Raw genomic sequence first — 69606 nt, 5'->3', positions numbered from 1 at the left:
AGTGGCTTCTGAAATAACAACGTTTCTGCTCCGAGACCAGGGCTGTGCCTGTTTTTTGCCCCAAACGCCACATTTCTCAGCAGAATTATATCATCCTGTGCAATTGTCGCCGTCGGCCCACAGCAAACAGAGCACCCAGAAAGGACCCGCTCTCACAAAGTTGAGGGAATTATTTTCACCCACAAGTCTGGCGTTTTGCAGCTGATTTTACACCTCTAAGCGACGCTACGCTCCACCGAGGTAGCGATCCTGTCCTGCTCGAGAGCAGCAGCTGGAAAGCTCATGCTGCTGCTCCATTTAAAACGCTGCACTGAATTCATTAGGAAAACAAACAGAAATCAATGTTTAAATCCAAAAAAACGTCCTGTTAAATCGGCCTAACGCCGAGTTTCCTATCGCAAGCAAATATTTAGACAGTTCCAGCTGAAGCTCGAGAACGATCCAGGTAGCCAGGAAATGACAAACGTGAAGGATGGTTCGGGATGAATACGTTAGCAGGGTATTTCTGCTAAAGCCGGCGGCAGCGTGCCGGTGTTTAAATCACATTAAGATTTCAAAAGCACCAGTCCATCACCCAGCTCGTGTCACCCAACCTCTCGCAACCCTAAGGACTGCAAACCTTAAAACAAAACCCCGAGACCCCGGAGCACGGTCCTGCGACCGCAGCACCACAGATCACACAGAGCCTGCCAGTCTGGAGCGAGCGCTTTCTAATTGTGGCAAACTGATGGACAGATCAATTAACCAGGCGGGCGAGAGCCCAGCAAAGCCTTTTTCGCTTTGAGGTTCGCCTGCTCCTGACAACGATGACTTCAGGCGGAGAGCGCGCGCGAGGGGCAGCTGTATTCTTTAAAACAAAACAAAACCAGAACCTCTTTCAGATAAGCACTGGTGGAAAGCGAGCGGGGAGGGGAGGGCGAGAAGGCGAACGGAAGACATCCCGACCGCCCGTATTCTTCCAGTTTTGGCTGCTGCTCTTTCCAAAGAGAGGGGGGACCCCGCGACTCCGGGGCCACGGGCATCCCCGGGCCAGCGGCTGTCTGTCGAGCAGTTGCCCGGAGAGCACTCGCGAGTCTGCTGAGATCTGCCCAGTCACATGTGCTGGCTCCTGCGCCTCGTAGAAGCAGCTGGAAAAGAGGGAGCCAGCCGAGCTGCCTCCATTAGGAGCTACCGCCACACAAAAGGAGAAGAGGAAACAAGCGCTCCGCCACCGGGGCTACTGGACGGGGAAAGAGAGGTGGCCAGGGCCACGGGAAGCGCATGGCAAGTGCAGCCCAGAGGAGGCCCGAGTGAAAACGAGATAAAAATTAAAACTGCTCCGCTGTCGCCCGGGGAGGCTCGATGCCACCTGCGCCGACGCGCCGCTGCCAACCCGCGAGGCATCGCCGGGACTCACCGCAAACGAGGAGAAAGTGGTGGAACTCAGCCCGGGGGGAGGTTGATTTCCACGTTCAGGTGCGGGGACCCCCTCACCCCTGTTCCTCCGCCAAAACCCCGGCCCGCCGCCACGGCCGCCCGGCGCAAACTTCTCCGCGGGCAGAGCCGGTTCCGCTGGCGGCGGCCGCCCCGAAGCCCGTTCCGCTGCCCCGGGAGGGGCCGGGGCGGAGGGAGCCCGACGGGCAGCTCCGCCAGCCCACGCTGCCGCCGGTTCTCCCCGGGAACGCCTCGAACCCGGCGGTGCGGGGCGCACCCCTCGCCCTCCCGCTGCACCCACACCCCCGCGGCGTTAAGCCCGCACCGGTTCCGGCCCCCGCCGCTGCCCCGGCCCGCAGCCCGGGCCCCCCCGGCCCCGCGCCGCCTGTCAGCCGGCCGCCGGCCCCGCCGCCTTTGTCCTGCCGAGCCGCCGGGGCCGGACGGGCTCGCCCCGAGGGAGGACCCGCCGGGCCGGGGGGGGACGCGGCGAGGGGCGGTGCGGGAAGATTGGGGGGGGGGGGGGGGGGGGGGGGGGGTTAGGCCCGGCCTCGTGCTGCCGGGACTTCGCAAGTTAACGGCCGCCGCGCACGCCCAACCGCCGCCCGCACCTGAGGGCGGCCCGGCCCGGCCCACCTGCCGCCGAGGCCGCTTCCCCGCGGGGCGCCGAGCCTCGGCCGCCCGCGATGCCCTCGCCGGGCTCCCGTCGCCGGTGTCGGAGCCGCCCGCCGCCGTCGGCGACGAAAGTTCCCGGTGGCCCCGCGCCCCCCTGCCCCGCGGCGGCGGCAGCGGCACCTGCTCCCGGCCCGCCGGAGTTACCGGGGGTGGAGGGGACGAGGCGGCGCCGCGGGCTCGGTCGACACGGCCGCGTGGGGACTCACCGGGGCGCGCTCCCGCGCCGCGGGGCAGCCGCAGGCCCCGGCCGGGGCGAGATCCAACGACGGGAACCCTCCCGGAGCGCCCGAGTCCCGGGCTCCACGCTGCTGCGTCAGCGCCGCCTCCTCCGCCGCCTCTTCGGCAGCCGCCCGGCTGCGGGATGGGGATGAGGCGCCTCCGCTGCCGCCGCCGCCCGCCCTCGCCGCAGGGCGTCGCGATCCGGCGCGGCCCGGGCGGGCGGCGCGCAGAGGCCGGGAGCGGACGGGGGCGGGTGCCGGGGCCGCGGGAGGGGGCGGGGGGGGAAAGGGGGGGGGGGGGCGGAGGAGGAGGCGCCGCCACCGCCGCTCGCCGCCGCCGCGAACTCCCCGCAAGCCGCGAGCCCCTCCGTCCTTCCTGCTTCCTCGTCCGCAGCCAATCGCCGCCCGCCGCTCCGCCGCTCGCTCCGCCGCGACGGCCAATCGCGGGCGCTCCTGCCCGCCGCCACCGGCCAATCGCCGCGCACGCCCCCGCCCCTCGCCCCCGCCCCTCGCCCCCCCGCCCCGCTCCCGGCCCCCCCCCCCCCCCCCCCCCGGCGCCCCTCCCGCCGCTGTGCCCCCGCCGCGGCGGGTGGCACCCCCCTCCCCGGGGGGCACGGCCGAGCCGGGGCCGCCCGCGAAGCCCCCGGCCCCGGCGGTTTCCCCGCAGGACGGGGAGCGTGAGGCGCGCCCGCCTGTCAGCGCCGCGCCGGCTGCGGGGAGCGGCGGCCACCGGCGGGGTCCCGAGCGGAGCCTGCCCCCCCCGCGACGCCTTCGCACCCCGCAGCCGTTAGCGGAGCCTCCCGGCCCGGCCACCGGCGGCCTGCGCGGCCCGGTCCCCGTCCCGCCGGGCTCAGCGCTGCCGTGTACCCAAACCGGGTCTTTGCATCCAAACTGGGAATAAAGTTTGAAGTCCCGGTGGGGGGGTTTGGGCAGCCGCAGGGGAGGGACGGCGGCGGCAGCCCCGCTGGAAGCGGCCGGACGGAGGGGAGCGAGGCGGGGGGACAGCCGGGGGGTCGCGGTGCCCGGGGAGTCGCGGTGCCCGGAGCGCCGCGTCGCGGGAGAGCCGGGGACGAGCACCGGCGTGTGCGAAAGGTCAGGGACCCTCCGTGGCGGGTTGCTTTCACCCCCCGAGCAGCCCGATAACCCGGCACCGGTGAATGCCCCACTCCTCTGAGGATGGAAAAGGCCAACAGGGAATTATCGGGTGCCCCAGAGGTGCCCCACGGTCCCCACCGGGACACATGTCCTCACCAGGGCACGATCTACACGGGCTCCGCCAACGGGCCCGAGTCACGGCAGCGATTTCTGCTTCTTCCCAACCAGGAGAGCGGCTGTAACTCCCCATATTCTCCTTAAAAAATTGTTAAAAATCCTAAAGGAGATGCGACGAGCCTTGGCAGGTGTTCAATCAGTGATGTATCTTTGGCAGGACCACACTCCCCTACCACTGAAGTTTCCCCATCCATTACAGAATGGGGTTTTTGGTTTGTCCTATTTCTTCTAAACCTAGGAAAATTCTGGGAAACAAGCAACTAGCACATGGGACAAGCAACCCGGAGTGCACCAGGAGAGAAAAATACGCGCACGATGAGTTAAACCCCACTGAGCCCTGAGGCAGACCTCGTTCCTGTGGTCCTTAGTCCACGAGGACCTCGCAAGCAAGGGCAAAGTCAGCCTCTGGTGTGATCTTTGCAGGACTCAGGTGAGAAGGCAGGCGAAGATGGAGGGAAAACTCAGCTCTTTGGGGACACTGACTCCAAAAATGCATGGTTTCCTGTAGAGCTGAAGTTTGAAGCTGAAGTTTCTCTTCCTTCCTCCGCTTAGAAGATGAGCAGTAAATCCAACCGTTCCCCACAATCCGAATTTGAGAGCTCTGAGCAGCAGCGGCTCCCACATGGTGCTCAGGTAATGCTGTGGATGTTGGCAGCACCCACTTCAAGTGGGGTGGCACACATAGGAAAAGGGATCGGCGCTTTTTTCTCCCACTGAGCCATGCTTGATGGTACATCAGTGAACGTGAGGATAAATCGTGCTCAGCGTGGTGTTTCTGGAGTGCTCTAGGTGAAGAGGAGGATCGGATCTCGGCCGGGGACACCCCAGCAGCAAGCGCTGCATCGGGGCGCGAGACACAAATAAACCAGACGCCTGCATGAAACAAATACCCATCCTTGGTGATGCAGCAGAAAAGAACTGAGCTGAAATGTCCTTAGCAGCTCCAACCCTGGCAGCCCGCAAGGGCAACGTGCAGTAGCATCTGCACCTTCTCAGCACAGCAGATCCCCTCTTTTAGCGTACTGGGAGCATCATCCTGTGCGCTTGTGTGGGACAGAACAGCCGGATTTCCCAGCTGTTTGGTCAGCATTCAAATGGGAAAGCACTCAGATAAGGAAGTGTTTATGAGACCACCACCAGAATATTGTCAAATGAGAAGTTAGCAAACAGGTTACGTACCCAGCAGAACATAAGAGGTGGAAAAACAGCCTCTGCTGCGAGCCCCAGCCAGCAGGAGGGCAACTGAGGCAGTGCTGAGCACCAGGGCGAGATAAATTTTGGCGTAACATGGAGCGCGCTCGTGCCAGTCGTTAGATCCGTGTTCGAGCACTTCGGAAACGCGCCACCTCGGGCTCACTCCGCCCAACAGGACCGATATCGGCAGCAGGAAAATGGAGAGACTGGAAGTTATAAAGTTTCAGGAACTGTACGTTGCTGCTGTGATGTTCATTCACTGTGTAGATACAGGAATTTAGCAGGGATGCTCCGGGCTGGTTTTGGTTTTCCTACCACCATGCCTGGTCCATGCAGACTGAGCTGATGCCGTACTGCAACTCCAGCAAACCGGCAACAAACGACAGCTTCACGGCACGCAGGAGGCAAATTCTTGGGCAAAATTAATGCTGAAGTTTAACAGTAAATATAAGACATTTAACTTTTTGGTGAAGGTGGAGGTGAGGCCACCTCCCCTCTTCCAGGTGTTCGGAATAGGGGAACATCTGGAGCACGGACGGGTTGAGGATGGAGGACTGTGTGCTCTAGAGCTGTACAAGAGTGGAGAGCACGACAAAGCCATCTGCAGAGCTGCCTCCCTTTTGAGAAACTAATTTATTCTGAAGTGGGGCCTTTCCTTGTCCCTTTCTCAAAGGGACGAGGGGAAAAAAATCTAAAGCTAATTGCTGATTACGGAACAATGTGCCTGTGTCTGCTGCTCTTCAACCTGTCAGCATAGAGGCACCGATGAGACATGGGGTTTGGTTTTTTCCTTCCCTCATTAACTAGGAAGAAAAAACCACCAAAACCCCAACACGAGGTCTTCCTGCCCCGACTTCTGGCCTGTTTTTTGGGAAAGGGACAACATCCAGGGCTGTTCTGCTGCCTACTGCCTGAATAGCAGCAGAACGGGGATCTGCTGTCGCCGCACTCCCCAGCTCGTTATTTGGGCTACGGCAGCGACTTGCTGAGGTTATCCCGGTTGGCAAAAGAGGATGTAAAGCCCCACAGCTGTCGGGGAAGCAGCTCCAGCATCGACCAGGTAGTAGCAGAGATTAAGGGTCCGATTTTCTCTCATTGCACCCCTCATCTCAACAGGTACTGGGGTGGGAGAGACACGCACAGCTCAGCCAGCGCTAAAAGGTGAAGGAATGGGAAAGAGGATTTCACCGCTAAACGCAGGGGTACTGGGGGAAAAGCATCTTTGCATTTCTTGATTCTTAGTTTCAGGAGTAAAAGCTTGGTTTGTCCCGCAGGAGCGTAACAGCGGAGAGACTGGGGTAGAGCCGCAGCATCACCCCGCTCACTGCCATCAGCAGCCCAGGCTGGGAGCAGGGGTGTTTGCACCGTGCACCCCCAGAGCACCGCTCAGAGCCCTTTCGACCTTCAGGAACAACTGTGGCAAGTTTTAAAAAGTCACAGAAATATCTAAGAAGAGGGGGAAAAAGAAAAAAGACAGCAATGCTGGAAGGCTACAGAAAGGAAGCCTCAAGCTCCGGTGTCCGTGCTCGCAGCAGGCTGTTGGCACCCCTTTTTAGCACGAGCAGGGAGGCAGGACACCCCTGGAAAAGCAGCACCGAGAGCTTCATGCACATTCCCAACAGCACCTGCAAACTGCCCCGCTGCTGGTGGGAAGCTCCCATTCCACAGGCAGCTTGCACGCAGGCATGGAAGCTTAAGCAACAGGCTTAAACCCAGTAAGCTCACACGCTAAAAGCAACGACTTGCAACAGTCTGGAGGATCCTGCACCGACTGGTTCCTCGGTCAGGCCTCGGGGAAGGACTTGGCTGCAGGAGGGGGAGGATCGCCAGCTCCTGCCTTCCCAAACAGCCTCCGTGCCTGCAGACGGGGCTGAAATCCATCCTGTCTGCTCAGGATCCCCGCGGTCGTGTCTGTCCGTGGCTCCTACCTGACTGCAGTGACAGGGCTGGGTTAAAAACTTCTGTACTTCTGCACGTGTCCCCTGCGTCCCCTGCGACTCCCACCTTTTCCGGGCATCTCGTCAAACGGGCTGGCAGCAAGAAATCATCCCCAAATCCGAGTCAGCAGAGTTATCCCATCCCGCCCGATGCCTCAGCCTGAAAAGTGCTTGTGCTGCGCTGGCTCTGGTGGCAAAAGGGATGGGTTTTAATGGTCCTCTCCTTTGCCTCCCCGCTCCGGGGCTAACCCAGCAAATACAAAAGGCCAAAGGAATCCCTGATGGAGCTCTATTGACTGACTTGGAATTATATTCCACCAAAAGCAAATTGGCTGTCAGTATTTAGGTACGCAGCATACCAGCTGTGGTTACAGAGGCAGCTTCCTTTGAGATTTCTGTTTAAACACCAGCTTTTGCTCGTTTGTAATTGGGTGAACTATTGCCCTTTTCCATCGAAAGAAGTCGGGAGGGATTTGGGGTAGATGAGAGGGGTCTGCCAGCACAGGGATATCATATATGATCTTGTTACCCACCTGTAAAAATGGCAAAGAAAAAGTATTGTATTTGGGTCTCGGGGAATCATCTGCAGGTTTGTGGCTTTGTTACAGCTATGTGGGTTTAATTTTTATTTTATTTTTCAAAAAGTTGATGCTGCTTGGATCAGATGCTGTTGTCTACCAAGCAACAGTGCCAGGGAAGTTCAGCCCACGTGCACTGCAAAAGAAAGAGGATTGTTGTGCTGTGTTTCCTACTTCGCCTCTCATCTTCATGCTTCAAAGTGCTTCAGTGAGGAATACGTAAGCACCACTAGCCAAATTTATTGATGGAGAGAAAAAACGGAGGGACTAGGAATTTTGCTTAGGATGAGCTCGGTGGGGACCAGCACAGCCAGGAAATGAGACCTGGATTAAATTAAAGCCGAAAATCACAGGAGTAAGAGTTAAATACATGCCTAAGTGTTATTGTGGACGGAGGTGAATGTAGGTGTGCGCTTAAATATATTGCAAAATGAGGATTAAAACCGAGAACTCTGCTTTGGGAGCTGGATCATGGCGGTGCTAGTGAAAAATTCATATGCATGGGAAGAATAAAATGTTATGTCTTACGTTCCCTAGGTAGCCATTATTTTATGAAGTGTGATTCACAAAAACAGGGAGGCTGGAGAAACCCGAACGCAAAACACATGTCCCGAAAAGACATGATGGGAAAGCAAACAGTAATTATGTGACCATCTGCGAGCGGCGACGCTGAGGATGGGGTTTAGTGGGCTGCGAGTGCCGGTGCAGCTGGGCACACTGGCTGTGCTGGGCAGGGCCGTGGCAGCCGGAGCCGCTCCGTCGCCCCGCGGCTGGCTGCTGGGCAGCACGTTGGCTCCGGTGAGCTCGGGCAAGTCCGCGGGAACAAACCCCTCGCTATGTTTACAGCTCAAACCACTGACTTTTTTTCCTTGCACAGAACTAATACAGGAAACCTCATAAGAAATCCCAAAGGCACCAGCTCGGCCGATGTGTATTTCCATAGGAAACAGCTGCATCACCATCACTCCAGCCCCTTCTCCTTGTGTCCCTCAGGTGGACAGGAGCTCATGCCAGCACACGGACCTGACGGTGACGTTCCTCGGCATCGCCGCTCGCGGCGGAGGGGACGTTTCTGCTCCGCCACGCTCCCGAGCGGTTGCGTTAAGCCAACCTGTTTTGCTGGCTGGGTCGCTGGGGAGGTGATGTCTTGGGGGGAAAAAAGGGGAGGATAAGGGGTGGCAGCTTTTTAGCTCACTGCAACTGGCTCCTCTGTGCCCTGGCTGCCACGGCGCCGGCTCCCCAAGTTTCAGAGAAGATCCTATTGTTCTGCTCGCTCGAGGTGTTGCACAAGCGGCTAAATACCCACGCGCTTGGCCAGGCACGACCTTAGAGCAGGTGAGTTTGCCTTGGGGCAAACAAAGAGCTGGAAGAGGGGCTGAACAGGGAATGAAACCCCCTGAGGCACCTCGTACCAGCCCCAGCATCCACATCCCCAGTGCCTGGGATCTCAGGCAAAGGCGAAATTGTGGGTTCAGGAGGCGAAGGCAAACGGCGTGGTCGCGTGGCGGGTAGGAGCATCCCTGCTGTCCCCACGGATGCTGCTGCACAAGCACCGGGGCACCGAGGAGCACTTGGCCTTCATCCCTTGGCCAGGATACTTAATTTAATAAACGAGTGGTTTGAGCTGCTGAGGCAAATCATCCCTCCTTGGTCCTTCTGCTCTGATTTGCACCAGTATCCATCTGGGCTACGTCCTCTGACGTGACGCGAGTGTCATCACCAGCAGGACTCATACCCACAAAAGCCATCTCAAATATCATGAACTGGCTGGGAATTTTGTGACCTCTGCAGAAGAAGCTCATCTGCTCTCCTAATGTTCAGGTTCATTGAAAGATGCTGTTGTGCAGAACCTCGTTAGTTTGTGGTGAATCCAGCTGCAAACGGCTGGAGTTGTGAGTTAGCACCTAAGCAAAGAAAAAGCAGGCAAAAAGGAAGATAACGTTTCTCAAAATGGACTTTGCTCATTTATTTTATCATCTGTAGCTTCATTTGAATTATTTATGATAATACTTGGCAGTGGTGTCTGCAGCACATGTTGTGAAAATAATGAAATCCAACTCACGTGAGACTTCACTCTGTTAAATCTCCGCAGAAAGGAGAGCGGAGCCCGCCGGGCTTTGCACGCTTCACGTGTAGTAGGGACGGGGGGGTGGAGGTTTCCTGGTAGCAAGAAGCAGTTTGTAGTTTTCAGTCCACTCCGTGTCCGTTTGCATCCGTTGCTCGATGGCCACCTGAAACAGAAACTCTCTGGAATGGGATATTCCACGGCTGTTGTCTGCACAGAAGCTGGTGTTGCCCCGAAGCCCACGCTGATGCGGCACGGCTCCTTTAGAGCACCCTCACATAACAAAAAAAAAGCAGCTACATTAAAAACCTGAAACTGGGGGTGTTTATTCGAGCTCAAAAAAAAACCCATTCAGGGGTTTTGTACGTTGTGACCTTAGAAATACTGGTGCGTGGATTGAAACTGGGGACCGTATTTTCCCCGCTGCCTTATACTGCTGAGTTTTAGACCACTGAGCACGCGGGGAATACATTTATATCTCGATTGCTCTTACTCACGGGTTAATTCTCCAAGCTTCCCAAGGAAAGGTGGCTCAGCCTTTACGAAGCAATTCAGCCCTGAAATGTCTCGTAGTGAAGCCGGCGCTTTCTTACCCGACAGATCCTCCTCTGCCGCTCGTCGCTCCGCAGCCAGCTTTGGACACGCAGAAAGAAGATTTAAAATCCAGCTAACCCAGATCTTGGCTCACATGGACACACTGGTTTCGTTTGAGCAGGTGTACTGAAATTTGGGTGGAAACGGAGCAAATTTGGCCTGTGGTCTCCAAGACCTCGTTAGCACGGGGCTCTGCGATATGGGGCTTGCTGGAGCATCACCACGGAGCTGCCTTAAGCACTTTCTCTCTAACGATGCTCTTGGGGTACCTCAGTGCTGAAGCTGTGGAGTTAAAGGCACATTGAAAAGCACCTGGGGGTACGTTGGCATGAGAAAAATACCCACCCCACCACCTCCAGCAGCCCTTGGAAGCGGCACCCGATGCAGGGCACGAGGACCTGCGTGGAGGAGCAGTACCAGTGCCGCTAAATAACACGATGGAACAAAATCGGCGAAAACAACCCCCATTTTAGGGGTCCAGAGTTAGTGTCAGAGCTCGGAGGTTCCTCTCATGAGTATCTGAACCCCGAATGCCCCCAAAACAAGGCTCCTGCTACTCGGCCAACCTTTTCCCTGACTTTGGCAGCAGGTCAAACTGAAAGAGGGCAGATTTAAACTGAAAGCGGGCAGATTTAGGTTAGATATAAGAAAGAAATTTTTCACTCTGAGAGTGGTGAGGCAGTGGAACAGGTTGCTCAGAGAAGTTGTGGATGCCCCATCCCTGGCAGTGTTCAAGGCCAGGTTGGATGAGGCTTTGGGCAACCTGGTGTAGTGGAGGGTGTCCCTGCCCATGGCAGGGGGGTTGGAACTGGATGATCTTTGAGGTCCCTTCCAACCCAAACCGTTCTATGATTCTATGATTCTATGATTCTAGGTCATGCCCTGCGCGGCGCTGGGGCAGGCTAAGGGAGCGAGAGGCCCCGCGGAGCCCGTTCCCGCTGGACCTTGGTCCGTACCGCTCCCACGCCAGGATCCCGGGGCGAAAGATGACGGCAGCTCTTTGCTCAGCAATAAAACAGGGTGGAAAACAGCAGCACTTTGGCAGCCTCTGGAGCTATAGCGGGTGCTGCCGAGAGCAAGATTTTACATCCGCAGTACTGAAAGGGGCTGAAATCCCGGTGTCACTGCCGGAAAACCATCGCCCCAGGCCAGATCCTGGCTTACTGCAGTGTTTTGTCGTCCTCGGAGCTGCATGCAGGAGCAAAGCATCCGCTCCCGGCCACGGGGGCGAGGGCAAACCCTCTTATCCGGGTGCACGGGGCTACGCAGCGGGATGGGGACCCTCTGGCAGGACTGGGTGCCCAAGGGCGTCAGAAGAGGGCATCAATATTGGGGTTTTCCTAGTCAGCAAACTGTACCAGCTCCCAAAGTATGGCAGCTTTTGGTGGTCAGGCTTGTGGAGCTCTTCCTAGAGAATTTATCCTGGTTTCCCAGCACCAAGGTAGGCAGCTCCCTGGTTTTTGGTGGGAGAAATCCCGGAAGACGCACACTGGCATCTCAGCATGCCTCAAGAGATCCAGCACATTTCTGGGCACGTTTCTGCTTTACTGAGGAACTTCTGAATTTTCCTAGGCCCTGCTTACCCGCTTCCTTGCCACGGAGGACTGGGATGTGCGATCCCTAATGGGTGATATGCTCCTGGCAGAGGCTGAGATTGGGCAAATCCAGCTGTGCCCAGGCAAACCCTGAAGTGAGCACTCCGAGTCTTGGGGCTCTGCCTGCCAGTACCAGAAATTTTATTTTAATTTGAAAAAGGGTTTGCCAGATGTTTGTATTTCCATAAGAAACTAGACCTTCCTTTGCATGCACCGGAATTCACCCAAATGGGAAGTGCGGGCGATTTCTGTACTCATTTGTTTCAAAACCCTTTGAAATCTGAAATTAATGTGTGTATAACCTCCTTCCTCACGCAGTCGTGCAGAAAGGAGCCCTTCTTGCAGATCACCGAGGAGGAGCACACTCACAAGGTGTCCTTGGGAAGGTCCAGTATGAGCTGGGAAACTTGCTTTCCTCCCTTTTCTTTTAAACAGAGATAAAACGTGAAACAGTGAGGTTAGAGTTACTTCTGAAATGTTTTCCTACGTAACAAATAAGGGAAATGCTAAACAGAGCTTTTGCAGGCCACCTCTGAGGCTTCTTCAGAATAAAAACACACTATAAAATGGAAACAAAACGTGAGGGAAGTATGTGCAGTTTAAATACACTGTGATACACAACTCTGAGTGGTATTTACCTTTGAAAATGGTCCAACATCGTCCGCTGGATCACTGGGATGAAATCTTAAATGCAGAAGATTTGATGGTGCTTTGCTTCTGTCTCTGAGCTGAGCTGGGAAGCGTGGCAAGCAAAAAGCGTGGGTGTGTTATATATACATCGTTTGCGTGTGTACACGTAACGATTGTAAATAAAACAACTTCTGACCCAGGAGAGGAAATAAATGTGCTCAGCAAAGGCTCACCGCTCCCCCGGCCCTCTCCTGCTCCCCTCCGCCCAAAGGGGCTCACCCCCTTCTTTACCCCCTCCCCGCTGCACCCGGGGCATTGCAGCGGCACCTGGCACGGCTGCGCCTCCCCCACGGGCATGGGGGGGGTCCTGGGGGCACAGGGTGAGGATGCTGGGGGGAACGGGGCGAGGATGCTGGGGGGGACAGGGCAAGGATGCCGAGGGGAACAGAGGGAGGATGCTGAAGGGAACAGGGGGAGGATGCTGGGGGGAACGTGGAGGATGCTGGGGGGAACAGGGAGGATGCTGGGGGGGACAGGGCAAGGATGCCAAGGGGAACAGAGGGAGGATGCTGAAGGGAACAGGGGGAGGATGCTGGGGGGAACAGGGGGAGGATGCTGGGGGGAACAGGGAGGATGCTGGGGGGAACGGGGTGAGGATGCTGGAGGGAACGTGGGGAGGATGCTGAGGGGAATGGGGCGAGGATGCTGGGGGGGAACAGGGGGAGGACGCTGGGGGGAACAGGGGGAGGATGCTGGGGGGAAGAGGGGGAGGATGCTGTGGGGAACAGGGGGAGGATGCTGTGGGGGAGAGGGGGAGGATACTGGAGGGAACGTGGGGAGGATGCTGAGGGGAATGGGGCGAGGATGCTGGGGGGGAACAGGGGGAGGACGCTGGGGGGAACAGGGGGAGGATGCTGGGGGGGTACAGGGGGAGGATGCTGGGAGGGACGGGGCGAGGATGGTGGGTGGAGGGGAGGGGTCCCGGGGGGACGGGGCGGCGGGTGCCGCGGTGCAGGCGCCGGGGAGGGCCCGGGGGAGGTGTCGGGGCCCGGGGCGGGGAGAGCGGGGACAAAGAGGGGAAGGGGCGGAACCGGATCCGGGGGCGGGGGGGGCGCGATTCGCGGCCCGGGAGCGGCTGCGGGGTAGCGGCCGCTGTGCTGCCTCCCGGGGAAGGGTGGGGGGCTTCTCTGCCGGGGTAACGATATACCGGACAAAAAAAAGTTGATTTTCTACAAATCTTCCACTTTTTTCTTTTCTTTTTCTTTTTTTCTTTTTTTTTTTTTGAGAATGGGAATCTGCCGCGTCCATCCGGAGTTGGGGGTTGGAACTGGGTGATCTTTGAGGTCCCTTCCAACCCAAACCATTCCATGATTCTATGGTCTTCGGGCCAGGCTTACGGAGAATGAGCTGAGACTTAAAAGCCGACACCTGCAGCGGAGAACCACGGGCTCGGCTTTTTGTGGGGACAGCCAGGCCTTAGGGTTTCCCGTTTCCGTGCCCATCAGCACCTTTGGGGGCTCATCTCCGACAGGTTTTCCAGGTTGTCGTCACATAGTCCCCCCAGTTTTCCCGACATGCTCTGTTAGGGCAGCGTCAGATCGTGGCTGTTGAGCCTCTGGAACCATCCGCCCCATCTGCTGGAGTTTGGAGTGCAGGTGGACACCCACCGCAGACGTGTTGAAAACCCTGCAGCACCTCTCGAGTCTCCAAATCAGAAAAGTTTGGTTCAGAGTTGCAACCGTTTGATAATTCAGTTATTTTTCTGCAATGCGAAGAAACAAAAAGTCATTGCTCGATGCTCGTGTTGTCCCCAAGCTCCCAGAGATGCCTGGCACCCCGAGGTCCACCCGTTGTCCTGCTTGGGGACATTTGCAGCCCTGAGGGTTGGTTTTTACTCCCGATTTTCGGTAGCTTGACATCCAAGCAGCATGAGGAAGGAGAGGAAGGAGGGACTCCTCCCTGGGCTTTCGGTGGAGATGGCAGAAAAAGCTCTGGAAGCCTCATTAAGACAATAACAACATTGGGGGGGGGGAGGATACACATACAGACATCATCTGTCAACCTCTGCTGCACCCCATGGGCTGCCGGGGTGAGCTGGGGCTCAGCACCCACATTTTGAAGCTCATACGGATGGTGGGAGCAGCATCAGGTGCCCGGCGAGCCGCGGAAATGTTCAGATAACACCGGGGCAGTAAGTTTTCCGGGAAGGCTCGGAGTTTAGTTGGACAAATCCTATTAGCGTGAACATCGGCTGCACGGCTAAATCCTCGCATTCTGCACAGAAATGGAATCCCTGAGGGACTGGCTTAAACCAACAAATACTCGGAAAGGAAGAGTCGGGAGCGGAGGGAGGTTTGTCCGGGGATGGTGGATCCTGCAGGAAGTAAATTGGGCAGTGCTCGGGGATTTGGGGCTGCCGTGGCGCCGCGGGGAGTCGTTCCTGTTGGTGCTGGTGGCGGATCCGGAGGGTGTGGAATTAGCTGGGACAAAGGATGGGTCCTGGGTGGGCAGTGACAGCCGCCCCGTGCCCCAGGGGGATGAGAGAGGGGTGGGCAGAGGATGAGCATGGCCTGAAATAGCATGAGAAAAGAGGGTGGAAAAGGTAAAAGTGAGGGGAAGGAGCTTTATTTGAGGAGCAGGGGAGAAAAGTGGTGAGAGAGGAGGATCTGAGCAGGGGGAAGGAGCAGGAGAGGGAAGAGGTGAACGTGGAAGAGGAGGGGAAGATGGGGAATGTGGAAAGCCGGGGGGCTGGCTGGATTTTATGGGCAGAGGTGGAGGTGTCCTGCCCTGTGCTCTCAACTCATGAGAAGATCCAGTCTCGGCACAGCACTGGGCAAGAACGCAGCTCTCCTGAGCCAGCAGCAGCTGGGGATGGGGGGGTTGGCTGGAGGTGCCAGCGCCCCGCTCCCTGCCCTGGCTGGGAGATGGACCGATACACACAAACCCAACTGGGACAAACTGTGGGGACAGGGATGTCTGGGAAAGCCCAAACCTCAGGGTTTGCCGAGACCAGTGCTGTCCCACCGCTCCCACTCGCCTGCTGTCTGCGAGGGCTGATCGGAGCAAGGCTGTGTCTGCGGAAAGGGGAGAGGGAAACACATCTCCCTGAAGACCCCAGAAGCACGGTACACCAGTGATTTCTTTGGATACAAAAGAAAAAAAGGAAGGGGCAATTCGTTTCCTCCCAGGCTTTGAAACACAGGGAAAAGAAAAACCATCTTTGGTTTGAAACACAGGGAAGAGAAAAACCGACTTTGACACACAGGGAAAAGAAAAACCATCGCAGCTTTACTACCTGGGAACGAGGTGTCCGTGATGCGAGGCAGGGCCACGGATTCTCTGCTTCACAGAGCCCAAAAACCAGACCCCATATCCCCGACGGCCCCAGGCTGACGGCCACAGGGAGTTTCTCAGGTGGCTCTGCTCTCTGCTCACTTTTTGCCTTTTTTTTTTTTTGCTTTTTTCAGCCTGGGTTTGTGCCCCCGAGATGGCGCTGAGCAGGGACAATGGGAAATGGGGGGAAACGCAGCTGGTTTGCACTGCAGTTCAGCCAGGGAAGAAGCGAGAGGGATGAGCTGAGCGGATTTTCTCAGCTTGTTATACGAGTGCGCGACGTTTTCCAGGGAAGCGTCGGCACCGGAGTCGCAGAGGTGTCACCTGTGGGGAGGAAGAGCGGGTTCTCAAAAAGTCAGGAGACCAGCAGAGCCGCTACGGCCGCCGATGCTGAGGTCCTGTCCACACGTCCGATGGCAGCGTCTCCCTGCAGGATGGGGTGTGGGGTGCTGGGGGTGCTGCTGCTGTGGAGGACCTGGGTCCTTCCCCATGGCCCTGGGCTCAGCTGGAGGCTTAACCCAGCATCCTGGCTGCTGTAGCCCTTGCAAAAGTAGTTACTAACCCAAATATCCTCCTTAGATCCTCCTGGGAGGGCCTGGACTCCACCAGTCCAAGGTTTCTGCTTTTCTGACAAACAAATGCACCTGGAGTAAAGGGAACTTCACTATGGTACGGCAAATTTTTGTTGAAATCCAGGCTGGCAAGTGGAGCTGAGTGTCTCAGGCAGTGAAGCGCAGGCTCTCAGCCGTCAGGGCGATGGCTTATCACCAACATTAATCCAAAGAGAGGGCTCCTTCGCCAGGGCGAGGAGACCAGATACCAAGGTAAGGTGTGAGTTCAGCCATCAGACATGGACCTAGTGCCAGAGCCTGGGGGAAAAAGTCTCTCATCAAGGAGACACTGGAGGATAATGATCACTCTCCGCCTAAAATTATTCCTCTGACGTATCTGTGAAGCGTTCCTGGGCACGGCCTTGCTCCTGCCCCAGCCTGGCACTCCAACCAGAGGAACCACTGGAGCATCGCTTGTGTTTCTCAGTCCTGAGATCCTTTTTGCCATCTGCTCCATCACCAGCTCATCGCTGTGGTTTCTGGTGCGTGCTTGGCCACGGCACGTCGGGAAGGGCTGGCACGGGCACCTGCGGTGCTGCTGGAGACGCTGTGCTGCACATCCGTGGGGTGATGGCATTGGAGAAGACCCGCCTTGGTTTGGGTGGACACACGGTTTGACAAGCTCCAAAAAACCCCAAAGGGTTCAGACTTGGCGCAGAGACCATGTCAGCATCGACCACATTTAGGCAAAGTGGGTTGTTCGTGCTTCTTTGGACAGAGCCTTATGTCAATTGCCATTTTTTCTGCTGTTAGTATTCATCATTCCCTCCAGTGTTACCCTGGATGTTTGAGCTGGGATCTGCCTAATCCCGGAAAGCCTGGCTTCTCCTCGTGCCAGAAACAGGGAACAAAGTCATAATTCTCCTTCTGTAGACCCCCAGGCTGATGCCACGGGAACACCGCCGTGCCCCCCACACTGTCATGCCCCTTGCACCACTGTGCCCCCCGTGCTGCTGTGCCACTCTCCTGCCAGCACAGGTAGCAGAAGACACTTTCCAGAGGGGAGGCTGCCCTGGCTGGAGCGCTGCTCTTCGGCGAGTAGCCCGGGAAGTTACGGATGGCTCCATCGAAGCGACGGTGCCAGCCTCATAGGGGACCTGGTTTCTGAAGTGTACAGGTCCTCAGGTACCTAAAGTTCTCCTGGATTCACCCCGTCTGCAGCCTTCCCCACTCCCCCCATTGCAGGTCCCATCCCACCAGCCCCAGCTCTTCACCCACAGCTGGCATCCCAGCACAGGCTTCTTGCCCAGGGACCCGAGCCCCGGCTCTCCTTGCGGAGCCGAGCCCGCTCCTGTGCGTAAATGGGGTCTAGTGGAGACTTGTGAAGCACAAAAATCCTCGGAAACAGGCGCTGGGGATGCTGAGGGTGCCTGTGGGTGCATGGGGCCGGTGGGGTGACCTCCCCCCAGGCAGGAGAGCAGCACTGATGAATCCTCCATCGCTTCGTTGCCGTGGTCAGCAATCGCTGCCTCGTCCCCAAAAACTGGGGGAGTTGGGGCACTGAGCTGCTGCGTCTGCGCTGCTCTGAGCACCCATCCAAGTGCAGCCAAGAGGTAAAAATCCCCCCAACCTGCAGTTCAGAAATGGGAAAATGAGGAAAAATAGGTGATTTGCCCACCTGCCGCGCAGTAAACCCCCGGGAGTTCTCCTGGTGTCTCTGCTCCGGAGCCGCAGGGAGCCCCAGGAGCGTGGCCCGGCCCTGCTCACCCCCCGCCTTCGCCGTGATTATAATCCCTAATTTCTGGTTTTGCCACCTGCACTACGTCTCATAAAATTTTAAAGCTAATGCTCTGCCAAACTCAAATGGCACCGGAGCAGATGTTTAAGTGCAGCCTTGGATGAATAAATTATGGGGTTCGTGGATGTGGAGCGAAAGAAGGAGAAGCTGGATGGCTCCGAATGGAGAGATAATTGATTTAAATGACATTGTCCATAGTAATCACCTGGGATTAGCTCTTTGGGCACAGGCAGAGTAAGAGATGCAGCAATTAAAGACACCGGTCTAATGACAGCGACGACTCGCCCGTGCGCGATCCCTGCTCAGCCCTCTTTTTTTGGCAGCTCCGAGGGTTTTCCACCTCTTTATCCCCTGTTGGTCATCAGGCAGGGAGGAGGAATCGTGGCTGCTGTCGGTCTGGGCACAGGACTGTGTCACACCGTGTGCCAGGGCTGGCAGGGAGGGGGGAACCGCAGCAAGAAAGCGCAGAAATGGTTTAGTGCTGGAGAAAAAGCTCCATCGTGAGACTCTTGCGGAGATCAACCCGTTTGGGTTGTCCGCCGGGGTGCTGGGAGGGGGGTCGATCGCGATAGGTGATGTATTAAGCCCTAAAGAGCTCTTTAATTTCACAGAGAAAGGGGCACGAGACGGCTGGATGGCTGGGCACCAAACCCAGACCCAGCAGCACAAGCTGCTTTTTTTAACCTCGGCAACGGGTGAAACATGACGGTGACTCGGATGCCCACAGGTTTTTTTTTTTTGCTCTGCTCCAGACATCTGGGATGGCCCTGGGCAAGTTACTTAACCTTTTAGCACGGCTCAGTCCCTTCCGACGGGTAAGGTGTTTACATGATAGGGTTAAATAGATTAGCTTGGCTAACCCGTGGCTGCCATGGAGTTAATTATTCCTGGGATCCCAAGAGCTCGCTGGTCCCTGAGTCCTCTCTCCTTGATGGATACCACGGTCCTGGGTTCTTACGGCTGGCGGACAAGGAGATCTGCAGCGTAGTGATGCTGCAGTGAAGAAAATAAAGGGTTTTTTTAAATAACAAAAGCAGCCGGGTGGAAAGCTGCGGGGAGACGTCCCTGCTGCCAGTGGTAACTGGTTTTCCGAATTGTGCTGAGTCAGCATAAAGGAGGGTGGGTGCTGTGACAGCAGAGGCTCCTCGGGGGAGAAAAGGGTACCGAGTCTGGGTGGGTACCGGCTGCTCCCATGGCACAGCGATGCCAACGGAGGGACCGGCACCGCGGCTCAGCAGGGATGCGAGGGCGAGTGGTTGCGACTGCCCAGCGCAGGGAGTGGGATGTGGTCCCCATAAAGGCCTGGGACAAAAATGCCATTAATGCCCTTTTATCCCTAGAAACGGGCTCCAGGTTCCCGTTCAGGTCAGGGTTTACCTCTCAAACCTCTCCTCTTACAGAAGTTTAAAAACAAACCCCAAAGGCTCTGATGTGGGGGAGGCTGCACGAGGCCAGGGCGAACGTCCGTCTGTCCCGGCGTCCTGTTCCCAGCGGTGGATGCGTGTGAGGACAGGGATTAGGGATGCAGTGCAGGGGGGTGCAACTGCCCGGGGAGGTTTGCCCCAGGTCGGTTTTTGGTTTTAAAGCTCCCTGGTCAGTGCCACGAGCTTTGGCTGTGCCCGAGGAAGGGATGCAGCAAAAGAACTCGCCCCCGTGGGTTTTCCGAGCGGGTGCCGGGGCAGGGACAGGCCAACCCCTCCGCGCAGCCACCTCTCCTCCTGCTAAATCCCACCAAGGACTCCACTAGGCTGAAAAAAAATAACCATTTGCTTTTCTTCTTTAGGTTGGACTCACCAGTCAGCTGCTCCTGCTTTTTCCTTTCCTGAATGTCCGAAGCTTCTCCAGGCCAATGACGGGTTTATCCTGGCTCCGGAGCAGCTCTGCGGCGAGGCACAGAGAGAACACGGGTTGTGCATTTCCTAACACCCCGGCACAGCTCCTGTTGGCTCCCAGGGAGAGCATCGATCCGGTCCAACCCCCCCTCGCCCCGCAGACCCCCGGGGCATGCCAGCTATTTTCATCCCTCCGACAGCTGCAGGAAGACGTCCCCGCTCCCACCTCCGCTCCGGGAGGCAGCTGCAGGCGGCTCTGCGGAGGGCTGGAAAATCCTGCACAGGAGGGGGCTGTGCTGGTGCGGAGCCCATCGGCCGCCTCAAACACCCTCCGTGTTCCCTCCCCACCCTGCTCGGGGGGAGGTTTGCTCGGACAAAGGCGATGCTCCCATGGGATGTGTGCTGAGCAGGCTGTCCGGGTGCTCGTCCTACACCCCGAGAGCCCCCGGCTGGCAGCTGGGCACCTCGAGGTGACAGCGCTGAGCTGGTCCCTGGTGATGGTGCCCTACTGTCACCATCCCTACCGGAGAGGGCTGACTTGCCACGTGGGACCGGGAGCAGTAGGATTCTCCTGCCTGGGAGACAGTGGTGGCGATGGACTGGCTGTCCCGCAGCAGCGCTGCCTCGAAGGTTGGGTTTGGGGGGGGACGGATGGACGGACATCACACCCACCCGGCTTACCGTGGCAGCTCAGGGCTGGAGCAAGCAGGAGAGCTCGTGCTTTTCAGGATCACCCCATTTCTTCTGGATCTCTTTGAAACGATGAACCCTCAAGCTGGACCCACACACCCAGAGCTGCCCAGACCCCCACGTGCCATTGGGGAGCGGGTCCCTCTCCCCCCGCCAGCCCCGTGGATGGGATTCCTGCCATCTCCCTCGGCCATCGTGCTGAGCAGAGCCTTTTTTTCCCCCTTTCAGGCTGACAACGGGCCTCGGCATCAGCTGCGTGTTGCTCAGCATCAGCCTTTCAGCAAACAGCAGGTGCAGGCGGTGCGACCCCGGGGCTCCGCTGCAGTAATCCCCGCTCCCCCCCCGCCTCGCGCCCAATATTGTCCCCTCGGCTCAAGAATGTTTTTGTCTCCCCTTCACAGTTGCGAATTCTTTTATATATTGAAAAGAAATCTCTTTCTAATCTTCCTGCCCGGCCACGGCTCGGGAATAGCGGGTGCCCGGCTCCGAGGGGGAGCGTGGCCTGGCACAGCTGCACCGGACGCGCTGCTCCATCCTCGGCAGCTGCCCGCACCGGTCCCTGGCTGAAGGGCTGCGGGCAGGACACTGGGATCGCTGCCTCTCCACGGGCTCTGCCCCCCACCCCGGCAAAGAAACCTCATGGCACAAAACCACGTCCTCTGCCACACACGTGCATGGACACAAGTGGGGGGTGCCAGTTCCTGCCCTGCCCTAGGGCAGGACGGAGGGGGGCACACGGGGTCTGCGGGGAGCCGGGCTCTGCGGAGTGAGCAGGGGGGCTGCAGCCATGCACCAGCCTGGAAATCCCATCTGGCAGCCCCGCCTGGCACCTGTGGGACACGGGAAGTGGCTTTTTTAGGGAAAACCAACCCACGCAGGTCCTGGCCGAGAAGTGGGGACGACCGCTGCCCTGCCTGGGATGCTGCTCCAACATGGTCCCTTCTCCAGCATCCCAAAAGGCTCGGTGTGTCTGCTGGGATTTGCGCACCCCCGGCTCAGACCCCCACCCTTCCCCAACAGCCTTCCGTACGGAGCGGAGCCGCTCTCGCTGCGGCCCAACCCCTCCACAGCAGTTTTTACCTCGCAGACGTATTTTAAAACGAGTGTCCTCGGCGTGTTCATAAAGCTACAGGAATCCCCACAGACACGGGCTTTTGTTGAAAGTCCGGTTTTGGACACGGCTTGGAGGAGCCACGGTCCCACCTGCCCCAGAAGCACGAGGCAGGACATGAGCGGTGTCACAGCCACTCTTCTCTTCTACATCTTCCACTTTCCTCGACGTGACTTTCTGCATCAAATACATTTCCGTACCGGTTCTGGCAGCGTCGGAGCTCAGCACGAGCCCAGCTTTTCCTGCAAACGGCTCTGGAGAGGACACGCGGAGCGAAGGGGCGTGGGTTAAGGACAAAACAAGTTTCCTTGTACAATCGCTGTCGGAGTTGAGGTGGTGCACCCAAGGAGCCGGAGGAGAGCAGAGCTGCAGCACCCATGGCAGGAGCACTGGCAGGACCCAGACCTTCCCCACTTCCAGTGCTCAGAACAGCTCGAGAACCTGCGGCCCCGCACGCCCGCCCCGTTGCAGCCACCTGAGATCCCGGGGTTAGTCCATCCGCAGGTCCAAGCGTAGCTGTTTCTCAGCAGAACGCCTTCAGCTGCAAAATCCTACACCTGGAAGGGACCAACCCCAGCCAGAGCATCGCTACCTTCAGGGTGTTACACTCGGACCGTTCTCCCATCAGGTGTTCGACCAGCGGGAACGAGCTGCGGAGCGCCTGGATCACACACAGCGAGAAATGAGTCAGCCAGGCTGGATGCCCCGGCAGCGTCTACGGATCCCCAACGAGCTACGAGACGTTTCCCTCTGAACCAGCCTCACTCAAAATCCCCCTTTTATACACACCACTAAAATAAACTCTTTACCTTCAGGAATAATTCCCTCGGCTCTCCAGCTTTCTCCAGCTGCAAACAGGGCCAGTATGTCAAAACCCTGGGAAGCTGCAGCACACAGAACCATGCCCTGCCATCCACTTATCCGACTCCGACAATTCCCATCGCAAATTCAGAGCGGACACCGTTAAGCTCCCATCCGGAGGCACAGCACCCTTGTGTGTTTTCCCTATCAGCTGCTCTCCAGCATATCACTGGTATTTTTATTTTTTTTTTTTTTTAAATGAGAGCTTGGAGGAAAAGCTGTGGTTGGTAAGAAAGAGGGAGGGACAAGGGAATGCGAGGCTGTACCCACGGCGGCTGCCAGCCCGGGCGCGCGGCAGCGGGTACCAGGCAGGGTCTGCACTGGAGCAGCCCGGGAGCACGGGCCACCCCGCCAAAGCTTATTTTATTAGTATCATAAAAAGATTAAAACCTTTATCCCCTGAAAAACCCTCCCCAGCCCTTCTTTTTACACCGTCCCGAGGCAGCCCGTGCGGAGCTGCTGCACGAGTGCCATCTGAGGAACGTAATTTTCTTGGGATTTATGGATCTCTCCCTCCCACCTGTCCCGCGATGCGTTGGATGTTGATTTTAACTCCAAGGTGCTGATCAGCCCGGAAAGTGACAGCATTATTTATTACGTGTATTAAAAACCAGACCTCTCCAACCTTAGAAGACAGGTTTAAAAACGTGCAGGACTCTTCCACCTTAGAAAAAACCTATTTTTAACAATCTCCCAACATCCTGACGTGGCTCCAACGCTCCTTGGAGAAGCTTCTCTGGCCAGAGATGGATCGTAACACAGTGATTCAGTTCCTGTGTTCTTCTGAGCCTTCAAGGAAAATTGTGGTGATTCATTTTTCCATACGACAGAGCTGAGGAACATACAGGTCAAACACGAGGGTCCGATACACGACGGAGGGGCTGTGCCTGTGCTCCCACCGCCTCTCCAGTGAGATGGGCCGTTTTACTGGGACACCAAAGCCACAGCTACAGCGGAGCTGCTGAGCCCCGACAAGATGTTCTTGACAGGGCACCTCTATCCCACTCTCTGCAACTCCATCCAGAGAGGAAGGCTGAGTATCAAACCCTGGGACACTTCCAGAGTGACAGCCATCCACCGTCGCCAAATAAACACGAGGTTTAGGAAGAAGGCACTACCGCTGTGACTTTAGAAGCTCTCAGTGAAGTTTTGCAGCTTGGTGACCTACCTGGCAATTCAGGAAAGTGAATTTTTCTTCAATCTGTGGCATCTTAAAATTCTACATTAGTCTACCGTCACCTAGTATAGACAGATGCCAACGACGAGCCAAAAAAATACACAAAGCTTTAAGCTCTTTTTTTGTTAAAACCGCTGGGAGGTTGCCTGCACAGCAGCTGTTTAATTAATTGTTCTGCCATATTTACAGCATCCAATTTTTTCTGTGATTCACTCTTTAAGGCTGGCAGTACGCTGCGCAATTTTCTTTAATAAAGCTCGATAAAATTCAATTTGTTGTATATGATATGCACTGAAAACACCCACAAGCACGGCTGCACTCGCTCCGACTTCTCCGGCTGACCGAAGGTGGAGGGTGAGAACACGCTTTTGCCAAAAGAACAACCTTCCCCCCCAAAAAAAACCCACCCAACACAAATAACCCCAACCCCAAAAGTCAACGTCCTCCTGCCTGCTGCATTCACGGATGTCACAATACAGGTCTGACACTTCAACTGTTCCCGGAATGATGGATGGTGACACCTCTGGATGAATAACACAGCGGGAGGCAGTCAGTCAATCACAGCAGCAAAGACTTGGGGCTGCACGGAAATGTCTTGAGAAGCAGCAGGAACAGGGGAGGAAGAATGCAAAGGAACAGATGGGGTGTTTTAAGGAGGTTTTAGGAACCATCGCCTAAAACACCACTTGCGCATCGATGACGCGGTCAGGACGGCCACCCCCGTGATGCGGTCGGTGTTCCGTTCCCAAAGTGGGAGTTGTTAATCCCATTGGAAGGTCACAATGGGAAGTTTCACCTTCCAGTGGTGGGAGGCTAAAGGCTGGCTGTTTAACGGCACCCAGGTTTTTTTTACAAAGATCAGAATTGTTCCCTCCTTGTCTTTGTTTTGGGTTTTTTGGGGTTGACTTTCCGTGCTCAGCGATGGGTGCCTTCTCTTTCAGGCACACCGCTCACCAGCCTGCTCCAACGGCCACGTGTGTCCCGGATGAACCTCAGCCCTGGAACACTATGAATCCAGACAGCTTACGAACGAGACGAATCGGGATGATCACAAGAAGAGGAATAAAAACCAAACAAAACCACTTCTCCTTCCATGCTACCATCTGATTCGTTTGGTCAAAGCCCAGTCCAGCAGCACCTGTTCACAGAGCAGGCAGAACAGAGTCCATGAGTGGCGATCCAAGTTCACAAGCAGGAAGAAAATGAGAGAGTTGTGCGCTCCAGCCTCCATGGTCAAAGGCCTCGTGGTGCTCAGGTCACTTGAAAGCGGCGTTGAAGGCCCTGCCGATGACGAGCCTGCGCACCTCGCTGGTGCCGGCCCCGATCTCGTAGAGCTTGGCGTCGCGCAGGAAACGCCCCATCGGGTAGTCGTTGATGTAACCGTTCCCTCCTGCCACCAAAGAGAAGCCAAAAAGTCATTTCTTCGTAGATTTCATAGATTTCTAGGTTGGAAAAGACCTTAGAGATCATCCAGTCCAACCGTCCCTAATCCCCCATTAAACCATATCCCTAAAGCAGTTCATCCACCCTTTTCTTAAACGCATTCAGGGATGGAATCTTCTCTCGGATCGCAGGGGCTGAGAGTGGGATGGGGGAGAGCACCGCTCCGCCACAGCGTGCGGCGCTCTCCAGCGATGGCTCAGAGGAACACGCACCGCCAGTGACTCACCCAGGCACTGAATCCCATCCAGAGCCACCTGCGTGGCACATTCTGCCGAGTACAGGATCACCCCGGCGCAGTCCTACAGGAGAGGCACAACGGTGACAGTCAGGAAAGGTGTCACCCACCCGTGTCCCACCTCCGTGTTGCTCTGACCTCTCCGTTACTCTACGGACACCTGCTAACGAGCAGAACTACGTGACCACAAAGGCAGGGGATGCGTTCCCCAGCGAGGGAGAAGCCGCAGCAGTCCTTCCGTCACTACAGAACACTCGTGCCAGGTCTGCAAAGGCCACAGGAAGACAGAAAAAGGTGCCTCACAAACACACATCATACCCCCCAGGAGGCTGATGTGATCTGATTTGGGGTGCGGGGCTCTGCGTGCCAACTGTCGGACGCTCGGTCCCCTCCTTTGCGGGGATGCCAACACCCTGGAACGACTGCTGCAGCCTCTTTGGGCTTCCATCAAACACCTACTGACGCTGCCAAGTCTGCTGCCATGCAGAACACAGCTTTTTTTTCATTTTGGGGGAATTAAAAAAACCCCAAAACACCACTCGGGGCTGCGAAAGAGTCATTTTAACGCCCAGCACAGAACCTCCACCCTGCTCACGATCCGGGACCGAAGGGAAAGGAATTCCCCAGCAGACAGCCCGGGTGGGAGCGAGCTCACCTTGGCATTGAAGTGGCCCTGGTCACACGCCTTCGCCACGTTGTAGACGTACTGCCGACACGCCGTCAGCCGCGTGTACATATCAGCCATCTTGCCCTGCATGAGCTGCGCGGCGCGGAGGACGGGAGAGACGTTAACGTGAGCGAGGGGAAGGTTATTTTCTGCATGAGCACTGGGGACCACCCGCTCCCCAAGCCATCTCACAGAAACTAGACAAATGGGAATCAGAGACTGGTTCCATAGAGTTGGAAGGGACCTCAAAGATCATCTAGTTCCAACCCCCAAGAGAGGGACTCAGCAGAAGTATGGATTTGTAACCCCCTGGGTGCCAGCCGCAGCGCCAGCGCAAACCCCGAGCCACCTGCACGCAAAGGCCTCCCATGACAGAGCTCCTCGTCCTCTCGTTTTTTAAAAGGAAAAGCAAGACAAGAAAAATTTCTATTTCCATTTCTGCCTCACCTGGAAGTGGCCAATTTTCTGTCCAAAGGCTTCTCTTGCATGTAGGTAAGGAATTGCGTGGTCAAGAACAGCTTGCATGAGCCTAAGGAAAGCACAGACATGCAGGAAAAGGAAGATGATAGAACAATTAATACCTTATAGATAATAATATATAATAAAAGAATAATTAAACCTTGGAAGCTCCATCTAAGGCAAAAAGGTTCTCTCATCTAAAGTGAGAAATACACTCAAACAATGCTACGAATAAGATCCAAAGGTCTTGTTTTTCTCCTTAGCACTCCACATACTGCTCATTTGGGACATCTTGTGGTAAGCTCTTACCTCCTTAACTCAGGAGGTGGAGTTGAAGAGCTTTCTTAGAACTGTAGCTAAGACAGTTTGTGCTGCCTTGTATCTCCAGAGAGCACCAGCTCAAGGAGTAGTAGCCAACACCATAAAAAAAGCATAGGCAAGGATAAGAAGGGTGAAAAAAAAAATCCTCCTCCTGCTTTGTGGAAGATGGTCTTTCCACATGAGGGTTAGTACAGAGAGACCCCTTGGGAGGACAAAGGGACTACAGGGCAAAAACAATTACTGGGGAGCTTAAGGACCGAATAAATGAAGAACAAAGCCTTTACCCAGTCTGGCGTTCCTCTGTGTGCCAGTCTGGATAGTGGTTTAGATTTTACGGAATCAATGCCAGAAATGAGCTGGTTATTCCCACAGTAACACACACTGTAGGGATACACCAGCGAGCATGCGGGGACCAAGGCACATTGACCATCTCTGGAAACGTCTCTGCACCCGTCAGAGCAGCTACGGCATCGCTCCAGCACCCAGCGGCTCCGGGATCTCCCTGCTCCTGCCTCCTCGGCACCAGGCTTCCTTCCCATGACTGACCCAGCCACCTCCTCCCAGCCTTTCCTCTCCTCTCCAAAGCTGCCCCAGTATCCCAGTTCTCCATCCAAGACATGTCCTACCGAGAGCTGCAACCCCTGTTGGAGATCCGCTGGGTGAGGTGATCGTGAAGGGTCCTTCTGACCTTACAGTCTATAAGAGATGACCAACCCTTACCCCAGGGGCCCACCAGACAGCACGAGTCTCTCCAGGTCCAATCCACTCATCAGAACGTAGACTCCTTTGCTCACTGTCCCCAAGACATTTTCAGCTGCAATCGGCAAAGGAAAGTGATTTACTGGTGTGCAAAACGAAGGTCAGCTGTTGTCCGAGGGCCTGCGTTCGCTGGGGAGAGGATTCAAACTTTCAGTCCCATTCACTTGTCTTTTTGGCTTGAGATGCAAACATTCAGGTTGAGCTGATACACATACTCCCCACCACTCGAATGTCTCTTCAATCCAACCAAAGCCAAAAAGGGAAAGGTGGTGAAGGGTTACAAGTGCATCTACAATCGCCGCTATTCTCCTGCCTGTTTTCTAAAGAGTAGGGTGCTCTCCAGACATCTTCCAGCTCAGCATTTGTACCAACGAAAATAAGAGACTTAACAGTCTGGGAGGACAAACTGGGAGCCCCCTTCACCACCGCATTAGATTCATAGATTTCATAGATTTCATAGATTTCATAGATTTCATAGATTTCATAGATTTCATAGATTTCATAGATTTCATAGATTTCATAGATTTCATAGATTTCATAGATTTCATAGATTTCTAGGTTGGAAAAGACCTTAGAGATCCATCCAGTCCAACCGTCCCTAATCCCCCATTAAACCATATCCCTAAGTAGTTCATCCACCCTATTCTTAAACACATCCAGGGATGGGGACTCAACCACCTCCCTTAGTTTGTGTCTAAGCCAAACTGACAGCATTACATCTGACGTGTGCTGAGAGGGTATCTGAGACGAATGCAAATCCTGGTGTGATGAGCTTTGGGTCACCTCTCTGAGCATCCCCAACACGGGGACCAAAGCGTACGCAGGCAGGCAAAGCTCACCACTTACTACACGTCGGAGAGATATATGTTAAGTCTTCTGAGACTGGAGAATATGGATGGTCATTATTGCCCTTCCCGTGAGGGGGGCTGACCAGAGCATGGCAGTTGTTACAAACAAGCGTTGTAAAAAGACAAGTATTATTTCTGTGAAATCGGAACAGGGAAATAGCCACATTAGATAATGGGCTGAGAAAGAAATGTCAAAAAAGCGTTTCACTTTGGGACAACATCACTCATGTGCTGATGTTAACGAGTACCAAAAAGAGAAGCAGGAGCAAAAGGCTCATCTCAGCAAGGCTGTACTCCTACCATCAGGAGAGAACTTCAAGCCTGACAACGGTGCTTTGGAGATGGACAGAGATCATCCACTGATCACACCACGTAGGAGAACTGACATATACTCCAGGCTTTGATCACAAGAGATCCGAGAGGTGTGACATGCAAAGTGAAAACGAGACAGGACTCGGACACGTGCGGATAGTCTCCTGAAAGAATCTGTTTTTCAGTGGCAGAAGCTCGTGGACCACATTGCAAAGCATGTTGATGTAGGGCATGGAGAAGAGGCCCAGCCTCTGCAGGGCCATCACCACGATACTGGAGCTGGGAAGAGGAAGAAGAGCAAAGCTTGATTTTTGGAGAAAAAGCTCAAAAGCACCAGAGACAAGAAAGAAAAATACTAATAGCAAACATTACCCTGAGGAACAGAACACAAACACCAGCATCAGTAATAATAAAGTGACAAAGCTGTTCATGGGTAAGGACATCTCACACCTCAAAAAAGGACTGAACAGCCTGAATGCTTTCCTGTTTGTCCAGGGAAAATGGATGGACAGTGGTGAGCTGCAGGACACAAAGAGGGAAGACCTGCTGGCTGCCTGTCACAGCAAAAAAAAAAAAAATAAAAAAAAAAATAAAATCGAGGCTCTGAACCAACTTTTACCAACGCAACATGACCGAATGAATCCATGGACAACACTTGCCAGGAGAAAAACACCTGTGGAGCGTGGCTGACAGCGAAACTCAACGTAGTTTAAAGTGGATGGAATTGCAGTGCCAGAGGACATCTGGATCTGAGAGAAAGATCCCACAGACACATGAAATGGCATCAAACTGGTTCAGCTTCCACGGCAGGAGATCAGAAGCTGCATTAATGGCCAGAGTGCAAAGTGTGTTAACTTTCAACACTGCAGTGGTGTGCTGCTCTGAGTTAGCAGAAAATGGAAATCCCATTACCACGAGCACACGCTGCTCTGTACGGATGATTCCCCAGGAGATGATCTAAGACCAGGGCACTGGCCTTTCTGGTTTCAGAGTGGAGGGATCCAATAAAGTTAGAAACGTCACATTTCAGCAGAGCCTCTTTCACTTACTGCAAAGCAGCGTTTGGTGGTGTCTGGGGAGCAGGAGAGTCACCTGCTCTGCAGATATGCAATTAGGATTTTCATGAGTTCAAGAAGGTATTGAACTCCTCCACTTGGTAGATAGGGGCTGGAAATTCTTCTATCAACAAAAATAGCCTCTGGAGTAACAAACGGCCACTGCAGTGGCCCCTGCTGCACTAACTAATGGAGGGAAGGATGTCCATTTTCAGGCTCTGACCCCAAAAGAACTCAGAAACGCTACAGGCAGCCCAAAAGCCTGTTGGATAGTCTCCAGTGATTTTGGAGGAAAAAGAACAACAAAAACTTAAAGGCAAATTAATTTTCCTATATATGAGATGAGAGGCTCTAATGGAAACAAAGAGGTTTCTCTGGAAGCCTCACCGAGGCTCTGCAGAAGAAGCGGGTAAGAGCTAAGCCCATGAGGGTGAAGAGAAGTGACCTACCAAGGGATGTGCTCCTTCACTGCGATCCCGTACACTGCGCTTTTCCAGTTCCACCAGCTCTCTTTCCAGGCTGCCAAAGAGCAGATAACCATCTGCAAAGCCCTCCAGCTCACAGTCTGAACATGAATCTAATTAGTGATCCGATTTATCTGATGAAGAAGACAGGAAACCACCATGTGCATACTGCCACGATTTGAACCCGACTCACCCGGGACCTTGCAGTCTTCAAAGACCAGCTCACAGGTGTTAGACCCTCTCATTCCCAGCTTATCCAGCTTCTGGGATGTGCTGAAACCTGGAATTCCCTGCAAAGCCCAGAGAGTAAAAACGGGTTTCAAATCTCAGTTCTGACAGTCTGAACAGAAATCTCGAGATGTCTGTCGAGCACACGAGCACGCGCAGGGTACCAGATGGGAGCCACAGTGAACTGCCCACTCTGGGAACCAGAGGAAGCCAAAGAGCAGAGAAACATGCCCAAGTCAGGAGCACACACGAACTGAGTGCATCCATTTTCCAATGCACTTAAATAGTAAATAAATAAAGTATTTGGGCAGCTGCTGACACTGACTCTTCTAGAGAAAAGGTTGAAAGCTTTGCCAGTAACCGAACTGTTCTAACCATTAGGTCAGGTGAAGTCCATCAGAAGGTTTACTATCTCTGAGATTTTATATTTCCAGTACCATTTACTTTATTACAGCTTTCTGTCTTCCTTGTGGTGACAGAGACATGTATAGCCTAGCCTCAAATAATCACAAGGAAAGAAAAAACCCAAGAGATTCCTGTTTTCCAAGGGCTCCTCATTGAACAGCTGTTTCTGCTCCCTTTGGCCCACTCCCTTTGCATGCACGTTTGGGGCATTCCAGGATTGTGAAGGGGCAGTGCGAGAAAATAAGGGGGAAGAAATGGATAGAGGTATTTTAATGTCTTAGCTTAAAAAAAAAAACCCACAAAGTTAGATAATGGGATAGTAGGACATGTTCACAAGGCCTCCGATATCTCTGATGATTTCTGGCAACAAGCAAGCCCTTTTATATTAGAATCTTGTCCGTTCTCTCCACATTTCTAGCCCAAAAGCCTGGTCACATGCTTGGCTACCAAAATCCAGGGGTACCCAGCTGAGAGTGCGGTATGCCACGTCACGGGGGCAGAGCACTAATCTCATGGGTTTATAAAATTCCGTCAGGAAGTAGTTTGTCTTTGAGCAAGAGGCTGGCAGTTGAAGAAACAAAACCAGAGCCAGTTAGGGCGAAGGAGTTGGCTTTAAAAACCCACACGACAATCAGCTTGTGAGAATTATTAAACTTACCCTCTCCACAATGAACGCGGTGATACCTCGGGAGGCTGGAACAGCGCTGACGTCAGTTTTGGCATAAACGATGAGAACATCTGCATCTGGCCCGTTGGTGATCCAAAATTTGTTCCCATTCAAAACAAAGTAGTCTCCTAGAAGCAAAGAGCTGCAGTCTGTTAGCTCGCAACAGAGCAACACCGATATCCTCACCCCATTAACTTCAAAACAGGCTTCCAAGGATGCTCTTTAAGACCCCCACAAACAGCATGCACAAATCTTTCCAAAGTTTAAGAAAACTCATTTCCTTCACCTCTGCAGTCTAAAGACAGTTTAACAAAGGCCTGACAAATGCAGGTGCCTCGCACTGGTTCCATCATACCACCAGCCTCTACCACGACAATCAGAAGTCCACTTTTAGACCTTCAACCATCCACCTTGTGCCTTCGCTACCTGCCCTTACCACACATCGAGTCTCCTAGGAGGCAGCACAAGCCTGCAAACGTGGGTGGGTATGGCCAAGACCAAGCACCGTGCCTCCGTGGCGCAGAGGAGGTTAGTCTGGATTCACAGGAGATGCTATTTACACCAGCTATCTATCCAGGCAGCACGTGACAAGCTTTACCTTTCTTATCTGCTCTCAGCTTCATGGACACAACATCGGATCCGGCGTTGGGTTCGCTCATTGCTAAGGCTCCAACGTGCTCCCCGCTGATTAGCTGGAAGAAAAAGACAAATATGAGAAAGGGAGGGAGAACAGTAGCATTGTTTCTGTTCCCTCTTTAGTCTGCCTTTTCCCCCCCCCCCCCTCTGCACTGAGTCTCTACGGTAGCTGTTCTGCAAACGAGAGCCGTTGCTGCTGGCAGAGCCCTGGCAGGGAGCTCCCTCGTGCTGCTGGATGGAGGGAACAGAACCAAATCACAGTGGGACGAGCAGGATGACTCAACTCGTGTCTGAACTAGACGAGTACAGTCCTGCTCGTAACCACCATCTCCGGGGAGGTGCCAAAAGACCCATGCAGGCAGCCATATGCCTTCCACCAGCTCCTCGTTCCGCGCTTTATGACTGCCCTTTTACATAAACAGCAGTTGTTAAACACAAAGGCCAACGAGGGGGATGAAGAGAGACTGCAAAGTTCTCACAGCCCGGTCCCCCCACACTCACACTGCAATAGCAGATGGACACCCTCCTTCTGTGCCTGCTCATACCAGGCTCTGGCATAGCTGCTGCTTCCTCCTCCCTGTTCCCTTCATCCTGCCCTTTTCTCGCTTTTTTCCCCCCTCCTTTGATCTCTCTTATTTTTTTTTTTAAAAAACAAGCTCAATGCTTAAGATACATGTTCAACCAATTCAATCCATCAGTGCATTTCTGCAGAAGTCTTCATGATCTGCTCAAAGCTACTGAAGTACCATTAAGTACCCCGTTGTAAACCCAGACCAGCAAGACCGAAGTTTCTTGCGCTGGTAATTCCAGCAGCTGGAATTCAACGGAGTAGTTAAGTTCTTCCGTGCATTTAAATCCTGAAATCTGTTTAACGTGCCTTTGAGTCACAAACATCAGCGCCCCAAGTGACAAAGTTTCACATGTAGTTAACTAGCACGGGCAAACCAAACATTTGGGCAGTGAGAAGTGGAGAATATAAACCAGGAAAGCAGTGGCTTTCACTCAGAAATCTCAAAACGATGTGGGGAGTTGAAAGAACATCATCCAGTGTCACCTCAAAGCCTCATTTAGGAACACAGCCCCAGAGAGCCGGACTATGCTGCCTACAGACATGGACCTCAGCACGGGTTGAGGTCAATATGGATTAACTGGACCAAAATTAATAAGCTAGAGAAGGGAAAGTTTGGCACGCGCAGTATTTCCCAAAGGCTGGGCTACTGAAATCCGTTAAAATGCTACACCCCACGAAAGGCACTCATCCCTGCATGCAGCCAAAACCCAAATGCTTTCCATTTTCCCTCTCTTCCAGCCACATACCTTGGGCAAATACTTGTTCTTCTGGGCCTCGTTGCCGTTCCGCACCAGCTGGTTGATACAAAGGTTGGAGTGGGCACCGTAACTAAGCCCAACAGCTGCTGAGGCACGAGAAATTTCCTCCATCACCAGCACGTGGTCCAGATAGCCCAAAGCAGATCCACCATATTCCACTGAAAAGGGAAACCTCACGTTAACCACCACGGAGTACATCACATGCACACACAAGACCTCAGGGTCGGGCTCCGTCTTGAATGACATCCGAGACACTTTACAAGAGAGCTTCTGGTTTTGACGGACACTGTCCCTGAGCTGGGCACCTCTGGCTTTCCCCATCCTCTCTGAATTTCAGTTTTCTTATCTCAAAGGCACAGTGATATTACTTGTTCAGCATAACCAATAATTCACTTGTACAGCATGGTTTGATACATATAACATGCATAAGGATACGTCTAAAAGGTGCTACCGACGCTTGCACAATAACGAGTCCTTCTTGTCAACCACCCTGAAGTGCAGCCTTAATATTATCACAAAGATTAAATCACAAAGTGGAAGCCTGGATTAGGGGAGATGACACAGGTGGAGTTTGTAAAGTCCACACGTGTGTGTCATAACAAGGACCCCTAAACAAGTGAAGAATCCTCAAAATGCTCAAAAAGTGTGCCACCAGCGACTCCTCTAAGCCCTTAAGCCAGGAGAGCAGCATTTTGATGGGAGTCGATTCAGAATGAGAATGATCCATACATGTAAGTAACTGCTGGAATTCACCAGTGGCAAGAATGTGGATTTCAAGAGAAGATGAAGCGAGACACAGCAGCACGGTCATTGTAACTGGGAATCTAGCTGGGCACACTGAGCTGAGTCTAAAACCGGTGGTAGATTAAAGGCACACAGCAGAACGGGGAGAGAGAGAAGGCTGAGAAACATATAATGGCCTTCAGCAGCTGACAGCCTACATAAATATATACATATATAAACCTACACACGTTTAAATACACACAAATACAGTCACATCCCAAAGTAAAAGCTTTGTCCTACAGGCAGGAAGCAAGTGATTGTACTACTAAGAGAAGAACTAAAAGAGCAGGACGTAAACACTGTGAACAAGTCGGGGGGCAACCTGGGAGCACTCACTCGTCATCAACATGAGTGCTGTAAATAAGCAGCAACAACAGCAGGAGTAAAAAATGTTTGTGTGCTCAGAAAGACCAAAGACCTGAGCACATAACCCGGGCTCGGAGAGGGCTCCTGTCCCAAATTAACACAATCGCTGCCGGCGTTAGACGCTGCCTTTCCTCCCACATCATTCTGACTCCTGTCTTTATCTGCAGGGCTCTTTATCCTCCGAAATCACCTCTTTACAACAAATCAGAGTTCGGCTCTTTACTACCAATATCCTGAAAGATGGGTTTAACAGTTTCTCAGGTATGCCAAGACAAGAGGGTTTTCTATTCATTCCTCTAGAACGATGGGTTGGGTGCTGTTGCCTCAAGAAAGGAAAGGTAGCAGCCTGCTGTAGGCAGTGCTGGCCCACGATTGCCTTGTGCTGCAAGAGGTACAGGAAAATAATCCTGCCAGACAGCTCCTCGTGTAACACAAACCATCGTGTGAGTTGGGGTGATGCTGCCCTTGCAGAATCACTCTCTATGTGCAACATGCCTGTATTACTGTTCCACGGTAGCTACGTATTGGCATTACTTAACTTAAGTCTTTATAAAATAAATGGGAAATTACATCAAACCAACACAGTCCTCCCCGTTTTGAAAAGAAAACAAAACACACTCTTACTGGAAACGCTCCCTGAACCGACTTGATCCACCGATGCCCAAATACGCCATTTAATTGAGCATACGCCCTCGTAAGATTTCACATTATCTGCACGTCCTAAATCCCGGTCTCCACCTCCGACGACAAAACCAATGCCAACAAAGAAACTGCACGTAGCTATACAATCAAAAGTAAGGCCAAAAAATTCTGAGCATAGGAGGGTTTTAGAGGTAAATCTTTGAGGAAATCCAAAGGGACAGGACTCACGAGGGGATGGCTTATTTATAGTGTGGGAAACTGCTGTAAGCCTCAGGCACAACATCAAAGAAGAAAGAAGGTAAGAGTGAGAAAAAACAGGAGCAGCAGTAAATTGGGAAGAGTAAAGAGAAAGCAAGCAGGAATACAGACTCTTTCAAGCAGACTCCGCGCCGCTGAAAGAAACGCAGAGGCATTATTTGGGGGCATTGCTATTCAGCTTGCTTCTGCAGCAGCCTTTGCACACCCACATCCAGAAACACAGACTTTACGACGGGGAAATAAAGGCCCCATTGGCTGCTTTTCTCCACTAAGGGCTTCTCCTCATTACACTCTGTTAGTGCATTCAGCATGACCACGGCAGCCTCAGTAATCTATAACATTAATCAAAACACTTTTCAACTAACCTGGACAAGGCTGAATAAGATTTACCCCGATTTTTTTCTCTGACTGGTTGGATGTGGTCAGCCCTCCATTAGTTATCACGGCTTTTCACAGCATTGTTTTCTACCCTCTAACTTCTATTAGAGATGGATGTTTGTTCTGGGATACTTTTATCTATAGCTCTCCTTCTTCAGAACTTGCAGCAAACGCTTCGTGTTGGAGAAGCGCCAACGCGGCCGAGTTGCATATGTTATATCTGGATAAACCACTGCTGAACAGTACTTTTCAATTCTAAAAGCCCTTTTGTAACCATCCAGAAGTCCAATAAAGAAAAAGTTATTCTTCGCTGACTCAGAACCCAAAAGTTACCAAAGAGTTTTTTTTAAAAAACAAGAAGATAGGAGCTTCTGGACACACGGATGCCACAGCACAGACACGGTTGTTATGAACTGGAAGAGGTGAGTTTAAGTCGTCTCTCTTTTGTTTGAGGAATCACTCAGCAGAAGGTAAAAGGTACAAACAGACTTACCAGGAGCTGTGATCCCCAGAACTCCAAGTTCCCCCAGTTTCTTCCAAAACTCCTACAAATACAGAACAAGCAATCAGTCCGGACTCGTGGTCAGAGCATCAGCATAAAAAGTTACCCCAGGCAGCTCACTGGAAACATCCATTTACCTTATTCTTGCCATATCTCAGAGATAAAGACACCAATACCTACCAATCCCTTGGATTGAGAACCCAGACAGACTTAAGGACATTAGTTATGCTACACATGGCAGTGGCCTCTTGAATACAGCAAGAATTCACGAGCCTAAATTTAATTCTGGAAGGACAAGTCCTAAGATTTAACTCATTGCCCAGTTTAAGGAGAATTTTGATGAATTAAAACCGTCCATTAATTTCAAAAACTGCACTTCCAGGCTTTCATATGCTCTCCCTTGCTAAAGATTATTTAGGACGTTATGACTCAAGTTTATGCTTGCCTGTTACGTCACGCATCCTTGTCGCTGTGCTTCGGCAGCACCGTGGGGGCCTATCAGCCTGTGGTTGCTGCAAATAACAGTGAGCATAAGCTATCCATGGCTAAAATCCCTGGAAATACTGGGAAGAGTTGCTTTTAGTCAGCACTATTAAAACTCTTCTAGTAAAACAGAAACTGGTAAGTAAAGCCAAGGAAGTCTCCTTGGGAGAGACAAGAAAAAGGGGATGCCACAGCTGGGGCAGCCAGAGGTGCTGCCTCGCAGAAGAGTTACAAAAGCTGACCACGACAGAATTTGCAACACTTGGGGCTTGTGAAGCTGAAGGAACTGAATCCACAAGGACCGCTCAAGTACATAACCTCCAGGTTTTCAAGACTGCCAGGCCACCAGACACACACGGGGACCGGGCAGCATTACTGAGTTTTGCTTAGTTGGACACCTATGCCACAAAGCCCATCTGCCAGAGGACAAGCTGTCCTCCTTGACCACCGACTCCTCCACTCTGGCCACACCACCACTCAAGGGACAGCCACGATTCAAGGAAGAGAGCTGACAGCTGACTAGAGACATACCCATCAGCTGCGCCTGGCACTCGGCATCACAGAGCAAGAGGGAAGATATGACGTAATGCAGTGGCAAAGGATGTCACCAACGAGGACCATACAGATGCTGGAGAGGTCATCTCTCTGTCGCTGCTTCAGACTGCAGCCTCTCCTCTGCTACACGCAGGTAAACACCTGTCACAGGGCCTCAGCATCCAGCGATAAGAAAGTTATCAGTGAAGAGTCTCCAGAGACTTCAGAAAGTATTATTCAATAGTTCTGGATGACATCTGGTGCGCCAGACTAAATTGATATACTTAACTTCAAAGCTACGCATGTATCTCTGAAAACATCAACATCAGAGCTCTGGGAAACCCTAGCAGATGTTCTGAGCTTTTTAAGTCCTGTGGAGCTTATGAAAACCAACAGTTAGGTCTCTCATTTTCATCAATCAAACCAGCCTGTTGCACAGAATTTGTTGGTTTTATTAGGAAGGCAAGTTTCAGCTCGACGGTCAAATAACTCTACATTTCAGCAACTGCACACAGTATTTTCACAACAAATCTGAGAGGAAACGCCCATGTCCAAGAAAGGGTCCTAGCTAGGAGAATACAAACCACATGTTGGAGGAGTCTCAACAGAGCCAAGCAGAAATACCACCATGAGAATCCAAATGAGACCATTATCAACCTTTTGTTTTAAAATTCTTTTTTAATTGGATGCTGGCTGGGTTCTGCCCTGGGTTGCTGAAAGTTGTTAACAAAAGACACAACAGGAAATTAAAAAAAAATTGTTTTCTCTATGGATTTCAAGTCTGAAAAGTTAACACATACGTCCCTGTGGTGTGGACTGGGATTCTTTATCTGGACTAATGTACAGATCAAAGTACAGACAGGCTTTCGGTACCATCCATTTCAAATGCACACGTGAAATACTTGCCCGCATGCCTTTGAATTCATTTTCCTGGTCAATCTGTTGGGCCTTCGGAGCCAAATGCTCTTGACAGAACTTGGTCATGGTCTGTCTAAGCTGGGAAAAGAGGTAAGGAGAAAAACATGTTACATCTCACCAATATATTGTCTTCTTCCCTGGGATCCTGCCGACATTCCCCTGCCAGGTGGCTCCAGGATCCCAAACCCAGAAGCACGAGACCATAAGGAAGTTGATGTTTTGGGTTACTGGTTGAAAGACCCTTTAGTTTTTTAAAGGGAAGGTCCTGACGTACTTCAGTTCCTCTCTGCATTTAACCTTAACAGTCTTACCCCAACACAAGAGCTGCACTAGGGCTCCAGGGGATGGTTTTGAAAGCTGATGAACAGAGCTTATGATGCATTATCCCCACCCAGTAGCTGCTCAGGGTTTCATTTAATTGTATGCAGATGTCTGTAATAAGCACGCATACTAATTAAAATGTGTTATTGTATGAAACTGGAGCTACGTTAGCTATCCTACTGTTCTCTTCAGAGGGAAAGTTTGATAAAGTCAGGTCTGCTTGCTGTTCTAAGTGTTAAAAATCTCAAAATCTTTTCTGAGTTTTAAAATCTAAATACTCACATACGTGTCTTCTGCAGAAGTCTATATACATACTAAGAAAACACATACAATATATTTTTAAGTGTTTTTAACATCAAGATTCAAAATCTTTGTCTAGATATTATGGTAGAGTTTATTAATACCATTTTTCCTTTTCATTCTTTATTCCTACAATATTTTCCTCCTTTTACACCTGCTGAATGTAGCAGCACAAAGAAACATCAAGTTAATTTGAGTTGATGAGGCCACAAACCACAAACAAAACTGGTAAAGAATAACTCTGTAGTAAGAAAGAAGTGAGAATGAGTAAGTTTATTTTCTACATCCACATGTTTGCACTGTCATAATTGCCTAGGAAGTACAGCTACAGCTCCAGACTCAAGAAGCACCAAGGAAAAAAGAGTTTAATTGGTAGAAGCCTGTCTGGGTCAGCAAGGAGTAACTGCTGTGACGACCAGCACGAGGCTGCTTTTGGACTGGATGATCTCTAAGGTCTTTTCCAACCTAGAAATCTATGAAATCTATGAACACAGGAGGAAACAGTAAAGCTGAGAACTGCTATCCTAAAGCTTTAGGTCCCCCATTGGGTAAGAAAACAAGCTGGGAGAGCTGCAACACTTCTTTTGAGAGGATTTGACAAGCCCAAATGAGTCTGTTTCTTTGCTCATCGTATTCTGATCAAAGAGGCCCAACATGAATGCAGCGGACTTCTTTTTTTACGCAATGCTTCGTCCTGTTTTATCAGAGAGTCACAGAACTGTTTGGGTTGGAAGGGACCTCAAAGATCATCCAGTTCCAGACCCCCTGCCATGGGCAGGGACACCCTCCACTACACCAGGTTGCTCAAAGCCTCATCCAACCTGGCCTTGAACACTTCCAGGGATGGGGCAGCCACAGCTTCTCTGGGCAACCTGTGGCAGTGCCTCGCCACCCTCAGTGTAAAGCTCCTTTAGATACTGGAAGGTCTCCCCGGAGCCTTCTCTTCTCCAGCCCCAACTCTCCCAGCCTGTCTCCACAGCAGAGGCGCTCCAGCCCTCGGAGCATCTCCGCGGCCTCCTCTGGCCCCGCTCCAGCAGCTCCACGTCCCTCCGCTGCTGGAGACCCCAGAGCCGAACGCGGCACCGCAGGCGGAGCGACGAAGCGCTTTCCCCCGACGACGAAAGGCCGCGGCCGCGCCGGACCGGGCCGATCGCTCCCGGCACCGGCCGCGGCGGGACCCCGCCGGGCGCGGCGGACACGTGGCCGGGCCGCGCCCCCTCCGATTGGCCGGCGCCGCACAGCCGCGACCAATCAGCGCCCGCCAGCCCCGACACACCCCCGGCGCGGCGGCGCGCCAACCGGGCCCGCGGCGGCGCGCCCCGGCGGGGCGGGCGGGCCCTTACCTGCCGCTGCTCCTCGCTCAGCCCGTTGACCGTGTCGTCCACCGCCAACCCCGCGCAGCCCCGCCGCAGAGGCCCCAGCGTTTGGCGCCGCCACGCTCCGCCCGCCGCCCGCCCGACCAGCACCGCCGCCATGGCTGCCCCCGGGCCGGCACCGGCGCGCAGGCGCGCCCCGCCCCGCCGCCCGCCTCTCCGGTGGGGCCCGGAAAGAGGAAGGAGGGGGCGGGGAGCAGTGCCGCGGGGAGGTAACGGCGGCGGCCCGCATCCTTCCAGCACGTTTAATGGATTAAACCAGTAGTAGTTACAACAGACCGAAACGGACGGGCCGGTCCCAGCACGGTGCGCGGCCAGAGAGTCCAGGCGAGGCGCCGGGAGCCGTGGGAAGAGCAAGGAGCGCTACGAGTCCTCGACACACGGGCGGGCCCCTCCCCGAGTGCGTCCCGTTCCTACCCCCGCAGGTGCTGTCCCACCAGAGACCCATCACCTGCTCCTTGTTTTGGACCACCAAACGTTAAAGATTATGTTTGTGGAGGCCACCGAACTAGGAGTCTAACATTTAAAAAAAAAAAAAGACAGTATAGTCCATCCTCGAGCCTCACATAGCCAGGAGCAGCTCCAACTCATCAAGTACGGCTGAATGTTCCTTAATTTCTGCTTGAAAGGAGGAATGCTTCTCCAGGGACTGGTGTCTCCCTTCTTCTGCCGATTTCCACTTAGCCATCGCTGTCTGTGTAGAGAAGTCAGCGTACAAGGCATTTTACTCACACCAGAGTACTGAATAGCCAAGTTCTAAAGCAGCTCCAGCTAAAGCATTTAGAATCACAGAATCATGGAATGGTTTGGGTTGGAAGGGACCTCAAAGATCATCTAGTTCCAACCCCCCTGCCATGGGCAGGGACACCCTCCACTACACCAGGTTGCCCAAAGCCTCATCCAACCTGGCCTTGAACGCTGCCAGGGATGGGGCAGCCACAGCTTCTCTGGGCAACCTGTGCCAGTGCCTCACCACCCTCAGAGTGAAAAATTTCTTCCTTATATCCAATCTAAATCTCCCCTCTTTCAGTTTAAAGCCATTGCCCCTTGTCCTGTCACTACACACCCTTGTAAAAAGTCCCTCTCCAGCTTTCCCATAGGCCCCCTTTAGGTACTGGAAGGCTGCAATAAGATCACCCCGGAGCCTTCTCTTCTCCAGGCTGAACAGCCCCAACTCTCTCAGCCTGTCCTCATAGCAGAGGTGATTTGAGCTCTTCAGCAGGGTCTCACCTGCTAAACTGAGTCTGGGATGTCTTTTACCTTTGTTCCTTGAGGAAAATGGCAATTTATTTGTGACCAAAGTTTAGGAAGTCTTACATAATAGTGATTTCATTAATTAGCTCTTAAGGTTCTCGCAAAGAATTGCGGAACTGTAATTTAATTACTGTTTTGATCAGTACATAGTATCATTGAAGCTGCTCGTGCTTGCATCCTGCTCAGTTCCCAGAGAGACTGCGTTCTGCCAGTGGTGCTTACAACCTCCTGCAACAGTCCCAAAAGCTCTCGCTTGAGAGGAGCAGGTCTAAGCAGAGACAGCTCCATTTCCAGGATGCCATCCATCTTCCCTTGGGAACTGACTCAGTCTAACCTGAAAGCTGCCAGTCATTACTATCACTTTCACCTCCTACCTTGGTTCAAGTGTATACAATTCAACTTGAAATGACCGAGAAGAGAATTAATGTCCCACCATAAACTCTGCTTTAAGTCCCCTATATAAAGGGGAGTAACACATATGGTTTCCTTAACAAAAGATGAGGCTTTTACTGCCTAGTTTGTTTGGAGAACAGAGCAGCACCAGGAGGAGCAAAATAACCTTCAGAATCTTGCTCAGCACCAAGTGCTCGTTACCTGGTTGAATCTGAAACAAAGTCAGTCTCACCTGAAGCGCCTCCTTTTCTTTTGCAGCTGTTTGATTAAATAGCCTCAAGTCTTCTACGAGCTTCTCAGTTAACAGCTGAAGAGCCAAAAGGAAAATAGTTTAATATAATGCCAATAAATGCCAAGTCTCAGCAGCTGTTTCCACAACACCAGTAGAAAAGGGCAGTAGCACACAGACTTCTCAAATCTCATCTAACTCCTGTTGCTATTTCTAAGTTTTCTTACCATTGTCTGTTTCTGGCATTCTTGTGTCTTTTCTTCCTCCTCCAAAATGTTGCTGCCTGTAACTAATTTATGAGATGCATTAGTGAACCTTTAATATACAGATAACTTTGCTTGTAAGAACTAACAGCTTTTCAAAGTAATTTTCTACAGAAAGAAAAATTTAATTATTTTCAAAGTTTATCCAGGACAGGGACTACTACAGGAAGCAGCTTTTTCTCTTAAGCTAGAAAACAAACAAAAAAAAAATCCCCTGGAGTAGCAGCAGTATTTCCTTAGCAAGGAAGCTAAGGAAATGTCTTATGAACAGCCACAACAGGGGAAAAAAAAAGTTCTGAAATATGAGTACCAGAATGGTATGTGAAATGCACGGTCCTTACCAGGATCAATGTTTCTGCTTTCTAAAATCACCATGCAAGTCTCCTGAAATTTCTTGAGCTTCTCAACCTCTTGTGCCAGGCCTTCATTCTCCTCTTTTAACTCCTTTATAGTGCCCTGTCAGTAACACAGGTTGTAAGTGAATTCAGTTTCCAGCTATATATTTTTTTTTCTTCTCATTAGTCAGTACTCCTGAGTGTGATGCTGATGGTCTAACAAGTGTTCCACCAGCACCAAGAATCAGGTCTTTCCCTTCTGTCTCTACCAAATCAGTCTGTTGCAGACCTTTACTCCTGCTTCTTGACAGAATTAATACATTAACACAGTTATATTAATACATTAATTATGACATCCACACATCATAGCAATTGCTAGAAAAATTTAATCCTAGAGATAAATTCCTTTTAGGCAATCCTAGCATATATTTTCTTGCACTCCCTCTCATGTATATTAAATAATTCAAGAGTTTGATGCATAGAAGAGCATATAAACATTGGGGGGAAAAAAAGGCATCTCAGAATCTTTAAGCCACAGCATTATTCCCTACACATTCGGCTATTCCCAGGCAATCGGATAAGCTGATGGACCCCACAAGTTGAACACAATTCTCCAGGAGAATCAATAAGCATGTGGATTAGGGTGATCCAGCTGATAGCGCCAGAAGCATTTTTCAACATTTCATAGGAGGTCTCAAAGGCTCTTAAAGAAATCAAGCTGTGAGATAAGAGGAATTATCATCTCACAGATTAGGAACTGGTTGAGAAGTAGGAAATGAGGTGAGCTTTCACAACTGAAGGTTACCAGCAGGGCCTCTTGCACATGACAGAAATTGTGCCAAGTGCGTCCTAGAGCGATCTGTAAGAGGTGGTGAATAACAAGGTGCCAATTCTGAATCTAAGCTTGATTCAAGAAAGTCAAATCTGTTTGAAACAAAATCCACTGAGTAGTCCCAGCTCTCTCAGCCCTTCCTCTGGTCCCTTAATCATCCTAGTGGCCCTTTGCTGGACTCTCTCCAGTATGTCCTTGTACCAGGACCCCAGAACGGAGCACAATACTCTAGGTTTGGCCTCACCTGTGCTGAGCAACGGGAAAAAACTTGTAGGAAAATACAGACACCGAAAGATTAGGAAACAATATGACACAATAGCACACGAAGAAGCATAAGCTTATATAAACTGAGCTCCGAGTTAAACACTCGGAAGAGAAAGAGGTCACTGTCCCCCAAACTCTTAGTGCTCAGCAGTGACCAAAATTCAAGTAGAATGTTCTTTGTTACTAAAATGAGACCATACACATTCCTGAACTCACATCTTCCATGCTGTACGCACTTTCACACCACACTACATGATGGGTTAACAGAGCCAGGAGAGATTGGGCAAAAGGAACAAGGATGAACAACGAAATTGAATAGCTTATCTACCATGTAAGTACATCAGGAGCTATGGAAGAAAAAGAAATAATAGACTCAAACCATCAGTGGTGATTATTTACAGTTTCTCTTGATGTAGCTAGGAAGCATCTGGCAATATCAAGGCTGTTTTAATAAAATTTCATGTGAGCATACAGTTGTGGAGTTGAAATATTCCCCCACAAATGACTTGAAAATGGAATTAGAGCTCTGATGACTATTTAACAGTGATCTGGATGCAATATCCACCCAGATACATCTGCTGATTTTCAGGTTTTAGCAGATGTCATGGGTGTCAGAAGAGAAAATGCAGCCCACCCAAACACTATTGACTTCTGATGGAGACAGGAGAATGAGCAAGACAATCCTTTGATCAGACCATATAGTGATCAGAGTGTAAGAATTACTCAATGATTTACTTTTTTCCTCACCTGTGCTCCTGTTAGTCTGGAGTGTAACTGTTGTTTGGCTGTTTCTAACAGCTGGTTCTTGGTTTTCAGCTCTGCTTCTAGTTTGTATCTGTTTACAGGTCTGTAGAATCAAACATCAAAGATTTAAGGGCAAAAATATCAATAGTACAAAGCTTTTCTTTTACTTCCCCTAACACGCCCTTCTTTGAAGCATTTGCTCTTGTTTCAAACCAAGAGCTTTAATCAGCAAACTTGGCAAGAGAGCTCATCCTAACTCTCTGAGAGGGAACATTACTGCATGAGGGCAACTAAAAGAAATTTGAGGAAACATACCCTCTTGTAGCTGTCTTCTTTGAAAGCGGTTCCACTTTCTTGGCAGATTTAGGCAACCTTAAAAGAAGGGTAAAAATACAATTACCAGAAAACCACTGCATTCTTGCAGGTTACCAAGTCTGTCAGTTTGACAAAACCTGCAAAACGCTCAGCCATCTTTAGGACATTTTCCAAGTAATAAAGCCATCAATATTTTGCTCTTGTTTACCCTTGGTTTGTAGCTTTGAAGACACCATCTGCGGGAATGTTTGAGCTAAAGTTAAAATTGGGATCTTTGCTGAACTCTAGATCCGCTGTTTTGCTCATGCATTGCTTCTTTGAAGGAAAAGCCATTTCTGCAAGAAAAAGACAACAATGAAAACACTACCGTCCACAAGAGACCACCAAAACACGTAGAACTACTGGATCACTTAAGCCTTCAATTTGATATAAATCACAATCATATCTGGCAAGAATGGAGACTTTAAGGTAGTGACAACTAAAGACAGCCTTCAAACTTCACCCAGGACTGAGAGGCCAGAACAAGCCCTCAGACAGCTCAGATGGTAGCCGGCATCAAAACACAGTTGCCAGGCTAGCACTAATGAGAGAAAGTTGGAAAGCGATAACGCAGGCATGATAACAAAGGTCTCAACATCAAGCAGACAGCATGCCACAGGCTTCCAAGCGAAGTTTTTCAGTCCTGGAAGCAAAAAAAAACACAGCCCACCCAAAAAATTCAGTTCTCTTAACTGAGAGCTTCAATTTACGATGAGTAGATACACTTTGAAAATAACACCGTAGAGAACTAGCTTTCTAGGGAAAGCTTATTTGGCTTTAAGCCACTGCTGTTTGAGTATATAAAACTTTGTTCACTTAGGGGGGTGGGACGAAGCTTCCTAAACACATTAAGTTAGATATTTTTCAGATGACATCCTCATAAGCATATTTATATGAGGGTACCACGGCAGTTCCCACCGACGCAGACCAGCTCCCGTGTTTTTAACGTTACGCCCGGATGCCTCACGTTTCCAAAACGCCGTAAGCAGTACGGAAAGGCTTATAGGAGCGAGAACCTCCGAAGGAAAGGATCTTTAACCCCAGCGCCCCACCAGCGGGGGATGCCGCTCGCCGGGCCCCGCACCGGAGGGGCCGAGCCGCGATGCTGCGGCCAACGCCCGCCCCGCTCGGAGGTGAACGTTTAGCAAAAAAAAAACCACACCCAAAACGCTAACCAAAGCCCTAAACCGAGACAAAACACAGACCAAAGCGGTACCGGAGCTCCCTAACAGCCGCCGCCGCCGCCACCCCCGCCTGGGCCGGACCCGGCCACCGGCCCTCCGCGCCCGAGACACCGGTGCCCCACGGCGGAACGGAGCAGGGCAGAGCTCTCCCCTCCCGGAGAGGATACGCACCCGCAGGCGGGCCAGCGCGGTGGAGCGCGCTGTAGACGGGGATGCGGGAGGCCTCCCCCTCCATGGCGGCCGCGCTCCCCGCCGCGCCGCCGTTTGAATCGAACCCGCCGCCAAACGGCTGCGCGCCTCCCGCGCATGCGCAGCAGCGCCGGCCGCGCCCCGGCGCGGGCCGCGCGCAGGCGCAGTCAGCGCGGCGGGAATGGCGCGCGGCGTCTCTCCCTCCCGCTCCTTCCCTCAGAGAAGGCGCCGCGGGGATGGCGGGTCCTCCCGTCGCAGCTGGCCTCGGGGGAGCTGCCGCCCGTGCCGGGGCTGCCTCTCCCTGCGGCGCCCCGTGGTTTGGGCACTCGGGGCCCGGAGCCTTCAAGGCTTTTGTGGCCTTCCGGGGGACTGTGCGCCTCTGTGCCCTCGGACGCCGTTAAAATTGCTGTTAAGGGGAAATGAGGCGTCTGTATAAAATGTCTCCCGAGTTTCCTAAACGTTTTCACAGTGTTTTCCAGCGCAGTTTGCAAAACGGGTGAGAAGTCCCTCCAAATACTCACGGAAAAAGGCTCCTGTGGAGCAGTCAGCGCCTGCTCACGGCATGCAGGGTGGCCCTGGTTGCCAAAACACCCCCCTGGACACTCACTGTACCGAGAACTGCACCATGAAAATGCAAAACTGAAATACCTTGTATGTTTCCAGCATCGTTCCTAGCTTTAAAAGAGCATATTCCTAATGGACATGAGGCAGTGGTGGCCTGTCTCCCACAGAACAGGGAAAACTCCTTGCAGGTGCCAGAAGGAGCAAATCTTTTTTTAAGATATATACTTTCCTTTCACTGGTTACGTTGGGAAATATACGAGGCACTTCAAGGATGAAGGAAATGAACCACAGTGTTCTCGGCGAAAATGAATCATCGCTCAGATTTAGGAAAGTTTGTCATAAGCGTTTATTTTACGTCAACTTGTATAGAGAATGTTTTCTCTTTTTCAACAGCTAAAGGCAAGGAAGTGTTTGTTTTCCTCTTTGTTTCTGGTAGAGAACAACAACAACAAAAAAAGTAAAATTCAAGATTCACCAGATAGGCAAGTTTTAAAAAGTTACATGTTTGTGGGGAATGCCTTGAGTGGAATCAAGCTATGAAAATGGCACACAAAGCGCCCGAGTCACGGAGGAGGCGAGGACACTTTTCCCAAAGGGGCAATCTCACACTGAAAATCTTTGGCAGCACTACAATTTCTTCTAATAAAACAAACTGAAATTGTTATTGAAAATATATTTGGGCTGGATTCTGCAGCCTCCTCCGTGATCAGTAAGAGACTGTATCAACTCAAAAGCCTCGCTGAGATTTTTTTATAATATCGGAACTATTTTGATGAGATCTGTGAGCCTGGACTTAACATAAGGCAGTTTCTGATTCAGTAGAAATGAAAGACTTTCTTTTTTAATTAACAATACACTCTTCACTTGATACCGAGATTTTCAGTAGATGTGGGTCTGGGGTTTGGATTTTTTTTTTTTTCCACATGAGCACCCTTTCTCTGCTTTAAATATCCGGAGAGATTCACCTCATTGTTTCTCTCCTTTGTGACCTTGACAAGAAAACAAAATCCAATCACCTTGTAGGAAGTGACAAAACAGGTTTACTCGATACGTTTTGCAGTACAGCTGTGGTTATGGCACCAGACACCGGGAGGTCAAAGGGCTTGTACTCCATCAAGACTGATCTCCCGTCCTCTCACTAGTATCAGATTTGCTGGTTCTGTGAAAACACAGATATTTGCACAGCTGAAATACTAAGAAATAGCCTCAGCTCCAGGAGAGGTGGGAGAAAAACAGTGATATTTACAGTTCCAAGGAGATTCCGGCTTCCCCTTTCCCTAGCAGTACAGTTTCGTTTTCTGCAAGGTTTCAGCTGTTGTAAGCAGAACTTTGTGCGCTAGATCGTTTGATCCAAACATCAGGCATGTCTGGTTGGCTGTTCGGCAACACAACCGGACCTTCGCTCCCTAATCCAAATCGATTTTTCCACGAAGAGCTGTTCTGCTGCGATGCTGCTGGGGAGATATCAAAGACAGTCTCCCTCAGGTCCAGCCGCAGGGTATCTCTCTTCCCGTTCAAGTAACCTCTCTCTGTTTGGCTGTACGAATCAGACAGCTCTAAGACGTCAGGACAGGAACTGGCTGACTCAGCGAGCTTCAGGCCTTGCTCAAAATCACTAATGGACGTCTCGCTGGAAATGTTGAGCATGTCAAAAGAGCTGCCAAGAGAACAAAGGCATCTGTGGATTTTGTAGATATCAGCAGCAGGGAGACGGCTGTTGTCTGAGGTATAATCTGACTGCTGCTGGGCAGTGTCACCAGAGCACTGTGATTTATCGAGCTGCCCTTCTTCGTTCATGCCAGCCGGCTGGATATGGTCCAGCCCAGACCCATCCCAAGCTTTTGAACCGTATTTTCGACACTGGCAATCTCGGCAGAGTCTCTCCCTGTGGATTTCTGCTCCTGAGCTGCTGTGCTTGTACGGAGAGGACGTTTGCAAGGCAGGACACTGGCACAGGCCAACCTGCTGGTCTCCGAGCGTCTCCTGCAGATTCTGTCTCTCTCTTTCAAGGGAAGGGTGCATTCCTGGTCTGGGGCATCTGTTGTCTTCCACTTGTGTGTCTTCGGAGAGCACTGAGGGCCGGTTGGACAGCTTGCTTGTGGAAGTGCTGTTGTCAAAACTGTCGCTGAGTTTTCTGGACAAGGGCTGGAGCTCGTATTGCTCGTTTGCAGTGTTGGACTCCTGGACCTTCCGCAACCGGTTCTGCTTCTCGTTCCCCCCACAGGCAAAGCTTCCGTTCAGCCCAGAGTCATCAGAATAGTCTTTCATGGTGTGGGCACAAGGCCAAAGGATCTGCCCACAGTTCTTCTCTGGGCCGAAGAAGCAGCACAGTGACTGGAAGAAGAAGCTGGCAAACCCACAGCTGATACACTTGATCATCATGATGAATATCCCCAACTTCCTGTATGCCAGGACTGTAGCAGGCAACATAATGACCCCCGCCGAGAAGAGGGCAGAAGCTGCCATGGCCGTGGCACAGCTCATCTGCTTCAGGGAAAAGGCCACTCGGCTCAGGCGGTCAGAATGGGGGCACAGATGGTAGGAGATGCAGTAGTTGACGGTGAAGTCAACGGAGAGACCGACTGCAGCTGAAATGAAGAGAGACTCCACTGCATTGAGCTGCCACTCCAAGAGGACCAAAAGGCCAACGGTTACCAGGACAGTGCCCGCGATAGCAGTGACAGAGAAAACACTAAGGAGAACGTTCCAGGTAGTGAGCAGCAGCACCACGAAGGAAATCGCTATGGAGAGCCCCATGACCACCATTGTTTCTGTGCTGAGGCTGTGCTGGAGGTTGTACAGGTCTAGTTTACTGGTAAACCATCCGTTCTGAAGCCCCACGGGGGCAGTTTTCATTTCCTCTGTTACCCAGAGGTTGATTTCCTCATAGAATTGTTTGGCTTTGCTGTAGTTGAAGCTGTAGTGATAAACAGTTTGAAACTGCAGCACTAAGGCAGCGAGATTGCCCTCCCCATCAAACCTGAGGCCCAGGTCGTACGTTTCTGCCCCTTCTCTGCCCTGTTCCAGCAGCATCATTTTGATGCAGTGGAGGAAGACTTCGCTTCCGTAAGGGAAAGAGAACTGGTTACAGCAAAGGTTGAAGCTGTGGTCTCGCTGGGAGCACTGGCGACTGTCCATCCACCTGAGGAACTCCTCCATGAAGCACACGGTAGATTTCTGCTCTGCGCTGGGGTAATAGAAAGTTTTGTTCTTCACTTTTTGGCAGAATTCGAGGAGCCACTTCTGGGCATCAGGGTTCTGGATTGTGAAAGTGACGTCTGTCACTAGGGTGCCATTGCTTTTTGGGTTGAAATGGTCCCCGTTATCCACGGGCAGAATGCCCCAGACTATCGTGACAGGCATCCGCTGCCCTTCTCCACGCTCCAGCCTCTCAAACATGAACTGGTGGCAGTACTCAGAGTCGTACCTCTCAAAGGGGTGGCTCAGCCTAAACACCTGGACAGAAGACGTCTCGAGAGTCGGGAGTCTGAGTTTTGGGTTGGAACAGGAAATGTAGGCACCTCCGATGGCTAAGGCAGCAAACCAGCAGATCCAGATGTACCGAAACTTGATGACCCCACAAGGCAGAAGCTTTTCGAACAGCAGCTTGGAGGTTTCCGACAGCGTGTTCTGGAGCCCCCTGAGGATGTAATGGAGGGAGAGAACCACTCTCTTATGGCCAGCGTTGTTCCAGTAGTCTTCTGGCTTGTAAACGCAGGTCGTTGCTATGTAGCGCTCGTACAGCACAGCCGAAGAAGGAAGCCAGGTCATCATGAAGGCCAGGTTCACCAGCACGGATGTGCCCATGTACACAGCAAAGCAGCGGATGGCTATGATGTTGCTGATGTAGCTGGCGTAGAAGGCAGCACCCGTCGTGAAGCAAGACGCCAGCGTGAGATACGCAAAATGGTGCATGGTTTGACTCACCCACTGAGAAAGCCCAGCAGATGGGTTCTGGCTCTTGCTGAGGTTCCAGAGGTCGAAGAAGACAAAGGTGTGGTTGGCACAAATGCTGCTGAGAATGACGACTGCTGTCAGGTTTACGAAAGGGAAAAAGGTGAATCTGAAGGCCACCTTGTACAAGAAGTAGGAGATCATTAAAGAACTGACAACGGCGAGCAGGACCATCAAGGTAATAAAGACTGAGCGTAAATAAAAAGATATGCTTAGAAAAATAGCTAATATTGCCAGGACTGGATACTTAGTATCCAGTAAAAGATAGTGCTGGAATAGTTTCTGTTTAAGGCCCAGGTCCATGCCAGTGATAGACGTATAGTTATCAAACAGATCCCAGGACTCAAGATTGTCTAAGTAGATCCCCATCATAGACGCACCTTTCCGGGTGGGCAAGAACAGCAGGCTGTATTTGAGAGATGGCACTTGGTACTCCATTGTCTGGGGGCTAAGAAAGTCTCTGTCAACCAAGAAGTGAAGCAGCTGGTAAATGGCGTTGAAGCGGGTACATTTTTCTGGGACTTTGGCACACTGAGAGTGTTTCTGCCTCACGGTCTCAGGACCGAGGCAGGACGGAGTGAGGATGCCTTTGTGGTAGTCTGGAGCACAGGCACGAAGGAGAGCCAGGGTATGGGAGATGTCTCCTTGGGTTATCTCCAAACACGAAGACCTGTTGTACAGGACAGCAATGTAGTTCCCCAGAGACCAGCTTGGGCAGCACTCGTTGGCTTCGGTGCGTTGGCAGAGGTCTCTAAAATGAACGTGTGAGCGTATCTGAAAAGCAGACGAGGGAGCATCATGTCAGACCCCCCCTGCACCCTTCATCTCACAGCCCCAGAGTGTTTCTCGCTCCCTGCAGCGATCCTCCCCTCCAGGTGTCTAAGCCATGGCTTGCCACCCTCCCAGTGACAAACTGCCAACACTAAAGCTATTGAAACATGCCAGCCTTTTGCAAAAATTAAACCCTGTCCGTTACTTATATTTTATAACCTCTGATGTGACAGTTGGGATCCTATGGCAAACACAGCTAAGCCAATTAAACTTTCCACTTGCACAACGTGCAGTCACAGTCTCCAGGACAATAGCTCCATTTCGGTAACTGGGTTCTGCTGCCCAAAATTCTCAGCAGATTCTGAGGGACACCCTTGGCTGCTGGACCAAGCTCTTGTTCAGTGACCATTTGTTCTTCTTTAATGGCAGCTGGACTTTAGTGCCAGGTAGAATCATCCATGTGTTGCTAAGTAGGTAAAATGCTTTGGAGTCGTCTGGCTGAAACCTCTTCTGTACCTGACGTTACTTTTGTCTGGCTTCCTTTCAGCTAGAGATTAAAGATTAGGGCAGTCAGCAAAGAGACAGCGTGTATATATGTTTTTCCTGACATTACTAACCTTGTCTTGTTCAATTTGACACATGGACTGAATAGCTTGCAAGTTCCATAAGCTTCCAGCAGTTGTGGACATAAATACCAGCTGGGAATAGCTCTTTTCTGAAATAAAGAAGGAAAAAAAAAAAAAAAGAAAAGGATTAGGTAATGAAGATGAATCAGCCAGGCTGTTTGGAGTGGACTCTTTCTGTATAGAAAAAAAATATATATATCTGGCTGTCTATAGAATCGCTATAGGGGACTCCCTGAAGGGAGGCAGGTCGCAAAGACAGTGGTTTGTAGCGAGTGGTAGCACCTGCCTTGTGTGGTCTGACCTCTGCTCCTCATCCTGCCAGCAGCAGGAGAGCAGGGTTGGGGCGTTTTCAAAACACGCTCTCTGCTGTCAGCACGTTTGAGCGAGTGTTGGCATCGCGTTCTGCACCCCTGCTACAACGGGAGGGGCTCGAGCTCCACCACAAGTCCCCAGGGACCCGAGGGTTTGGTGCTTGACTTGGTTCCAGAGGTGGAGTAGAGGCAGGGAATGGAGTAAAAATATCTGCATGCTGTTCCTCTTTCTTCTACTTACTCGCATCCATTTCGGGACAATTTTGGGTGTCTTGGAGTTTTCCTCTTTTCTCTCTCCAGCTTTTACTGTGACTTACATTTTTCAAGAAGAAAAAAAGGAACAGGGAGGGAGTGGAAACAGAGAGAGATTGGGGCATATGCTTTTGGTATGGATAAATGGTGAAAACCTTAGTCCTTTTACTGGTGTTTTTAAGGCATATTTGTAAAAGAGGGAAAGAAGTATGGCAAAAAGTTGAGGAGAAACCACTGTTCTCCAGAATTTCAGAGCCAGCCTTTTCTAACCACTCAGTTACAAAGTGCTGGAGGATCACTATCCAAAAGGTGGCTTAGCTTTCACAGGGTGGTACGGGATACACAGCTTCCTTAGAGCGCTTTCAGAACATTCCCTGACAACGTTTGACAATTCTGTACGCTGTTGAGCTCTGGGTGTGTCATACTTACTACCCCACCAAGACTTCACTCACCGGGGGGACCACAAAAGAAACCATCGGCTCCGTAGATTTGTTCCACCATTCTCCGTGTCCGCGCTTCTTGTTCTCCCTGAGCAGCCTTCTGTCCTTTGCCAATGCCAATGTCATCATAGCTAGCAAGAGACCAGATTATTTGTGTAACTAGGGATCAGCTGGCTATGAGTTAGCATCCACTGACACTGGATGGGAGAGTTTTGCTGTTGGGTGGACTGTGCCCCTCTACAGAGATGGTGGTGAGACTACGTGAGAAACTCCATCCCCTTGCACAGACATGCTGAGTCCCCTCTGCCCTCCCTTAAAGGTAAACAGGGAACACGTGAAGAGTTTAGAGCCTCATTCCTGGTTTCCAGGACAGGGAGCCCTAGTCCAGTGCAGGCAAACAGACTGCAAACTCTCCAGTGCCTTGATCGCTTGTAAGCGTAGCATGTGCTGTAATTCACACAGATATCTTGGAACATTGGATCTTTAACTTTACAGCCTTTAACATCTTCCTCAGACCCCCCAAACCAAAGTCAAATACCTTTTCTTCTCGGCATAGGGAGAAAGGGACAAGGTCTTCTTGTAGCCTGTGTGGCTCTCTACGTTCCTCCACACAACGAGCTTCCTGCCGATGTCCGTATCTCGTGGCTCAAAACCCTGCAGCCAAACAAAAGGGGTTTGTCATCAGCTTGCATTTTAGCTTTCCCGAATCCTCCTCCTATGAGATTATTACTGCATCTTGGAGAGATACACAAATTTAATTTTCCCTGGAAATACTGCATCCCAGAGCCGACAGAAGAAAAAAAAATCCCCTTTCCTTTCCTTTTTGGGCAAGGATGGCTACAATTCTCTCTCCCAGATCTCATAAGACTCTTGTCCCCCTCTTCTAGTCAAATAGTCACAGAAATGGGAGTAATTTTCCTCCTCCTAGGCAACCTCTAGTCTATTCTTATTTTCTTAGGATTCTTCCACTAACGAGAGACAGAGATGACTTTAGCAAATGCGGGATCTTGCATGGGAAAAAAGGAACCTGTGCAGCAACGCTCAGAACAGGGCAGCCTCTCCATTTCAAGAGCCTCACACACGAGCTGTAGGATTGTTATGGTTTGAAGTGGGGGGGGAGGTCCGGGTGGCAGAAGCTGCCCATCAGCCCGGACTCCCGTCCCCCTCGGGGCTTGAGCCAATCGGCGCCTCTGCGAATTGCCCTATTTACGTCGGACAAAGGAACCGGAAAGGTGTGTGCCGGTGCCCAGGAGCAAGGAGACGGGAGGGGGGCACGGCCCCCGCTCCCGGCTCCCGGCCGGGCCCGCTCCGCTCCGTCGAGGATGGTGGCGGCGGAGTCGCTTGGGGAACTCGGGGAGAGCCCCGCTGCCGGGGCGCCCACCGGGCCGAGTTCACCCAGACAGGACTGAAATCTCAGAGAAACGGCCACACAGATAAGAGATCAGTGAAGATGGAACGGAACAACGTGTGCCGCGGCTGAGTCCCCCTTGCCAGCAGCGACCCCTTTGTAACAGTCCTCGGTGGAGCAAGCAGAGACCCACTCGCAACCAGTGGATGACCCGCGTCGGGAAGAGATGCCTAAGCCTGAGACTATTGTGAATCATGGGCACAGGTAGAGACACATTTTACGCATTTTACGCATTTTACGCATTCAGAGTCTGTACGGAGACGCATTTAAGGTCGGTATGACGACCCACGCTGGAGCACATTTAAAGTTTATTGATGACCCACGCCAGAGCGAGTGGCTGCGGCTCCTTAAAAGCCCAGGACTGGTAAAGCCCGCACTTGGGGCAAATCCGATGGGGTAAGGATTTGCCCCCCAGCGGGCAGGATTCACGCTTTCGCCGTGAGTAGGGGATCCACTGGAGCAAGGGACAATGGTGTAAGGACTCCTTTTCCTTTAAGAGAAGCGGCAGTAACAACTTGGAATGAACTGACCTGCACTCCCCCGGACTCAGCCTAACCCACGACAAGGATCCAAAGTCAGATCCTCCATCCAGTCTCCTCCCAGCCTAGCTAGTCCTTCTGGGCAACCCCAGCCTTCCAGCAGTGGAAGGGGAGCAAAAGGAGCAGCCCTGGTTTGTGCTGGCAGTGTCTCCACTCCAAGGCGAGGGCACTAGTGCGCGTTCACGGCGTCGCTGAGAGGTGGGCTGGTGGCTGCCGCTGGCAGAGGCAGTGATCTTCCCATGGGGTCAGAGAAAAAACAACTACTGTGCATTACTCTGACCCATTACGTCCATCCCAAAGTTGCTTTGGTTGCACGCTGTGAAGGTGTGAGTTAAGGACAGCAGAGCACTGCCAAACGTGGTCGTTTTCTCTACTGGTTTTAATGTCCTCCTTGCTTTACTGCCCTGCCTCGCTGCCTCTATCTGCAGAGAATGAGGCAGCACAGCCTCGTTTTATATGGCAGCAAGAATGTGTCACTGGTTGGCCCGTGGATTTTCCTTGTGTTCATGTTGCCGCATCCTCGCAGACACTTACCATTAAGGGTTCTGAAAAGTCAGGCAAGCTCCCGACCAGCAGCCCAGCCAACGTGCAGACCACAGCCGCCACCGAACACAGCACCAGGACGGCCATGGGCCACTCCGCGACCATCTGGGAGTAACTGGAACCGACAGGGGGAGAAAACACGCAGCTGTGAGAAGGAAACCTGCTGCTGAGCCAAAGTGGTGTCAGGAAAAGGAAGGAAAAGATTTGGTTTGAGCACTTATTGACTGAAAAGCTCGGAGGCTCTAGTGCAGCTACGGATGAACACATTACACCTCCGACGGGATGTGTGCAGGCAATTCTAATTGACGCGGGGAATTAAATTTTGCCTCTCTATATTTTCCTGCTTTTTCAATCAGAAAGAATAAAAACCAGACTCTTGTGGCCCAGGGCAAAATGAAGCTTTGAATATTTAACTGAAAAGATTGCATTTAAAAAGAGCTGCTTCCTTTTTTTTCCCCCGTTGTGCAATGGAAGCTAGCAGCTGCCTAGCAGTTTGGCTGGCAGATTTTCAACCTGTGGGCCCAGAGAAGTCTTTGGGCGATTCTGAAGGGTCCCCTAAAGACAACTAACTCAAAGTCACTCACTGTCCAGGGGCCTGCCTTGCTGGTGGGAAATGTGTGGACAACTGCAGCAAAAAAGGCTGGAAACCACTGATCTGATGTGTCACCCATGTTAGGATCGCCAGCAGCATTCACGGAGCGGACAAGTGGCTTCCGCACCTGCAGGATGAGAGCATCTCCCCCTGATCTCAGCCTCCAAAGCAAAGGCTGAACCTGCAGCAAGAGCACCTGCAAATGCAGCGGACCAGCTGTCCTGCAGGGTCTGGAGAGCACCCACAGCCCAGGGTGATGGCTGGAATGTGGCTCCGTGTGGCACGGTGGCACACGCATCTTGAATGGCGTTTCTGCCCACACAGAACCCTTCCAGAGAAGCAGCTTACTCTGGCCCAAAGTATTCTTGACGGTTACTTTTGTTCTTAAAAGCTGGTCTAAAATTTTCCATCCGGGTTTTGGGACAAAATGTGTCTCCTATAGGATGATCTGTTAAAGTTACCATCTCCCAGTTTTTAACCAGTGCAGGTTTTACTCTGTCAAGATTTCTGTCTTCCTCAAAAATATCTGTTGGGATGTAAGATATGGGAATGGGTTCCTACTCTGGTTTGGCAAGTTGTAGGCAGTTCTCTTGTATTCTGATGTATATCTGAAACATAAGAAATTCTTTCTTCAAAAATCCTTGACAACTATTTGAGCTTCACGGGGAAGTGAAATATTTATGAACTTTATCCGCCTTGAGGTGTAAAGTTCCTGCTCGCCTGCTCCTTTGCTTCTCTTGCCTCCAACTTCACCAAGTCAAATAATGCAGCTGTTCCTCACAATGAGAAACATCACAAGCCCTTCAAACGGCTTTCCACAGGGCTTTTGGTCAGGGCTGGTATTTTTTCAATTTAAGATTGCCTTACGAAGTTTGTTTTCGTAGAAGAAGCCTTTGCTATGAAAACGAGCAAAAATTGCCCTTTATGCATGAGCACACCTAATTTCTGGAGGCTGTTTTGGGCGATTTCACATCCAATTCCCAGAAAAAAAAAGAAAAAATTAAAAAAAAAATAATCAGCTGCGGTATCTGATGATGTGAGATACTTACCTAAACCTTCCAGGGAAAAAAAAGAGTTTACAAAAATCAGCTTTCAAGCAGAAGTTGAAAGCAATCAAATTATTTTAATTTTGAGAAACATGTTAAAAATCCTCTGTCTTTAGAAAAAGTGAACTTATTTCCTGGATGGACGACCCTCCTGATTGCTCATCTTGTGGGCCAAGCTGGATTAATCCTATATATAGACAGATATATACGTACACACATACATACAGGATTATTCTATGCATCTAAAAAGCTGTTGTATGGACTGGAGCCAGGCACCCGCCCCGAGAACAGCTACCAGGACAGTGCTGCTGCTCATCAGTGCAGGTTAAATCCATCTTGCAAGCAAACTGGGATTTTTCCAAGCGGATGGGAAGCCCTGAGCGGGGAGCGTGGACCCTGCCAGGATGTCACCAGCAGTAACGCTCCGCATTTCCTAACAGCAGGGTAGGAGAGCAATGATACCGGGGGAGAAAGGCAGGAAGCTTTTGATATTGAACATACCTTTTTGGCATCCTGAAAGCTCTGTCATGTCTGCAGACAGGAGAAAAAAAAAGAAAAAAAAGATGCATTCGTTTATTATTTTGCTACCAAGCGCAGTGCTGGGGCGCTACGAGTGAGGTAACTCTTTCAGGGGCTGCGGAACACCAGGCTCAGCCACTGCTGCAGGAGTACGGGCACTACAGTAATTAGTTTAATGAATAACAGGCCAGTCTTTTCCTCTCCTGTTGGCATCTTAACCAACGTGTAGTCACTCCTCATTTTTGACCCTCTGAGAACATCCTGTAGAAAGTAATGGACATTAGCAACGTAATCCCATAGAAATCACACCGCGACTCTATCCATGAAAATCTCGCAGGTTTAAGTGCTTTCCTACTGAATTTTCAAAGTGTTTCTTGACAAGAGTGTACTTCTTCACTAAATTTCATCAGCTGGGCTAGCAATGCCTATAGCTAGCTTTTATTTCCTGTTCAGCTCAGCAAGGATTTTCCAAAAAGGCAGCTCTTGTTTGTTCCTGGCTCTTTCCAAAGACAGCGTTTGTCCAGTCTAGAGAAGCGGAAAGCAAATGGAGCTGCTCGGAATGTTTTACTGGGATTTCCTTCACAGAGAAGCATCTGTCATTCCTACTTGTAGGGCTCTGAGGAACAAAATAAAGAAACCTTTCCCAGGGGATCCAAGGATAACGTTTGTTAAGGAATCTCTGCAGCAAGCTTTCCACTGACATCTGAACAGTCCAGCTGCACCTCAGTGGGTCACCATGTCTGAAGGACCTTTCATTCTGCTCTCTCTTTCCACAGAAATGTCCCCTTGAAATACACCCCAGCCCAGCATGGCCTTAGGTTGCAATGCAGCTTCCAGCGAACTGCTCCCAGCTGCGGCTTCCTCCTCTCTCCGCAGCCATGCCAAGCTCAGGTCAGGGAATGCTCCCTCCTCCCTTCACCCTTCTCCTACACTCTTGGCTTAAACCGGGAGAAGGTCCTGCTGCACTCTGACATCTGCGTGGGGCAGATGGCCCTGCTCCATCCCGGGCAGCCAACTGGTGACCCTGTGGCTGCTCATCCTTCCTGGCAGGTTGTTATGAATGGAAGAAATGACAAAACAACGGCGGAGAGTTCCCCACGGAAGAGTCACTCTCAGTGGCACATGTACTAAATTATATTGTGTTTTCCTCATCACACTAGTGCTCTGTAGATTTGGGAGAGAGGGGAGCAAAGAAAAATCCTGTGCTAATTCTCTCACAATAGCTTCTCAAGCAGATTTGCTCGGATTAAAACCCCCATTCTAGCATTATTATGTTATCACTTTTCTGTCTGCTGGTGCTGCACATTCTGCCAGGGATTTGCAATCCAGCTGCGCTTCCTACTTAAATAATCTCTTACAGAGAACGTAGTTGGCAATTTTGTTGATAGCTAAAAAGGACCCAGGCTCCTCTGACTGCAGTTGCTCTACACTGCAAACATGAATAAATCAAATCCTTTGGTAATGGCTAGAAAATGAGACCATAAAGGGCTTTGGGCCTAACCCTGTACTGCTGTACCAAGGCAAGGAAGGAATCCTGTGCCATCTTTTATGGGACTTTGGAGGCTCCTGCTGCGGGAGCAAAGGTATCGTGGTCTTTAGTGCCAAGAGTGGACTCCCAAAGGCATATGCAGCGAGGACGGATGGTGCTGGCTGGCAGGGACAGAGGTTGTAGCTCAGGCTGTTGCGGAAGCCCATCCTCTATGCATGCTTGTGGCACTGCCCAACAAACATGCACCACCCAAGCAAATCACTGGAGCACTCTGCACACAAATGGAGTTTGTCCAGTTCTGTCACGGACTATACAGAATTTACACGGAAAACCAAATAATCTTCACCACTTCTGTATTTCTCTCTGCTCAGCCGTAGCCAGTGCTTACCCTCTGCTGCCTCTCCCTTCTGGCACAGGCAGCAGCTTCAGTGGGGGCACAAAAAGAAGCTAACTCTGGGAAACTCTGCCAAGATAAAGGACTAGCCAGCAGGATGTCTCGCAGTGCAAAAGGAGAGAACACAAAAGTAGAGTCATAGAATCTCAGAATGGTTTGGGTTGGAAGCGACCTCAAAGATCACCGAGTTCCAGCCCCCTGGCATGAGCAGGATCACAGGAGATGGGCATAATCAGAGCCATATGATCTAGGAGTGACTGAGGGACCTTGGCTTTATCTCATGAGTCACCCTGAGAAGCAAATCCCTGCCTCTCCCTGCTGGGAATGGCAGCTCTGGGTACCCTTTCCACAGAGATGGAGAGAGCAGACTGGATCCCTCTGCGCGTTTTGCGGCAGCTGCTGTCCCAAACCGAAGAGCAAATGATGTTTCGTGCATCCCCACTCAGACCCTGCTCATCCCTCCCGCTTCCCAGCGCAAAGTTCAGGAGGTGCTTTTTGAAAGCTGCTCTCCACCTGCCTCTTACCTGACCGTCACGATGTGATGCTGCACCGGCCGCCGCTGCCCGGGGGACCACTGTTTCCAGGGGGTTTCCGAGGCCTCGTGGTGAGAAGCTGGCGCGAGGTCACTGCTGGAAAGGTGGGAACACAGCACGGGCCTCTCGCCGTGCCCGGGGAGCGGGGGCAGGCCGTAGCTGCCTCGGGGCTCCTGCTGGTTGCAGGGGTAGTACAGGTGATGCTGCTGCGAGTCCTGGGAGCTCGATGGCACCTGGCCGTTGGACTGGGTGGAGACTGGCCCAAGCGTGTGGCTGGAGGAGGGCAGGTGGTCTCCCCCCAGCCCGGGGGATGCAGGAACGGGGCAGTGATGGACCGGGCAGATTCTTTCCCAGGAAGTGCCGCTGTAGCTGGGCTCGGTGTTCCCAAGCTCTGGCATGGCGAGACAGGTCTGGCAAGGTCCTGCATTTTGTTTTTCTCTGTGGGAGAAAATAAAGGTACAGGAAAACAGCAGAGCAGGAGAAAGGCTGCGCAGGGGAATCGCATCCTGCAAACCGGAGACTCTCTCGGGCCTCCCGCATAACGCAAGGTGTAAAACCTCCCCCTCCGTTTGCTGCACCGAGAGCCAGTCTCAGGGCTGAGCTGGATTACGCTTCTAAAGACATCCGTGGCTCGCTCAGGGATTCCAGCTGATGGAGAACCCGTCACATCTTTCTGTGTGTTGCTCCAAAATTCCGAAAAACTGGGTAACATCCCCTCAAACAATTCTCCGACGTATTTCACTGTGGAGGGGGCAGAACACACTGGCTTGTGAGAACAGCAGGTCCTAACTCAGGACCACAGGGTGACTACGGAGATCTGGGAAAACGGAAGCCAAAGGAGACTGCTTGTGAAGAAGACACTCGGTTATCTGCGCTTCTGAGGAAGATCATAGAATCATAGAATCATAGAATGGTTAGGGCTGGAAGGGACCTTCAAAGGTCATCTAGTCCAACCCCCCTGCAAGGAACAGGGATATCTCCAACTAGATCAGGTTGCTCAGGGCCTCATCCAACCTGGCCTTGAACGTCTCCAGGGATGGAGCATCCACCACCTCTCTGGGCAACCTGTTCCAGTGTTCTACAACTCTCATGGTAAAAAATTTTTTTCTAATATCCAATCTGAATCTACCTCCCTCTATTTTAAAACCATTACCCCTTGTCCTATCACAACTGGTCCTCCTGAACAGCCTCTCCCCATCTTTCCTGTAGGCCCCCTTGAGGTACTGGAAGACCGCTATAAGGTCACCCCGGAGCCTCCTCTTCTCCAGGCTGAACAGCCCCAACTCTTTCAGCCTGTCCTCATAGGAAAGGTGCTCCAGCCCTCTTATCATCTTCGTGGCCCTCCTCTGGACCCTCTCCAACTGGTCCATGTCCTTCTTATGTCGGGGGCTCCAGAACTGGACGCAGTACTCCAGGTGAGGTCTCACGAGGGCAGAGTACAGGGGAAGAATCACCTCTCTCGACCTGCTGGCCACACTCCTCTTGATGCAGCCCAGATGAATTTGTTTGACTGCTCTGCAGAAGGACCGGCTCTGCTCCACGTTGGGATAGCAGGAGAGTGAATCACGTCTGGCATTAAAAAGAAATGAACAGTGAACCTGATGGCTGTGGCATTGTGAAAGGGGCTTCAGCCTCCAGCCTGGCATGTGCCCTAACGGCTCCCATGTCCTGCAGACTCTCCACTGGGCTCTTCAGGAACATCTTAGACATACATCTCCCAAGGATGTTGGCAACAGATGGTATTGGTCTGGGTATGCAGGAAGGGGATGGACTAGGATCTCTCGAGATCTCTTGAAGCTTGACTTCCCTCTGACTGCTTAATTTACTGAGACAAAACGTTTGCAGACTTCAGTTCCCAAGTAATGAGGTCTCAGCAGGATACGCTCTCTTCTCTCCAAGGAATTTAAAAAACTGTTCCATTCCTACGGTTCTTGATTTATGGAATCTGAGAGATTTTGTTGGCTTGAAGAAAATTTGAATAATAATTTGAGGGACTGATTCATCTGTGTGACACCAGAAAACCTTTCACACACAATAGACTGAGGTCACACTGACCCCAAAAGTGCCTTAGGAATTGCTGTCTCGAGCAATGCAGCTGGTCAGGGTGTCAGGGAGTTTCAGCAGCACTGTGCAATCTGGAGCTCAAAACCAGTGCACCGTTAGCCCTTCCCTGATGCTAGTCAGACAAAGTGGCTGAAAGAAGCCAAAGTTTGCACCAAAGCAGGTGCCAGAAAACCAGCAGACAGATGTGTGCACAGCTCACTGAGCTAAGCTTGACAGGTTGTCCCCAGCAGCTCCAGTGCCTGGTTGTCTCTGCTCTGCAACCTGTAGTAAGGCTTGAGCTGGTTCAGTGTAGTGAGAGGGAGCGGTGTGGGCCAAAGCAGGAGCTCCAGAACAGATTGGGACAATGACACCCCATTCACCCACAGGATTTGTCGAAAGAGACAATACATTGCATGGAGTCCTTGTTGTCCTGTCCCAGATGGCTTAGTGGTGGGATTACCCAGCATTTCAACTGAGTGACTTGTGCTACAGCTCTGTATAGAGGTAGTTCACGACAGAAGGCTACGAGTTTGTCATTGGTGTGTCTGAATGCAATCCATGAGACTGTAAATCAAACGCCAGCAAAGCTGTTTGTGAGGTGTCATCTCAGGTCTTGTCTGGGGTCGTTACAGCCCCATCAGAGCCACCCCTGCACTGGGAGGGTTCCGGGGCAGCTGGACTGCTGCAGCACAGGGCAGCTGCACTGCAGACACGGGAAAGAAAGATGATGGTCTGTGGTAGCCAACGTATCAAATTAATTAATCTATAATTAGCCCTTGCCCATCCGTGCTAGTTTCAGAACCAACTCGACTGGGAGACGGTAACCACCACGTGCCCTACGGCTGCGGCGAGCTGCGGGGGCAGAGTTTGTTTGCGGGAGGTGACCCGGAGCGTCCCTCAATCCACTGTCCCAAGCTTAAAGTAGAATCCATCTCACTCTTCCCAGGTGGCCGGTGACTGAGGTGCAGGTGCATCTTACTTGGGGTTCATTAGTTTTGTGCCAGTAGTCCCCAGTCAGGGAATTTTGATCAGAGAGCTGGGGTTGTGGTGGTGTTATGCTTTGGCAAGGTCTAGACCTTTTCTCACTCCCTTTTTGATGCCTCTAAGTTACTATTTTCCCTCTTTACCTCGATCCTGTTGTTCTTCCTAATTTTTGTACACTTTAAATAGGTGGTGATTTCCCACCATGCATAATAATTCACGGAGACACTGCTGCACTGACAGCTTGTGCTCTTGGTATTCCCACACCTGCACAATATCTGCTTTCTCTTTTCTCAAAGCAAAACCAAAATTCTTTTTCATTTAAACTGCGGGATCTGCATAGGAGCTGGGGACTGGAGGCTTTTCGCAACTAACTGAGTCTGATGGCTGTACAGCCATGTCTGCCTCGTCTGACGGGGAATATGTAACACTTTGACAGAACAAAAAGGCTTTGAAGATGCTCAGGGAGATGCAGGAAGCACGCAATGAAAAATTCCTCCTCCAAAAACCCCTCGGCTACAAAACCTCCTGGTGGGAAAAGCAGGTGACAAACTCTCGGATAGTGCAGATTGCCTCCAGTTTTCATGCACGCGTGTTAATACATTTGATTCTAATATTTCACACCAAAGCCCATTCTTCTTATTTACCATCTTTGCTGCGGAACACCGTCGAGCCCTGCTGTTCCCCCACGTGTTGTCTCTTAACTCAATCCCCTACCTGCTCCGTGACTTCATATTTTAGCATAACTTTGGCTGGTTCAAACCATTCACTCCTGACTCTTCTTCATTATCTCCTTTTCAGACCAAACAATTACGGTTCTGCCAACCACCCTCCGGGTACGAGTCTCTTTATGCTCATCTCTCTCCAGCTCCGTCATGATGTGACCTTGGTTATCCAAAGTCTCCAGGGAAACCTGGAGCCCGCAAATAATGATTGGTGTGGCTAATCACTGCTGGCAGTTCTGCAGAACGCGAGTCTTCGCTCGCCTCACTCCCAATTAGCCATAGTGCTGGCAGGCTCAGCGTTCGATACGCCGAGGTCTGCACCACAGATGCAGGCTGCTCCTTGTTTGCCTGCAGCCACATCGCTATTACTCTTCTGGGCCCACAGGGCCCTGAACTATGCTGGAAAAATTATTGTGGAGGAGTTTCTGATACCCGTGCACCATCAGGCAGGAGAAGAGGTGGGCAGAGCACTGCACTGGACTCTGCTTGCCACGCTGACACTAATGAAGACTAACATCAGGGGAAGAGGAACTTTTTTTTTTAGTGTTCATTCTCAGTCTGGGCTGTGCCAGATATTTACATCTTTTAGATTGAGTGGGCAAAAATGGTCTCTCAGCCACAGAAAAGCCCACAGAGGCAGCCTGACAGCCTCCATTTTCTTCTTCAAGCTCAGCTGGATGCAACCAAAGGGAAACTGGGAAAAGAGAGGACAAGGAGGTGTAGGGCAAGGGACAGACTGGAGTCAACTGCTCCTGTCACCCACGGCAATGAGTGGCGTTTCTCACGCTATTTGCTTCCCCATTTCTTCCCTTGAGATGTCTAGACAGCGTAATAATCCAATTTATGAAATTGCCCGAGTCACTCTGAGTGCAGCAGTGCTTTTCTGAGATGAGTGCCAGCCTACCTCATGTAGGGGAACCAGCAGGAGGACAGAAGCTTCTTCCCACAAGACAATGGGCAAGATAAGGTCAGGATTCCTAAGGAGACAGCTTTGTGCCATTCCACCTCTGCTGGGATGCGGAGCAGTGGGAGGCACTGCAGAGGCTGTGGCAGGAGCCAGGGGCTGAGTGCTGGGAGCGGGCTACCTCCCTCCCCCCAGAGACCAGCACCCTGCAATGAAGCTCAGACGCTGCCCTGCAGGAGGTGGCAGCAGGACCTGGCTTTAGCCGCTGGCACAGTGTAGCCCAGCTAGCACTGGACTAAACATCCCTGGGGATGGGGAGGAGAATTACAGGGGAAAAGGGAAGGAGACTCGTGGGCTGAGATAGAACAAGGTAATAATAACAGTAATATAAAATTAAAACTAATAATGATGAAATAACAATGATATATGAAAAAATATATTATATGGTAATAATATATAAATCAAGTGATGCACAGTGCAATTGCTCACCACCCAGTGACCAACACCTGTCCTGTCCTGGCAAATTACTCTGAAACAGATGAGTCCTGACACCGCAATCCTGGACGGGTGAGAGGCCCAAAAATTGAGCGAGAGAGAGAGAGACCTCTGAGAGTCAGAGAGAGTTCCTCCAGAAGAGAGAGAGATTCCAGCTTCCCTGCCAGCCCTCACCTATATACTGGGCATGACGCTGCAGGATATGGAATACTCCGTGAGCCAGTTTGGCCTCAAACCTAAACCTAAGTTCAGATCCTAAGAGGAGCTGTGGGCCCTTTGTCCCGGCCATGCCCCCCCAGCCTGTTGTGCTCCTGCTCACTGGGAACACACGGGAAGCTGAAAGGTCCTCGATGTCTCAGCACCCACTGCAAACACCAGTGCGCTGTCAGCGTTCTTCTCCTGGCAAATCCCAGGCTAAATCCAAACCACAGAGCTCTTCTGGCTGCTAAAAAGCAAAACTGACTGTCCCAGTCAAAACCAGGACAGCTGCCTCCTCCCCACCAGCCTGAGCATCAAAGCCCCAGCGAGAGGCTTTGCTGGCAAGGCGCCGCGTTGGCTGCCTGCCCCCAGCTCCTTGCCCCTCTGCCAGCACCCGGAGCTGAGCACGGGCGCAAGAAGCACTGCGGGGCAGGGAAATGGCAGCATATGGTCACCTTCCCTTTCCTCGGCCACTTCGTTTCTTTGGCACGTCTCCGGGCTTGCTTCCCTCAGCAGGAGAGTGCATGTGCCTGGGAGGGGAGAAATGGGCCAAAAAAATGCAGTGTTCAAGGAACAGCTTCGTTCTTGGTCTGCCGAATTCCACCCTCATCCCCAAGACCACTTCTACAAGCACTTCTGGTTTTTTGAATCGAAAGATTATGTCACCCTGCCATAGTGAGGAGAGGAGCAGGAAAGCAGCACTTTGCATATGAAAGATGGGAAACACCTACCGAGTGGATGGAGCTGTCTGATGCCTGAGTCAAACTACAACTCCTCCTGTTGACAAAAGAATCCCAAGGGAGAAGAAAAACCAGGGAGAGAAAGGGCAAGAGTCTGTATCTCGACTACAGCTGGCGCCCTTTTTCCCCAGGAACCTTTGCTCAATTAGGCATTAAGCGCTGCAAAATTTCATTCATAAAAAAAAAGCAGCTCGTTTCATTTTCATTCCCTTTTTTTTTTCTTACTCTAGCAAGGTTGGGCTTGCCTATCAGCTGTACAGGTTTTCCCAAAGGAAAAGAAAAATAAATTCTTTCTGATTAAAAGCATGTGCTGTAGGTCAGCTTCCATCTCGATTAATGGCTCTTTTCTTTGAGAGCCGTAAATGACTTTTTAAGAATGGGTTTTTAGAAGGGAATTTAAATAGAGGTTTTCTCTTTGAACATCCCACCAGCAAAACAGCAGTGGAGCTCTCAAGAAGAGAGAGAGCAGAGACGGGCACCTCCTGAGCCATCCCTCTCCTCCTGAGGCTTCTCAAATTCTCAGGCACCGAAAAATCGCTGCGTAGCTGCTATTTGCTTTGCTTTTTCACTCTAGCAGCAGGGTAGTGCACCTCCTTGAGAAGACCTACAATCTTTTTGTTAATGAGACTCCTGAGTAGGTTAAATCATCATGAAAAATTAATGAGACTGCAAAACTCTGCTTCCCACGTAGTCTGCCAAGAAAAGTTTTGTTTTATAATCCTTTCCATTGACTCGTCGGAACAGCCGTACCTTTACCCCAGGCAGCGTGTGCTGCCGCGGGGACAGGGATGTGTGATGGGATGCAACCAGACACAAAGGGCTCGAGATCCCCTCCCAGCCCTCTGTGCCGGAACGGGTCTGGGATGCGGGTTGCTCTGTCTACACTGGCAGTGGTAAAATCACATTTGCTAAACCTCGTTTTGAAGGAAAAAATAAAGAAATGAAACGAAATGAAAGGGAAAGGGAAAGTAAAGAAAACCTTGCTATCCCGGTCTGAAAGGCCAGAAGGAAGGGTTGGAAGAGACCCTCAAGATCATCGAGTCCAACCGTTCACCCTGCCCTGTCAGGGTCCCTAAACCATGTTTCTCAACACCAAATCCACACGGTTTTTAAACACCTCCAAGGACGGGGACTCCACCGCCTCCCTGGGCAGCCTGTTCCAATGCTTCACAACCCTCTCCATAAAGAAATTTTTCCTGATATCTAACCTATATTTTCTCTGGTGTAAGAGAAGTGAGTGCCCCGTTGGTTCCTCCAGGCAGGCGGGGATGTCTTGGCACAAATATCCTGTACTGGACAGAAGGGAAACTCTATGGCTTTCAGAAGGAATTTGTGTGCTCTTGACCTCGGGCTGTGCTCCAGTCAAACAGAATTGGAAGGGCTCTTGCCTCCAGTCTAATGAACGGCAACGTACTTGCAAATTTAGGGATGGCTTCTTGCCTGTGATTATGGGCTTGTTGATGTTTCCAGAAAATGCCAATGGCTGTGGCTGCCAACCTGGTTTAAGGCACCAGATAAGGGAGCATATGGCGCCGGGGGGAGAAGATGAGGGCTGCAGGGTCTGTAGAAGACATCTTTGGAGGGAAAGCTGTGCTTGCCCGTAGCCTAGGGCAGTGAGGGCTCTGTCTGAAACATGCTGAGCTTCACCAACGACAGCTCACCCATTGCTGCGGAAGGGCGAGCTCGCCGCGCTGCAGGATAAAAACCTGCCGGGGAGGCCAAGCCGGGCAGTCGCCCACCGGCACGGTTGGCTCCGCGTGGTGAGGCTGGCGCTGGGCAGCAACGAGCGGGGCACCCACGGGCAGCACATCTCTGCCAGCCCCCAAGCCGAGGGGCGGGCAGTTGGGCGGGCAGCGAGGGGCTCTGCCCGCTCTCTCGGTGCGAAGCCGGGACACCCCTCGGTGGGGCCGGGGGGGGGGGGGCTGTGCCCAGCTGCGCTCCCCCCCGCCCCAGGAAAACCCCGCTGGCACCGGCCCCCTCCGCACCCACCGAGCCGGGGGTGGCGGCAAGGCGGGAGCTCCCACTTGCCGGGGCCCCGGCTCGGCCCCGCCGCCCCCGCCCCCGGCCCCGGCGCCCCTTTCCCCGCCGGGCCCCCCGCTCCTACCTGGGCGAGGCGGCTCCGCGCCCGCGGCGCGGCCCCTCGGGCGGCGGCTCCCGGCGCGGCGCGGCCGCCATGGCGGGCGGCGGCGGGCGCTGTCCGCGGCCCGCGGTGCTGAACGCGCCCGGCGGCGGCGGCGGCAGCGCCCGGCGCGGCTCCGCGCGGCGCTTGCGCGGCCGCGGAGGCGGAGGCGGAGGCGGGCTCGGCGCGGGCGGCCAGTGGCCGCGGGGAGGGGCGCGGGGAGCCCGGCGGGGGCTGTACTGGCCCCGGGCCGACCGGCTCCTCGCTCCGCCCCCGGGGCCAGCCCGGCTCTTCGGGATGGGGCTGAGCGTGCGGGGGTCCGGGGCGGGAGTTCCGGGGGACGTGGCGGTGCGCGGGGGAAGGGTCTTTTCCAAGCCTGGAGGGGGACCGGGCCGCCTCGCCAGGTCCCCGCGTCCCCTTGCTGTCCCGACCCCCGGCAGCGCACCGTTCCTGATGAAAGACGTCTGTGGGGGCACAGCGAGGGGGGCTGCAGGTGCAAACGGGGCAGGAATCCCAGTGGGTGGCAGGTCCCTCATCCCAGCAGTTGAGCTCCTGCTTGGTGGAGCTCCCAGAAGCACTCCCAGACCCGTGCGGCAGGTGCAGGGCAGCATTTGGAAGTGTGGGGGTTCATTGTCTGGATTTTAGCAGCATTAAATACGTAAGCAATTTGTTAAAACAGATGGTAGTTTGAATTGAGTTGGAAGCACAGGGAACACAGGAGGTCAGACACGTTCCCCTCCTTGCAGGATCCTGTTGATACCAGGAAATCCCACCGAGTTGTGTGTTAGCCACTCGTGTCCCCTTGTGCTGTGGGGAGAGTTTCCCGCGGAGCTTGTGGAAGACTCAGGGCGGCTGCTGCTTCTGCAACCTCTCCCATGCCAATGACCATGACATTACTTGTGCTGGGAAGGGCCCGGGCCATTCTCATGACCGTGTGTATGGCCATGGGAGTGGCAGTGACCTTCTCCTTTCTCATGGCCGTACCTGTGGCCCTCACTGTGGCAGTGATCTTCTTTCTCATGAGGGTGGCAACCAGGGTGGCATCCTTTCTGCTTCACGTGCTTCAGAAAAGCTGAAGGAAAAAGGGAGAGTATGATATGGGAGAGTATCCCATAACCCCTGCTAATCCTCTAGCTGCTTAGAATAAGCCCTTCCTGCCTTAATGACTTAAA

General features: G+C 52.0%; 3 protein-coding genes across 3 annotated transcripts; all 3 read right to left on the bottom strand.

The window, feature by feature from the left end:
* Nucleotides 1-24777: 24777 nt before the first annotated feature.
* On the bottom strand, nucleotides 24778-40309 carry IVD (isovaleryl-CoA dehydrogenase). Its single transcript, XM_086613716.1, has 12 exons — nucleotides 40178-40309; nucleotides 38202-38291; nucleotides 36270-36321; nucleotides 33338-33507; nucleotides 31983-32076; nucleotides 31376-31512; nucleotides 30278-30374; nucleotides 27367-27460; nucleotides 26314-26395; nucleotides 25855-25959; nucleotides 25191-25263; nucleotides 24778-24911 (listed from the first exon to the last, which is right to left on the bottom strand). Exons 1-12 carry the CDS (start codon nucleotides 40307-40309, stop codon nucleotides 24778-24780), a joined length of 1260 nt encoding a protein of 419 aa, XP_086469842.1.
* Nucleotides 40310-40769: 460 nt separating this feature from the next.
* Nucleotides 40770-46294, bottom strand: KNSTRN (kinetochore localized astrin (SPAG5) binding protein). The gene is made up of 8 exons (XM_086613997.1): nucleotides 46231-46294; nucleotides 45045-45171; nucleotides 44837-44893; nucleotides 44525-44624; nucleotides 42688-42802; nucleotides 42311-42372; nucleotides 42087-42161; nucleotides 40770-40901 (listed from the first exon to the last, which is right to left on the bottom strand). The coding sequence occupies exons 1-8, from the start codon at nucleotides 46292-46294 to the stop codon at nucleotides 40770-40772; spliced, it is 732 nt and encodes a 243-aa protein (XP_086470123.1).
* Nucleotides 46295-48120: 1826 nt separating this feature from the next.
* On the bottom strand, nucleotides 48121-68490 carry DISP2 (dispatched RND transporter family member 2). The gene is made up of 8 exons (XM_086613779.1): nucleotides 68420-68490; nucleotides 60221-60667; nucleotides 57796-57825; nucleotides 55648-55771; nucleotides 53705-53820; nucleotides 53179-53297; nucleotides 52155-52252; nucleotides 48121-51540 (listed from the first exon to the last, which is right to left on the bottom strand). Exons 1-8 carry the CDS (start codon nucleotides 68488-68490, stop codon nucleotides 48121-48123), a joined length of 4425 nt encoding a protein of 1474 aa, XP_086469905.1.
* Between the last annotated feature and the right edge of the window lie 1116 nt (nucleotides 68491-69606).

This window comes from Tauraco erythrolophus, chromosome 6 (genome assembly GCF_009769465.1).
Source record: "Tauraco erythrolophus isolate bTauEry1 chromosome 6, bTauEry1.pri, whole genome shotgun sequence".
Classification (NCBI taxonomy): domain Eukaryota; kingdom Metazoa; phylum Chordata; class Aves; order Musophagiformes; family Musophagidae; genus Tauraco; species Tauraco erythrolophus.
Note: the sequence above shows the minus strand (reverse complement) of the source record. Positions and strands in the feature narration are given on the sequence as shown.

Coding starts and splice junctions, on each gene's coding strand:
- KNSTRN (XM_086613997.1), bottom strand. CDS start 46,294: ATGGAGGGGGAGGCCTCCCGCATCCCCGTCTACAGCGCGCTCCACCGC. Junction 44,894..45,044: donor TTCAAAGCTACAAACCAAGG/GTAAACAAGAGC, acceptor CCTTCTTTTAAG/GTTGCCTAAATCTGCCAAGA. Junction 44,625..44,836: donor AAGAAGACAGCTACAAGAGG/GTATGTTTCCTC, acceptor TTGATTCTACAG/ACCTGTAAACAGATACAAAC.
- IVD (XM_086613716.1), bottom strand. CDS start 40,309: ATGGCGGCGGTGCTGGTCGGGCGGGCGGCGGGCGGAGCGTGGCGGCGC. Junction 27,461..30,277: donor TGAAGACTGCAAGGTCCCGG/GTGAGTCGGGTT, acceptor TGCCGATTGCAG/CTGAAAATGTCTTGGGGACA. Junction 24,912..25,190: donor GGATGGGATTCAGTGCCTGG/GTGAGTCACTGG, acceptor CTTTGGTGGCAG/GAGGGAACGGTTACATCAAC.
- DISP2 (XM_086613779.1), bottom strand. CDS start 68,490: ATGGCGGCCGCGCCGCGCCGGGAGCCGCCGCCCGAGGGGCCGCGCCGC. Junction 55,772..57,795: donor GCTTTCAGGATGCCAAAAAG/GTATGTTCAATA, acceptor TGTCGGTTCCAG/TTACTCCCAGATGGTCGCGG. Junction 53,298..53,704: donor CCCTATGCCGAGAAGAAAAG/GTATTTGACTTT, acceptor GTCTCTTGCTAG/CTATGATGACATTGGCATTG.